Source organism: Lipophrys pholis, assembly GCF_963383615.2.
Source record: "Lipophrys pholis genome assembly, chromosome: 9".
NCBI lineage: Eukaryota > Metazoa > Chordata > Actinopteri > Blenniiformes > Blenniidae > Lipophrys > Lipophrys pholis.
Window position 1 is genome coordinate 24,877,206 of NC_137639.1, and position 55,938 is coordinate 24,933,143.

The following is a 55,938-nucleotide window of genomic DNA, read 5'->3' on the forward strand; positions in this document are numbered from 1 at the left end:
TGACTCTTCCCATCAGGCATTCTTTTGTTTATCGACTGATGCTAAATGTCTAGTTATTTTTTTGGTGTGTTTATTACAACTGAGCACTCCTCATGAGCGCCATACATCTTTAAGACTTTATCATCTTGTGGGATGAAGAGTAAGTGAGTAATTGTTTTCCAAGCAGCAGAAGATTAATTTGGCTTCGGTCTCAGGCTAATTACTGCTCGAGAAACCAGATCAGCAACGAAGTTCATTACATTATCCTGTGTGTCTGTGTGTGTTTGTGTGTGTGCGTACATCACATGTGGACAACATGCTTGCACAAACACATACGGGTGACTTACAGAAGCAGCAGAGCGGTGGGAGTAATTATAGTTTAGGACAGGTCACTAGGCCTGTGGTTCACCTCAGCCCTTAACGGCACTATTCTTGACCGCTGGGAAAATAGAAAAAGCCTGCCCTCAGAGGCCAACTTCAGTTACAAAACTAAGAACATTAATTACTCATAGGGGCAGCACAAGAGAGAAGATTAGACTCTAATTGCTAGGTTTGTCTGAAAAACTCCTCGATTCAGTGAGTGCCTCCACTGACCACCTCATCAGCGGCTGACTATAAGGTTTGGGTTCTTTCACTGCAAGTTCACCACAAATAACCTGCTTATACAAAATGTGTGCTGTTTTTCATTGCATTAATATTAGAGTTATTATGCTATTAACTGGTGAATGTGAAGACAGCGCGAGAAGGGGGATGGGAGCATTCCTGCACATATGTTTGCTGACTGTGACCTTGAATCGGTGCAGAGAGTTTGTTTGTAGAAAGCTCAATGGGGCGGCTATGCAACTGCGATAAGTTAATTGTCATAAAGTCTTGTAGTTGAAAATTTACTAAGCAGTTCATTTACAAAAAGGTTTAAAGCACGACGCTCATGCTTTGGACTTTGGTTTTTGTGTAAGTGCCTAAATGTGTGATAAAGACTCCGTCCTTGAGAGGCTGACAAAATGTGACTCGTACTCTTTTACAAATGCATTTCCTTTCTTTTTTCAGCCTTTCACTTACTCACCAGTGTGCCAGCGATTAGGAAAAACCAGAAAAACCGCAATGTTTTGGCAGGAATATAAAACAACTTAACTTCCCAATGTTGCATAACTTGCAACGGATTATCAACAGGTTTCCCAGAAGAAGGTCACACTGTGATTTTTTTTTTTGTGGTATTTGCCTTGCCAAAAACAAATAACTATACATAGACAGGCAGACCCATTGAGACCCATTTCTGAGAAATACAGACTCACTCACTGAACCCCCCCCCACCCCCCCCAACCCCCCCCCCCCCCCCCCCACCCCCTCACACCCACACATACAACCTTTTGCCATGGAGTTTCCCAGTCCAGACGGGCTTCAATCTGAGCCCGTCCCAAAATGGGAGGGGATGAGCTGATAGAAAAACAGACTCCAGGCGGAGATCTCTGTCACTCTATAAGGTGACAAGTTAAGAAGTGCGGTCATGTGAGCTTGAATTCCGAATAGTGGACCTACTTATACCTTTTCTTTTCTTTTTTCCAGGGGCATTTAGAAGAACTGCTAATTTGAAGAAAGCCTTTTCATTAGACCGATCTCAAATCCAGCCAGATTACTTGGCTCTCTCTCAACACAGCTGTCAAGCACTGACAGAAGACCCGGTGGAGTGTTTTGTTCTGAAAAACCACAGGAGATATTCTCACAGATTGTGTCAGGCTGTGGCCGTGACGGCTGACAGACTGAGCAGCATGTCACAGGAGGTGAACCCAGAGATCGTGTCACTGTGTCCTCTGAACATGGCAGCTGCCCCTGAGCAGACGCCGCTGTGTATCTTTGGTACAGGGGACTTAGGGATCTCTCTGGGCCAGCGTCTGCTCCAGTCTGGCTACAGGGTGTTGTACGGCAGCCGCAGACCTCACAGCTGTGGCCCTTTGCCTCCGGGAACTCAGGTACACAGTATGATGTCCTCACAAACATGGGAGCAGAGCTTATTTTGGTGGTGGTTTTAAGATTGCTGTTGTAATTGCTGATATTTTTCATCATGTGCTTTGATGGATGTTCCCAAAACTCAAATAGCTGTATGATAGCAGTGAAAGTGTGACTATGACTTGCTGAACTTGATCATTTGAATGTTGTTGTGCCTTTTTTGTATCATAAATTCTGTACTCTGGCTTTATCTTAAATGCAACAACTAAAGTAGTGCCTCACAACATGTATCTAACTCGTTTATCAGTGAATATATTCCAATGTATATTGGTAGTGCATGACACTAGTGCTGTGTATGTGTGTGTGTTGTACAGGTGATGAGCCACGGAGTAGCAGCCCAGTCTGCCAATCTGGTGTTTGTTTGTATCCACAGAGAAAACTACGGCTTCCTAGAAACACTTGTACCCCAGTTAAAGGGAAAGGTACCATGATGCACAGTCAAAATATCTTTGTCAGTTGGTTCATTTATAACTTTTCATCCATTCCACTGATTTCATTGATCCAAAGGTGCTAGTAGACGTCAGCAACAACCTCAGAAAGAATCTATATCCAGAGGCTAACGCTGAGTATCTGCAAAGGTAAGTTCAATGGAAGGCAGTAATGTAATAATCTAAGCTGTTGGTACATGTCATAGACCATGTGGTCAGAATCAGCAACAATTGGCAGCATGTTAAGTACAACTTTGTTGTTTCCTGTCCAGGCTTGTCCCAGGAGCTCATGTGGTGAAAGCTTTTAACACTTTGTCTGCCTGGACGCTTCAGAATGGACCTTCAGATGCCAATAGACAGGTACTGAAAATGCCTGTCAAAGTCTCTTGGCTGAAAAAAAAAAGGGAGGATTAACTTTGAGGTTCATTCTTTTGCTATTTACGAATGTATTTTCCCCTCATGCTGACAAATCTCATTCTGGATTTAAACACGCTGTTTGTCAGATTTTTGTTCCACCGCAGGACCAGCATTTGACAGCTCTCTGATGTGCTCACATAGTGGGTGCTGACCAACAAGTTAAAAAAGTAATAGTCTCTTCCAAAAAGGAAAGCATTTCACTCCAAATTATATTACTAACTCATTTTGAAGCTGCGATCAAACCAAATCCAAGTAAAAGAAGTCAAATCCAAGAAGTCAGCCTTATGTCTTTGCTGTGAATGTTGTCTCTGATGTATCCGGGAATCAATTAACTCGACAGTCTTGCTAGATCTAAGCTTCCCCTCACATGTTTTACTCTCCAGCTCTGTACTGCAAAGCTGCAGCATATGTGAGTTTTTCAGTTTCATTTTGATCTGGCCGTGCTGTCCCAAAGGACAGGAAAAACCACACTGGGGAATGCCTGCATGTGCGCGTGTGTGTGTGTGTTTTGAGGTTGCGTGTGTATATTTTGCTGGATGTTGCATTTGCAGCAAATCACACGTGTGTTGACTCACCATTGTTTTAGTAGATGCCTGTTTAGCATTTACACAGCATCTTTCATGTTCAGATCTCTAGAGTCAAACCATCCTTTTATGACTATATTTGCAAATGCATAATTATGAGGAAATTGAGACATATACCTCTCACACGAACTATCTGTGGTGCTTTAAAGAAAACAGTGAATATCATTGTGCTCCAGGTGTACCTGTGTGGGAACAGTGCAGAGGCAAAGCAGATGGTGGAAGAGACGGCGACCAAACTGGGGTTCACTGTTCTGGACAGGGGGTCTCTGTCTGCAGCCAAAGAGCTGGAGGACTTTCCCCTGCAGCTGTTCCCAGAGTGGAGGATACCCTTGCGCCTGGCCATAGGCCTCACCGCCTTCTTCTTCTTCTACCTTCTCATTAGAGATATCATCTATGCATATGTCGAGCAGAAAAAAGACAACTCCTTCAGAATCATGGTGTCCCTGGCCAACAAGGTGAATACTGTTTACGTTCTTCTAAATTATCATGTGACTCTTTGAAACACGCTGCCTCTGGGCATGTAGTATAGGAATTCCTGAATCTTGTGCAAATTATTCTCACGATAAGCCCCTCTGCTCTTATCCTCCATCTTTTAGGTGTTTCCAATAGTGTCTCTCATTATGCTGTCCCTTTGTTACCTCCCTGGAGTCATCGCTGCCTTCCTGCAGCTCTACAGGGGAACCAAATACAAGTCAGGGCTCAAATTATGATGGGTGTTCAGTGCATGCACGAAGGTGTACAATAACCAACACATTTAAAATGCTTTGTTGTACAAGCCAAATGTATGTCGTTTCAGGCGTTTCCCTGACTGGTTGGATCGCTGGATGCTGTGCAGGAAACAGCTCGGACTAGTAGCGCTCGCCCTCGCTTCCCTGCATGTACTGTACACCCTCCTAATTCCTCTACGGTGAGTCTCGGTTTGTCATTTAAAAAAAGTCTTTCTTAATTCTAATTAGCGTAATGGTCTTTAAAACAAAATACATTAGTCCTGCCTACATCCAAGAAAATATCTAAACCGATGATGCAATGAGACAATACTTACGTACTGAGGTATGTCCTGTTAATTAAGCCTACTGGGATTAATTGTTGTTTCTTTCTTTGGCTCTGTCCTTGGCTGATCACTTGCCTTACTTTCAGTAAACATGTACACACCCACACGATAAATGGAAGTGTTGATAGTTACGCCGTGCTAAAATTGTTTTAGAGAGGCATTGTTTCAACTTTATGTTCATTTGGACTGCTGGTGAAAGAAAATGTGTTAATGCCAGGAAGTATTACGGGAATTTACTCTGCCTCCCTCATGAGGTTGCAGGGCTGTTGTATTACACAGCATCACTCTCAGTTAAATACACTGAATAACCTGGCGACTGTAGCACCTATAAAGGTTATTAAAAGGCATAATAAAATGAAATCAGTCATCCTCAGTGGATTAGCGGTTGTTCAATTGTCATGGAAGACTTTTGTGTGCCACTTAATTTTAGAGACACACAGAAGGGTAACCTAAACCTTGAGTAGGTAGGATTTAAAGCTCAGGCCTTAAAACAACTGCAGCTAGATTGCAAAACACAAGAAGTTATGATGACAAACTACAGATTAGCCGATTTAGTGAGGATTTACTTCTAAATGTCTTTGCTATCTTTGTCCTCAGATATTATGTGAGATACAGGATTGCGGCAAGTACAATCTCACAGGTAAGTCAACTATAGGACTTTATTTTTTTACCGGTTTCTGATATTAGCAATACATTTCGTAAATAAGTATTTAAACACTTAACACACACATCGCTTTTTTTTGTTTGTTGACTGTCTCTTTAAGATCAAGGAGAACCGAACATCAGAGCTTGACACCACCATAGCTTGGCGTACTGACTCGTACTACTCTGTGGGGATTCTGGGATTTGGCCTCTATCTTCTGCTGGGAATAACCTCTCTCCCCTCTGTCAGCAACGCTCTCAGTTGGAGAGAGTTCAGCTTCATTCAGGTGGATACTGCCATGTGTGTCTGGTTCATATGAAATCAGGTTATCTGCGGTGTCATCTTCATTGTGCGCAAATACTCACCCTGGCACATTATGGACACAGAACTCGACTTTAACTGCGCAGCCCATCCACATTTGGCTCAATCTCTACATCCTGTTTAAATGAATAAACATCACAATCCACCAGTGCAGGAATGAGAGAGTGGAATTTTCCAGCAGTGTCCCAAGCAGTCTCTGTAACGGATATTTGCCTGAGCAAATGTTTTACTCCGAGCCCACATGTGTTTAATGGGAATTATTAAATGGCAGAAACTGTTAGTTCTGCATTTAACGACTTTTTTCCCCTGTAAACCCAAAAATGTGGTACATAATTTTAGGTAAATGTTACGCTCACTTTAACACAATGATAACAAAACAGAGGCTTGAAAGCCTTCAGTAACTAACTAACATGGCTCTCGTTTTACACACAAACAACCGTGACTGTAAGAAAGGGCAGCGCTGAATATTTTGCAGCCATTTTTGCAACATTTTATAAAACATTTATTAAAAAAAATTTCATACAAACTTGTTCACAGGGAGTTTTAATTTGGGGAAACTGTTAATCTCACCATGACACCATGACCTTGCAAAGCTGCTGAAGACAACCAGATTGATGATTCATTTAATACAGGGATGTTCACAGTGTTAAATTGGCTTAAGTAGTATCCTCCTAAAACATGTCTGCTGGAGGTTTTTCAAAGTGCTGTATGAAATTCCACTATTATCCCTGTTTATGCTCAAGGCTGCCGAGGATCAGTTACAGCAGAGTCTTGCAGAGAGGTAAAGTGGACATTTGTGGAGTGATAAAAAACAACAACAACACTTTGGTTTGATCTTCACATTCTATTCATTAGCCCAACGTCTGACTGATGAATATAGGTTTGTGCTCGAGCCGAGAAGGAAATCAGTTGCATGGGCCAGACAGCTGTTTTCAGCTTCTGATTGGAAGTAATCCATTGAAAGTCTAAAGTTTATTTTTCCCCGTTCTATTGTAGGATTGTTTTCACTTGAGCAGACATATTTATTTACTTTTTTTTTTTTTTTTTTCCTCATTTTGACCAATTGGAAATGAAATCGGCCTCACTTCAGTGAACAACCTCATTCATAAATGTAACTAGGTCATGTCAGGCTCATTTTCTCATTCTGCCCCTCCCCTCCATTCCAGCCCAAATTAGAGCAGAACTTTAAATGTTAAGTTATTCATCACGTATAATTTGGGGGCATACATTATCCTGGGCTACATCCCGGCTGTTATTGAGGTTTCGTTCTTGTCTCTCGACGTGTACGCATGCATGCGTACGTATTGTACTTTATGTGTATGGACATTTTAAAAGGAGATGAGTGTGATTGTCTTCATGCACAGGTCACAAGTTTCTCTGGTATAAGTCACTCGATGATTGCAGTTGTTCATTATTTAATCTGAAATAAGTTAAAAAGAACTAAAAGCATGTCTGCAATACTGCAGGCTCACATCAGCTCTTAAAGCCTGGTATGTAAGGGAAATTTTAATATTTAGTTTTACCTTTTAATTTCTGACACTGAAAAGACATAAATAATAATCATGCTTCTCGATAAATGCAACAAAAGTGCCATTAACAGTAACAATCCAATCTTTTTTTTTTATTGTGTGTGTTCACATGCTCTCCTTGAATACTCTGGTTTCCTCCCACACAGGACAAAAATGTGTGTTTAAATGATGGCTCTTTATTACCAGTTGGTGTGAACGCAGGTGTGTGTGAGACTGTTTGCGTTTCTAAATTGGCCACAGTGGTGGACTGCTCAGCTTTTACATGCGAGTATAGAAGATACGTAGATGCATAATGGACAACCACTGAATCTATACATTCTCCTCATCAATATGCACCTTAGAGAGGCTGAGAGGTGGTTTCCATTCAGCATTTGGAGTGATAATTGTCACTGGTTTTTCAACACTACAATTATGCTCATCATGTCACATTAACACTTGTATATAGCGTCTCTCAGTTATACCTTGCATTTCACAGTTTGTGTAATTGTGTGGTAACCCCGCCGTGTTGTCGATTAGACCAGATAATGTCTCGGCTCTCCAGATGGCAAGAATGCCTCTGTATGTACTCCAAAGAAAAAATTCAAACAAATTCCATTTCATTTAGTCTTTTAAAAAGTATTTACACAAGCAAATGAGCTTTACCTTTTATTTTCTCTCTCTCTTTTTCAGTCGAAGCTGGGCTACCTGACATTGTTGCTCTGCACTTTGCACACCTACTTGTATGGCTGGAGCAGGTTCCTTAACCCCAGTACCTACAAGTGGAACACTCCACCAGGATACATGCTTTCGCTCATCGTGCCGACTGTCGTCCTGGTGCTCAGGCTGTTGCTCCTCCTGCCGTGTGTGGACCACACCCTCACCCGGATTCGACAGGGCTGGGAGCGAACTGATCCTGAGGACTGCAGCAAGAAGTCTCTGCTAACATAGGATCTTTACAGAGGGAATTCCAATGCTAAGTGTCAAAGGACACAATGAATTTACCAAACATGCTAGAGTAGAGAGATATATTATCCAGGACTACAGGACTGGACATAATCACAATAAGAGTACAAGAGTTTAAAACGGCTTTATTGGATTTTCTTGAATGACACCAATGTTGATGAAAATATTGTTAGAAAATCCAACTCTGTTCTCAAACTCATTAACATTAATGGCAACAATTTGACCAACAGTTTTTTTTCCTCTTTTCATAATTTGTATGGCTTGTATGTTCATGTAGTTTATTTGACATTTCTACTTTTCCTATTTTATAAATTTCTATTTTGGGATATGCTGTCACTGTTTCAATGATGTTCTTCATTATTAATGCCCCTGTACCGTATGTAACAGCTGCAAAATGCTCTTTAAAACTTCACTGTCAGGAGTCTGAACATTGTCATGTGTCTCTTTTCTCCTCGCTTATTTAATTCTATTCCGCGGCTCAGTCAAACTTTTTCCCCGGTGAATCCAGTGTGCTCTGTCTCATCGTCTCAGTCTGATCCCTCTCTGGGGTTCATGCCTCCGGCTGATTTGATTCTGTTCTCCAGGAAACATTTACACTGAGCACAAGGCTTCTCCCCAGTCGCTAGTGGATCTCAACACATCAGTGCCGAGAGGACTGTGAAGTCTCCTCCATCACAGGGCTATGCAGAGAGGATACAATATTTAGTCGTGACAGTGCAGATGCCCAGAGAGACTCTTAATGTTCTGCTGCAGCGAGTCATTTCATGAGCAAGTCATTTCGTGAGCGGAGTAAAGAAAACATTAATCTCATACAACTCAACTGGTAACATTTACAGACACTTAAAACATCTCTCTAATAAAATTCAATAAACCAACAAGCATGTCTTAATTTCCACGAATAACAAGAAAGAAAGAGAAGAAAACTTAGTCTATGGTTTACTAAATTACCATCATTCACAAAAATAGGACCAAATTCAACAGCCATCTCATCAGATTTACACCTTCAGCTGAGCTCGGGTCACCAATTAGGCTAATTTATGTGCTTTGTTTTATTTAACTGCTGGAGAAAATCAAGGTACCTGGAGAAATGAAAATCCATAGTAATCAGCAAAATATGCTCAGTATTGTGCGATGTAAATCCTTTTAAGTCAAGATTAGAGTGTCAGAAATGAAACTTTGGGAGGACTGATTTGCCTTGAGGCCTAATTAGGTAGAGATACAGGAAGACGCTTAGATGTGACTTAAATGCATAAAATTGTTTGATGTATTTTTGAGAATGATTTTTTGGTAACTACGGAGGCCTCCGGGGGTCATGCATTAGCAAAAGGTATTTCTGCGTGCGTCGTCTGTGAACAGAGATTAATAGGCAATAAGTATACACTGATGAAAGGCGTGGATTAATAAATTGTGTACACATAATATTTAATCAATCAAAGAAAATGGTTGCAGGAGGATAAATACCTTGCTCAGGGTCACACAGTGACAGCCTGTTGGTGGTGGGATTCAAACCTGCAAACCTTTGAAAAATTACTCCCCAACCTCATGGCCACTCTGCTTTTAAAAAGTGAATAAGTGATTCTAGATTTTACAATTTTAGCTGTGTTGATACAGAATACATTTGTAAGGCATACTGAACATTCTTCAGAAGCTTAATCACCAATGACAGAGATCACGATTCAAGTTGTATCATAGCATTGAGTCAGGCATTATCGCATTTTGCAGATTATAAGACACATCTGAGTTTTAGTTGCGTCTGTCATGAAGAGCTAAAAAACATATGATCCACTGGTGTTGAAGACGCGTTTATTTTTCTTTTCGCACACACAAATGCACGATTAGTTTTTTTGTTTTCTTCAAAACATTTCCTCTGCTAAATGAAGATTATTTTATGTTTGACTGTGTCACTTTTTGTTTTTGTTGGTTTCGCTGTCAGTCAAACATGTTATTCATGTTTTTTTTTTTAGTGGTACCATCACAGCATTCTGTTGTCATACAGTGACATCTAGTGGCCTCACATTGTATGAGATAGATAGATAGATAGATAGATAGATAGATAGATAGATAGATAGATAGATAGATAGATAGATAGATAGATAGACAATTTTGCCATTCCCTAAAATTTGCAAAACAAAATCTGGAATATCTGGTAAGTTATTTTATTATGATTTAAAGTATTGATACCTGGCAATTTTAGTGTAGCTCAATAAAGTGCAAATTCTCACTTGTCACATCTGTCTGAGACTATAATGTGACCTCTGATGTGTTCATTATAAAAATGTGTGGTGCCTTTCCATTCTTCCAGCTGTATTGAATGCTCCGTTGCATGACTTTGATTTAGCAACACATCTTATACACATGATATTACCTTGCACACACATTTCCTCCACTAAAAAGCCCGTTATTCTGCCACAGTGGCATCTTCCGCGAGTGAAATGAAATCTGAACGACCTCATCGAACCTGCAGCCAGAAGGTCAGTGTACCACACACTATCACCAGCAGCCTCATAAGAGAGTGTTGCATCACTTTAGTGATCCACACTCCAGTCAGCTCTCCATAAGCCAAAACGGTTCATCTTCCACCCAGGTGAGCAATCGCACCCCGAGGGTCAAAACAGGAACATCCTCACATCAAACCTACAACATGCTGCTCCGGGCTCAGAGGCTGCGAGTGTGTTTGATGTCAGACATGCCATGCCTTCAAATTTCCAGCATTAAATGAGTTTAAGTCTTTTCTTCTTTTTTTTTTTTTTTTGTGACCCTCAGTTTTTAACCTTTTAAATTTTTGACTGTGAGAAACAAAACAACCCTCAGAGTGATTCCTGTCACTGTTGGGTTTACATCGTTATCTGTGACGCACAAACATATGTTAGTAGACTCTGGAGAAAGCTCCTGTGATAACATCATCATCTACAAATTAAAATGCAATCATCAACTGATGTCAAACATGAGATGTTTATTCCACCTTTTTCATAGAAACAATGCTTTTCACAGGAAACAAAAAAATAGAATTTGAGATCAAAAATTTGATCCATGCAAAGAGATGTAAAGGAGCACAACCTGTGTTCGATTTTGCATGTTCAAAGTCTATGCCATCCCAATTTCAACTGTTTTAGATCTTGGAGAGGAGGCTCAGCTGTCACGATTCACACTCAGAGACTCAGGTGCGGACAGAGACACGGTACCAGGAGTTCTCTCAGGAGTACTTTAATAAATAAAAGGTTGCAAGGGACTCAACCCAATAAACAAGATAGCTGAGCTGTTGCAAGAGGATAAGAAAGAAGACGGAGAACAAAAGGAGGGGAAGGGGTGACTGAACTAGATGCTGTAAATTCTATATGTTATCATCACTTCTTGTGAAATCTTTGAACTAATGATAATGAGAAGTTGCAACAAAATAGATCAACTAAAACATGAAATCGACAGCAAGCCAGTCTTCTCTTGTCCAGTGGATTCAAGCTGATAGTAATGTTGTTTATGGTCAGACATAATTTGTGCTGCTGTCAGGAGGACTGAGTTATTCAGTCAATGAGCTACTTCTCCAGTAAACAGGAGTATTGTGAAATTGTAGCAGAGCTACAGAGTTAAACCCGACAGTCGGCTGGAGGAGTCGGACAGAGAGACAGCTCTGCAGCTCTCCAACAGTTTTTATTAACGAGAATCAAAAGAAATAAAGAGCTCACTGAAGCTTCGGCTCCTGTGACCAACTTTTGCCTTAATTCTATTGTTATATTTTACACGAAGTCATCACAATATGAGCCCAAAATATGGGTCATGGGATCTAAAACCATGAATAACTGATCTAACAGAGAAGCTTGAGAGTAGAGTCAAACTGAGAAAATGGAGATCAGCATAGAAAATCTTTTAAACAAAACTTAAGGCTTAAACTTAAGGTGGCTTAAGGGTGTCCAGTAGATAGAAAAGGTCTCTCCTTCATAAACAAGGACAAGGAAACACAAAAAGACTTGTGACACCTTGATATTAAACCAACTGTGAGTGAGCAGAGCCGCAGTGAAAACAGGGGAGAAGTGAAGATAGACATCATAATACGAAGATTGCAAAATTAAAGAGGAAATGATACAAGACACATAGAGAGCAGAAGATGGAAAACAAAGCATAAATGAGGACAAGTGTGACATCTGATGGCATCAACAGATCTTTTATAAACGTGGTCATCCAAACTGGACTGAGCCACAGTTTCTGACCTACACCTGCTTGCATGGTATAAATGAGTTATATTCTTTTGTATTTTTATGTATAGATTTAGATGACTATTCATGGACAGTTCACTCATTGTGGTATTGAGGCATAAGTAATGTAGAATTTCTCTTTTTTTTTTTTTTTTTTTCAAAATAAGGTTTGAATCTTAGTGGATTTTGTTGATTCATCAACATATAGTGCATGTAAAGGCTGCGTGTGTTGCAACAAAAAAAAAAAAGAAGAAGAACCAGTTGAAGGAAGGAACCACAGAGACACACACACACGCGCATAACTTGAAAAGGAGTGACTACATAAAACCACCCAACAACTCAGCCCTGCACACACAGTCCTGACTTGGATGTCAAGGTGAGGACATTTTAATTTGATTACTAGATTACAAGCTTATTTTCATTATCAATGCTACTCAGATCTAGTTGATCTCTTCCGCTTTTCAACTGTGTGTATGAGCAGCAACCCAACACTGTGAAATTTGTCTGATAAAATCTTACTTGCCGTGATTTCCCTTTTTCTAACAGATGAAGCTGCTCATTGTTCTGGCTATGCTGGCAGCAAGAGCTGCAAGTGTTGAAGGTATGTGCGTGTTTTAACTCACCCGCAGTCATAGTCAGGAATATCTTTTAAAAATTAATCAACTAAACACATTGTCATATTTTATTAAACATTTTTGAATATTAACACTGTGAAAAGCAACAATCAAACCAGTGAGAGGGGTAATCAGAATGTCTTTATTTCTGGTGACATTTTTGTATCTTCAGTTTATTTTTCTTCATAAGTGAAGTGGCTACACAAGCAAGAGTATTTCTAGATGTTGAAATCACTTTTAGACATTTATACTTGTGTTTGTTATTTTTTTTTCTCCATCTATTTTAGAATAAATGCGATTTAAATACAAATTTAAATATTGAATGACATATTTAAATTTTCAGCATAAACAAACAGAGACCTTTTCCCAGCACAATATCTGAGAGGTAAAATCACCCTCCTACATATTGAAAACCTTTTAGCTATAGTGCAAAAACAACTGTTTCACTGACTTACTGACTTGTCATCAGTGTTGCTACAGTTACCTTGAAAAAAAGTAATCTGATTACTGACTACTAGTTACTCCTTTAAAAAGTAATCTAGTTACTTTCACGATTACTTGTTTTTAAAAGTAACTAAGTTAGATTACAAGTAACTTTTGTGTTACTTTTAACAGCTGCCAACACCCCACCACCGTCTCAAAATACAAAGAAAAACTGGTTTTGCCACTCTGTACTGGTCACTGCCCGGCTTCCCCCCCTGCTGATGCATAATTTGACGTTTCACCTACATTCTTTGTTGTAAATCTAAATCACGGTTTTATGATCAGATCTTTTCTATTACTGGTATTTATTTACCCGGGGATGTAGTTGTAGTTTGTTGTTGCATTATTTATATATTTATATATTTGCACTATCTGCACTATGCAACGTTTTAATTACCTCCCTCGGGGACAAATAAAGTCTTTCATTGATTGATTGATTGATTGATTGATTGTTTGAAAAAGAAAAAAAATACACAAATATTTCAACATCTCTGCAGTTGTGTTATTGATGCAATGATATGGTTTAGTGGTGACTTTTCTTGGTTCCAATTCTTTCGTGTCACCTGAACGCACCATTAGAGCGAGTTGGTCTGTGATTGGCTGAGAGTGGAGAAGGGGGCGGGTCAAGTCAGACTGCATGCACTGGGTGTCTGTGTCCGTTTTGATTAGCGAGAAGGAGCGACCCGTTCTGTTTGATAATAAAGCGGCTTTGCAGACAAGATAATCATCCCTACAGTAATAACACAAAGTGACTTTGAGAAGTAACTATAATCTGATTACTGGTTTGGAAATTGTAAAGCGTTAGATTACTCAAAAAGTGGTCTAAAAGTGGTCATATGAGACCACTACTAGTAACGCGTTACCAGCATCACTGTTTGTCACATCCTAATTCTAATTAATGACAAATATATTATAAATATAATCTAGTTAATCTAACTAATTGTAATTCTAATAATTCAAGTAATTTGAATAAAAAACTTTTTATTCTTTTTCAGATCTTTCAGGTAAAATGTTCACATTCCCGGTGCAAAACAACAGAGCCCGTGTGAAGCTGACTACAACCAAGCAGGAATTCAGTGCTGTGACTGTCTGCCACAGGTAGCCTAACGCAATGTTGAAACACGACCAGCTCACGTAAATTTGACTGTCACCTATGTCACACCAAGTCAACATGTCATACCCGCAGATCGTTCACGGACCTCAAAAGAGACCACGTCCTGTTTTCACTGGCCACGAGCCAGACGGCAAATGGCTTCCTGATATTCTGGGATGAAGCAAATAAGGAGATGGAGGCTCACATCATGGATCAGAAGTCTGAGTTCAGAGGGTTTGATTACAAGCCAAACATGTGGCACTCCATCTGTACCACGTGGAGCTCAGCGACTGGACTGGTGCAGTTGTGGTTTGATGGAAACCCTTCCATTCGCAAATCTGGCCCCACCACACACATTAGTGGGAATACTGTAATCGTTGTTGGACAGGTATGGTTTCATTGCCTCGCACCGTAATCAATTGTCTGTCACTAGTTCCTGCTGATACAAAAGTTTTTGTTTAATTGTCTCTAAGGTGTGATAGCTTCAAGATCGATGTACAAACTGTTTTGTGTCCCTCTACGTTCCCCCACAGGAGCAGGATTCTCACGGCGGAGGCTTTGACAGCAAACAGGCTTTCGTTGGGATGATGTCAGACATCAACATGTGGGACTACGTGCTTTCTTCCTGTGAGATTCAGAGATACGCTGATGACCTCAACTACACTCCAGGCAATGCGCTGAACTGGAGGGCGCTGGACCACACGATCATAGACAAAGTGCTAGTGGAAGAAAAAACCACACTATGTTACTAATAACCGTCAGTGTCTTGGAAAATCTCATTGTGTTTTCAATTCTTTGGGTTTCCACTGAGGATAAGTTATCACTGTCAGTAAATTATGTTTATTCCCTGCTTATCTAAGGATGGAATTTTGGTGTGGGTCTTTTTTTTTTTTTTTTTGGTATTTACTCTATTTGCCAACATTTTTCACTCTATAAAAATCATAAACTTTAATTTGGGTTTCTTTAGAACTACATAATGTACTGGGCTTTCACATCACTACGACCGTGTAAACTGGAATCGGCTGTGAATCATATGTGTCAAAAAGTTGATTAAAACAAGTAGCATCGTAGACAAGAGGTTTTCTTTTCTTTTTTTTTATGTAAGCTACTTTTCATTATCAACCCTCTTTTTCCCAAATAATTATTTCCATGGAAATAGTTCACTGCTGGTACAGGGAAGACTTCAAGGGCACAGAGCATAAATGCCACGACAGGAAGCGGTTTTCTAGCCGATGACCTTCAAAAGTTTATACCACCTTATTAACAAAGCTGTGTACTTGTTTTGTTTTTCTTCAACTGGAAAAAGAAGAAAAAAAAACTACAGTTATAACTTCATGCTGGCTTTAAAAAAAATTATAAACATATTCACAATTATCTCTCCCTTGTTTTTTGACAGTGACGTTTTAATTTTGACATGAATGAAAACAATATCTTCAATTAGATGGCTCTGTTGTTGCACCCGTGTATACCCACACTTAAGATATTAGCACACGGTTTAAGTTTCTCCATGTTTCATCACTCTCCCCAGTGCTTTGATGATAACTCACACTCGCACTCCCACACGGACCTTTGATTGTTCATTCCAGTCATTCTATGCTGACAGATGCTGCCAGTCTCTCAGTCAGTAAAACAACTCATCCCTCTCTTATGACTTTACACTCCGTGATGAGGAAGACTGCAGCGATCCCAGAAACTAGTGATGAACATGTTTGCTCGTATTTAATTTAACACGATGAAACAAATATGATCGTTGAATCGACAACAAAGACTTTTTTTTTTTTTGGTCTTGGATCTGCTCTGATTGTCTGTTTATCCTTAAATTAAATAACAATAAATCACAATTGAATCAGCATTACATTTACACTAAGGTCTGGTAAACAAGTCCAAGGGGCAAAGTCAGGGGGTTTGGCTGCCTGATAACAAGTCACACTCAGGGCCGTAGACACCGAGGTCTAGACCGGTGTTTTTCCAACGTGTATGTAATCAAACATAGTTAAAACAATGCTATGTCTTTATGAGTGGATTCAAACACACGTATTCACAACATATATTGAAATCACTTGTTCTAAATGTTACATTTTAATCACATTTTGGTCTTCATTTCAGTCACTACTTGGGATAACGAGCGGTGGACCTCAGTATTTCTGAAACTCTGCCTACGGCCCTGGTCACACTCACTGGTCATTCTCTGCAGCCTCTCAAGCAGAAGAATAACGAATCTCTCCCATATATCCAAACTTCATAATAAGCAGGACCACATTGGGTCTTGTACTGTAGTCATGTTAGCGGTCCGTCTTCATAGACAGTTAAATTTCCTCTCTCGTGTCCCTTGAAGTTGCAACAGACTGGAGCTTTTTGAAAGGATGAAGCTCATGAGACCAGACTGACCCACAGAGGGCTTGTCTCTTCCTCAACATCTATGCTCATATCTCCTTTTTATCTTTTTTTTTGCGAGCTTGTAGCATTTGTGATGCAGGAGGCAAAGCGCAGAAATACGACTCACAATTTGGTTTGTTTAAGTCAACTGCTAGAATTCATCACACAGCATTATTACCAAAATGCTGGAATTTAAAAACAGACAGTGGGTTCATGCACAGATACAAATGCAAAAACATTGACTGCAAAAAAGAGTAACGCATTATAATAACACCCACATTTGTTTTCGCCAAACATGTGCAGGGGAGGGATTTATTCTGAAAAAATACAGCCACATTTTATTTAATTTGAATTCAGTGCATTTATTTTCAGTGTTTTAATGCTAACTGCAACTACCGAGAGGCTTATCTATGAACATTTAAATCAAGATTCTCCATGTTCTAAATGTTTTTCTAACCATGTTCTGTAAAAATGATTTCCTCAACATTTCTGTCAAGTCAAATAAAATGATGTTGCGAGGTATAGGAAATAAGTTGCAATCCTCTCAGTGTCTTGCATCATATGCGTTACAGGAACGACAGCAATGCAATATGCGACTACTATTATGAAATAAATAACACAGTTGCCACAATTATAGTTCCAGTAAAGTCATTACTTATTTCAGTCTCTGTGGTCTGCTCAGTGAGATTTTGATTGTCTCCACATTTCCTGGAATGTATCATTGACCTCCACTGACCATATTGGCTTACTTTCATAGAAGCTTTTTGCATGTTGATTTGATATCATTTGTATAAAATGACCATTTCCTAAACCTAGCCCCTGTGCCTAAATGAAGAAGTGAAACCAGACAGATACAAAAATGAAATGAAATCTCTCGTTTCGGAATTGCAAGAAAAAGATTTGGAAACATCTGCAGTACCTTGTTGTTATTGAAATTCAGGTTTTTTTTTTCCCATGCCTGTTTTTTGTTTTTCAATCGCTTTCTATTTGGTATTGTTTCTGTATATGTATACATTTGAGGTCTGATCAAATGTTGGGTTTTTTTCTGCTTGTCTGTAAACTTGTACTGTATCTAATACTTCCTGTAGCTACAAGTGTTGTAGATAATAAATAGGATTTCAGATAAACACTTTACTCACTATATTGAGTGATTTGAAATATTTACTCTGGCAACTTGACTTGTTAGAACAGGAGCTTTCAGAAGAATCTTCGATCTTTTTAAGGGGTGATAATGATCTAAACATCAGTGCATACACACTCACATGCGTCACAGTTAAACAATTTTCCATGCTTGTCATGAACTATTAAATTTTTCTTGCACTGGTCGGCGTCCAATTGCTCATTTCACAGGTTGATACTCTGTTACTGGGCATTCTTCATGAAATTTGCATCCCCACCTGCAATTTCAGGTGCTCTTTCTTTTTCCCACAGTCCATATACAGAATGAAATCTTCTTAGTGATAGCTGGACACACGTAACCTTATTACTTTTGTGCCAGGGTGTGAAATTACACATGGATGGAAACAATGCATCTACGCTTGCTTGTTCTTGTACGTCATAATTCCCTCTCACAGCATTACTGCAATAAATACTTTATTCCAATTATACATCATTGTGTTCACGCACACGCACACACCCACACGCCCACACACACACACATTTGTAATGCACCTGCAAATAGTCAACATTCACAGCGGCTCTTTGATAATGGGAGAAAAATAATACAGTACAATGGTGCATGAGCACTTGAGAATTACGTGTCCAGATACTAATGTCAGATGCTAAGTAATAGAATGTCTCTCCAACTAAATTATCTGCCCTCGGCAAAGGAAAAAAAAACAACAAAAACCCCACCCAAAAGACGGCATTGCATATTCTCTACTGTAGAACCAGTCTCCATCATGAAGACAGCTGCTCCCTTCTCCTCCTTTCCCTTCCATGCAGCTCCCTCATTTGATTAATTTTTGTGTTAAACATGCTGAGATCTCCTGATGTTCAATATACACTAGGTCACATGGTTACCCAGCTGCTCCTCACACTGAGGGTGCACAGCTTATTGTTGCTATTCTGTTGGGTTCAGTCTTGTGTCATATACATTTGTGCATCGTACAATGCAATTGTAAAAAAATAGGATTGAGGACCGATGAGCGCTACACTTGGTTTTTACAGACCAATATCAATATATAATTAGTTTTCATAAATACATGATGTCTTCCTCAACACATTCCTCCTACTGACTGTACATATTGGTCCTTAAGAAAATGGCTCCACAGTAAATATGCTCAATACTGCTAAGTATAAAAAAATAGCAAATAAGACACTAACGTTTCATTTCATCAATGAAGCTATTATCAATGCTTCAACACAGACAGGGAACTGAACTGTAGATGTAAACAATGCAAGTAGAGAAAGATAGCTCACTTATTAATGGTGAAACCGCATTAGCATTGAAGCTCGTGAAAACATTAGGAGAGTCAATTTGTTTAGTGTTTTTCTCTATAGATTTTGATATAAGTGTATTAAAAAACTTCCCGTGGGCTCACCACCTGCAGGAAGGTTCTTAAATGGTGCGATGTGATCTGGGTGATGGTGCTCAGACTGTCACCCCCGCAACCTGGGAACGGATAAGCGGAAGAAAATGAATGAATGAATGAATGTATTAAAAAACATTTGGTCATTTTTCTTATGGATTTTTGGAGTTATTGGTATTTATAGGTGATTATGTTTATACTTCACTCGTGACATACCAGCTGATAGGACCCATATGGAGTGAAATTAGATTGTACAGTTTATCACTTCTTAATGAGTTTGGGACCACAGGGGTGGGCATTCCAAGTCCTGCTCCAACACACCTGAATTTATTGAACGTATCAGGATGAAGAGCTGCAGAAAGCCTGATAACGAGCCGTTGCTAATGATCAGGTGTGTTGAAGCAAAGGCACATTGAAACCGTACCGGAATGCGGCCGTCAGACTCCAGGAGTGCCCAGCTCATAGAGCTTCCTACTGCTTAGCTGCCCGGATGAAAGAACAGGAAGTTTTCAGTTTGGTAAACCAAGATAAAGTCTCACAAACACATGCCCTCATGAGCAGGTGATTTTCATCAGGTTGAAACTATCAGGTGACAACAGGCTTTATTGTTTCCTCAAGACTGGTTAATCAAACTGCTCTCATAACATCACACCCAACAAACTTAAACTATTCAGGACACGTCAATTACTGTATCTACACAAAGGTGCTGTTTCAGATGCCTAAAGCCTTTTTTTATTTTATTTTTTTTAACACGTGTTCTTCGAATCCCGGTCACTGACAAAGTTAACACTCACAAAAAGTTATTGCCTTGTTTCTTTCCTCCAATTGTAATTCCCTCTTCAGATCTAAACTCTGTTTCAAAGCTTCAAGTGTAAAAACAGATCTTCAAAGTAGACTTCATTCTGGTGTGTTGCTTTAATTCTCACTCGCTGTCTGGCCCACCAAGTGTATCTTCCTCCTGTCTAGAAGTCAAACTCAGAGAGTTTTTCCCTGCTGAGTTGAGTGTGCTCCGTCTCGTCGTCTCGATCTGATCCCTCTCCAGGGTTCATCCCTCTGGCTGATCTGATGCCTTCTCTGTGAAACACTCATATCACATAAGTCTTCCACAGATGGGAAAAACAAAAAAAGATGTGATAGTACAGCTAGACCACTGATATTAGTGACACGAGCTGAACAACATAATAAAACATATCAGACCTTTACAGTTGTTCATGGTATTCATATAAAAAAAAAAAAAAAACTACTTGAAGTTCAAAGATCAAAAAGATTCAGCCAAACACAGTGTCATCTCTCTATGCCACGGTTACAGCCCCATCCATCCGTCCATGCCTTTATTTATCAAACCCTGGCTCACGATGGGGTTTTTCTTGATTGAGAAAACAAATCTGTTTCTCGATGTGCCAACTCCCATTGCTACACAGTGTAAGTCATGTTTTGCAGCACTGAGACGGTTGAGGGTTCTCTTTAATGGATTACAAAATGCCGTGAAGAAGCAGATGTTGAAGAGGTCAACATAACCAAGGGCGGGGGCATGTCTAACCTGATACTAGTGTTGTCGGTGGAAATAGAAGTCATGTGCAGCCTCTTCATAAAGAGAAGAAAATACATTAGCCAGGAAAAACAAGATGGAGAAATATATATAGTATTTATTTATCTTCTATACCGTTTATCCCCGCGACCCGGAAACGGATAAGCGGAAGAAAATGAATGAATGAATGAATGAATGAATGAATGAATGAATGAATACCGTTTATACAACCTATAGGGTCATGTCGGACTGGAGCAAATTCCTACAGGCAATTTCAAAATATTCTTATGTATATTATATATTAAAATATCCACTTATATAATACTACAGAGAGGCATTAGTTGTAGCTTTTCCACTTATAGGTCCCTACTAAGTTTAACTCTTGGTGCCAGTGACTCAGGTTGCTTTGGAAGCTGCCCCTGTTTGTGTTTGCAAGGAAATTTGCTGTTTTTCTTGAAGCACTATTGAATTGTTCCCAGACGGAGACACACAATAGAAGTCATTGTAACGAGAAAGAAGCCAGAGTAAAAGCCACAAAACCGGTTCACTGTTGCCACAGCATATTGGACGGGGGTGAATTTTTCTTTTCATACCAAATAAAATAAAAGCACAATATTTCTTTATGATTCAACATATGCATGAACTGAATTTTTTAATGGCGATGAATACGGTAAATAATTAAACTAATAACAACTGTTTATTTTTGAGACAATTATTAAGCCGCTACAAACTTTCAGAAGTTTATGTTTAAATATGTAGATAAGAAAAAAATACCGCATTTATTTTGAATTTTGTTTTGAATTTTGGATGTCTCCTTTTGTAACTCCATAAATATCTATACAGTGAGAGGCATTTTTACCTTTCTTATGGGGGAAAAGCGGTAACGTTGGAGGCATGTGCAGCAAACTTTAAAATGGTGTAAAAGTCAGATAAGGAACGGTATTTGAAACCTGTAGAAAGAATACAGAGAAATGAAACTGAAAAGAGCCTGTCAAGAGTTCGGTCTCACAGTATAAGAAAAAAAATGTTGTTTAATATATATATTTCCATACAAAACACTCAAATTCTGAATTATAACTCTTTACTTTAATAACAATCATATTTTTTTCACACCAGGAAATGTGTAATAATACACAGAAATGTTTGTGCACACATTACATGCTGGTTTATGCAACACAGCATACAGTACTTTATTACTGCCTGATGTGTTTTTTTTTTTTTTTGCATAGTACATATGATTTGTGTGCTGACGTTTGATAAAATTAGACAAATCTATAGATTTGTAACAAAAAGGACCATAAAAACATCAAAAGGTGCATTTTTTATATTTCTTTGATACACTAAAAGTCAGTGGTGAGATGTATATGTTTATGTGTATTTGAGATGTTATAATTGCAATGCATGAATGGCGTTCACAAGGAACTATCTTACCTGTCTGAAGCTTCTATTGTTCCAACATTGAAACGCACATTTACAGTTATGAGGAAGCAGCGAGGATATAAAACCTCCAATTCCTGTTCATTTTTGCCACAACACCCTGAGCCCAACGCAAAGGTAAGATCACAACGTGACGATCGGTGCGGAATAGTGTATCACGGCGACTGCATGTGCCTTCACAACTTTACTTTCTCTGAAATTGAAATCCTTAGGAAAAGACTAACACTATTGATAGTAACTTAATGGCAGTTTTTCTAATTAAAATGGAGCGCTTTCCTCTGTTCACTTTGTATCAGATGGCATTGTTGCTTCTGTTGGTGACGCTGACAGCCTGCGCTGCTAGCCCTCAAGGTAAAGTATTCTTTTTTTAACCGTGAGAAAATGTTCCAATTAAAAAACAGCCCAGCAAAACAGATATTTTCGAACTTCATATAATGAAAATAAAGAAATATGTAAGGAATAATTATCACCTATGTATGGTGCCTTGATTGAAATCACACTTGCTTTTTATATATATATATATATATATATTTCTTTTTTTTTTTTTCATTCATTGTGCAGATCTTTCTGGACAAACGTTCACATTTCCAGAGAAAACTAATACAACGAGTGTGAGACTGAGTGCGTCCACACAGAGTTTCACTGCTTTGACTGTCTGTCTCAGGTAGCGTGAAAATTACAAATTGCACAAAGAAAACCCACCATGTATTCTTGTGGAAGCAACATTCACCGTTTATCACATTTATTTTTATTTATTTATTTATTTTTTATCCCTACAGGTTCATTACAGACCTCAGCAGATCCCACAGCCTGTTTTCTCTGGCTACTCCCAATGCTGCCAATGCCTTCCAGATAAGAAATGATCCTGGAGTGGCTATGGTCGACGTCTTCGTCAATAATAGAGTGGTACGATTCAGGGGGCTGACCTACATGCCGAATAGGTGGCACGCCATTTGTTCTGCCTGGGATGGCGACTCTGGACTGGTGAAGCTGTGGCTGGATGGCGAGTCCACAGTCAGCAAGTTTGTTGCCGGAACCAACATCACTGAGCCGGTCATTATCCTGGGACAGGTATGGCTTCTCTTACCTGGTATTCAAAAATCAGTGCACTCATGTGTTGTTTTCTAAAAGCTCATCCCAACACTTCGTGATCAATACAGGACCAGGATTCTCTTGGAGGGCATTTTGACAAGCAGCAGAGTTTCATTGGCATGTTGTCTGATGTCCACATGTGGGATTACGCGCTTTCAACCTGCGAGATCCAGAACTACGTGGATGATCTGAACTTCACTCCCGGAAACGTGCTGAACTGGAGGGCGCTAGAGTTCGAGACCACTGGCAGAGTGCTGCTTGAAGACAAGATCTTGGCCTGCCAATGAAATCCCGCGGAATATTAAACATCTTATCTCATCGCTAATGCAAGACCTTCTGTTTTGATCATCAAATGTTTGCAAATTTTAAAAGTCTCTCTTCGGTCTTTGGCAATTACTACTTTCTTCCTGTTGGAAAATTATTAGCATTGTTTTTCTTGATCAGTAAAATCATTTGAAGCAGCGTTAACTGTTGTTTGATGTAATTCCTTCACCTTGTGTATTACAGATATCACAGAGGTCAAAATTATTGAATAAACTTGACAAGTTACGAATCCATATTAAATCTCATGCCTCATTTCCTTCTGTCATTTATGCTGACCAAACACTCGTGAGTTTCAGGTCTTATCTCTATTTCCAAAACGCATTCCAGCTCACGTCCTCATTGTCCCACTTTTCTTTATAGAGCCCAATTGTATACATAAAATCCAAACAAGTTAACGTAAGCATTTCCTAATTACTATAGCCAGGAGAGACAAGGAAACTCACTCCACTATTTCCTGGATGTGCTACGTGTGTCTTGTTAACCTGCAGAGTTCATCAAAAACAAATAAAAAGCAGAAGCACTTTGGTTTGGTGTTTCTTTTATGCTTATTGCCAAAATCATCAATAGTTACTCCTATTTTGTTTTCTACCAAACGAATTGGTAAAACCTAAAATTACCAGATGCCAGAGCTACAAAATATATTTAATTAACTTAAAGTAAGAATGAAATTTTGATGTAAAGGTTCTGCAATGATGATGAAAATGTACACTGTGAGGAAAAATCCCCATTAAATAACCAACCAAGGTTGTGTAAATTTTAATAGAAAAAATATGCTAATAAAAGTTTACTTGGTCTTAAATAGTGGCGATTTACTCACCAGCGAGATTATTTTATTTCATAATATACCTACAATGATGACCTACAGCTATATTTTAAGGTAAATCTATCACAGTGCAGCAGTCAACCTCTAATTATTTAACTATTCATTTGGGATACAACTACATTTTTCCTTTTGGATTCATTTTTACCTAAACAAAATGATTGTGGTGCTACATGAATCGGTGTAGATTACTTATTTGCAGACTAATTATAGCTAAACAATTGAGTTCTATCTTTTAGTAAAATGGGAGCTTGCTGTACAGACACTTGCTCTGCAGGACGTCAACATTTACATTAATTGTATTTTGAAGAAACATTCCATTACTGTGAAATATTCCTGTGTTTTTCTTAGTTTTATTAATTTCTGATGGTGTAAATGATTCATTTGAAAAACAAAAGACCATCTGAAAATTTCCAAAATCAGACATTTTCCTGCAACAAAATGTAACCTTGAGAAAATAATTACATAAACAGTATATTTTCCTCAGAAGAACCTTTTCTGAAGGACAAATGTGTATTTGTGAAATGACTCATCGGTCAATGGTCTTGTGCTTAGTTTCTACTTTAACTTCCTGTTGCAGAATTCATTGAATCATTGCCAATTAGTAATGTGACTCAGATTTTTCCTATAATGCTTTACAACCTGTGCACTGAACTTTGGTCTTTTCTCGAAGCGTTGCATCGGAGTGATTACAAGCAAAATGTCTACAAAGATAAAGTGGGTTGTCGCTTATCGGCCTTCTAGATGTGGTTTGCTTTCCTAGCAATTAGTGATAACCAAGAGGGACAACTAGTTATTTATCTTCATCACGGTTTGACAATGCTGAACTCCTCTCTGAAGTAACATTTGTCCAAACTATGACATTGGTTATGCCGTAGCCTACTTGCAAATCTCCGGGGACTTCCGCAATAAATTAGGCTACAAGATAGGAGCCGCAGCAGTAACACCACTCACCTTAAACGCCTCCCTTTTGACATTGCTTCTGAATCAATTAAGCATTATGCGCTGTGTGGGAACTCAGAGAAAACCCCTCGTGGAAGGCTGGCTGCTTCCTGATGTAATGGAGGGCAACTTTTACCTCAACAGAGTGTGAGACTAAGGATTTGAGAATATTGTAAAGGTCTAATCCACCAGACAATGAGAAACCCTTTTACTCGAGATGCCATTTGCCCCGTTGAAGTCCGGCGGCTACGGTGCATCGGCCACACGCTGCGCTGCAAAATACAAGTCTCAGGTGCAATCCTGAAGCTCACAGAGCTGAGGTTTTTGGTCTGCATGAGAAAATAGGGACACCGTGTGTCATGATATACCAACCTTATGGAAACTTTTATTCAATTTTTCTTGAACTGAAATGACTCAAAATTCAAAGTTCAGTGAAAGTAAAGAAGATACACATTTCAGACCTAAAATCTGAAACTCCTCTCAATGTTTTACTTGGAAAAGTCTATGGGGGTTTTGTAACTCAATCTGCACATGAAAGAAGAACTCCTTTCACTCATGATATCATTCGTGTGAAAAGATATAATTTTATTTTCAGCAAAACATGTATGATGCAAACCGAATCAGACTTAGAATATCAGTCTTCCATACAAAGAATGTTTAACTTTACACGAATGTGACAATTTTATTAAATTGAATTGTTTTGATGCAAAACCATAAAGTCAAACTGTAAAAAAAAGAAGCACTGGACAGATTAAGGTTTCAGACAACAAGCCAGTCATGCATTATTTACACCTGTCATTCAACGCAAACCTATACATGTCATGCGACAATCTACTGTGTAATATTCACTGAGTGCGGTCCACTGTGCATACACTTACGATTCCTGCTGTCTACTCATGTTCATCCATGATACATGATTGAACCTTCACGGGTGGAGGCACACAGAAATGTTTTGCAGGTGTCTTTTCTTTCTAGGGTTTGTAAAACAAAATCAAGCATGAGAGGAAATGGTGTATGTAAGTGAGCTTGTTTCACACTTCTCCTGCGTGTTGCTACATCTTAATTCTTTCCTGGGGCGATATAAAAATACTTTATCTCACGCAACAACACACACACACACACAAAACTAGTGCACTCCCTCAACAGGAAATAAGCTTGAATCAACAGCAGTTCTTTGGTAACAGGAGTATAATACAATGGGAGAGGGTGTAAGAGATTATAGATTGTGTTTGCAGATAATGCTGTTAGATCCTAGATAACAGGATGTCTCTGAATAAACGCTCTGCTATAGGCAAAACAGGCGTGGCGTAGTTCTAATATAGCAGCAGCCTCTCATAGCGACAGCTAATCTGTCTTCCTCCCCATCCTCCTCGGTCTCCAGACTGTTAGTGTGGCACATGCTCACCTCTCAGCCATCCTGCACATGTTCACCTGCTGCAGCTACTAACTTCCCCAAATCTGACTCTGCATGTGGAAACACAATTAGCTTAACCTCTCCGTCCTTTATATTGTGTATGTGCATATGTAAGCATGCGTGTCCTCCAGCACACATTTGCATGCCCTTCAGAGGGAGGCAGTTCTGGGCAGAGAGGTATTTGTGTCAGAAAGCAGGGAGATCAATAACATCCTGAAAAAGAGAGCAACCTCGGGGACACACTCGCACCACGTGAAGAGATGAGAGAGTGGAAAGCAGAAACTATTGCCCATGTTTATCAAAACAATGGGCTTCAGCAGGGGATATCAATCACCATGCTCTGTGAAAGAGATACAACAAAAACATGAAAACTGGGCTTTTCTTTTAACAGAGCTTAGAGAAAATAAACATTAAAAATGTTCATATCCACAGAGACCTGTCCATTTGACTGAATTCTCTCTCTCTTTTTTTTCAGTAATGCAAAATTCAGTTGAGGACAGGCAACAACAGACAAGGGATCAAGAGACATAATCACACACCAGCAGATAAAACTTTTGGGGCATTTTTCTATCTTTTTTTTTTTTAATTCTTACTATTATTTTTTAGAAAATGTTAAACAGGCTATCCTATATTACTTTTTCTTTCTTTAATGCTATTTACAAATTACATTCACAAGACGATTTTCAGCATCATCAATTCATTTTTGTTTATTTTTTTTAACACATGTCTGCAGGTTTTCGTTCACAGGTTGGTGACCCCTATGGCATCCTTGGGCTTGCTCCTCTCCCAGCCCTGCCGGATCCGGGTGAGGGTGCGGTCCACACAGGGGAGGAGCAGCAGCAGCTTGAGCACCAGCGCCACGGAGGGCATGATCAGACACAGCATGTAGCCGGGAGGAGTGTACCACTTGTAGGTGGAAGTGCGAAGGAATTTATTCCAGCCATAGATGTAGCCGTGAGCCGTGCATATGAAGAGTGTCAGGTGCCCCAACTTAGACTGCAAAACACAAAGATGAAAATGTATACAAAAATCAAATCTTAAATGGAAAAGGCTGAAAATTGCTGATTTAGAGTAGGAAAGAAGACAAAGAAAAATTTTGGGAAATTGACATGGATCATCTATTTTGTTTAAAAAGAAAACTGGCTTATACAGTCCCATCGCTTCATCAGTGAGATAGTCTTGGGTTCTGCGTGGAGATTGTATGTTCTACCTGGGTTTTCTCCAGGTTCCCCCGCTTCTTGCACACGGTCTATACATCATGCATTTGTGATTAATTGGTGGCTCAGTGTAGCCTGTAGGTGTTATTGCGAGCATTTGGTTTCCTGTCTCTTTGTGTTAACCCTGTGATGGACTGCAGACCTGTCCAGCGTGTCTCCTGATTTCACCCAAGGTTAACTGGGATTGGCTCCAGCACCACACCGCTCTCAGCTCATAAAGATGATTGGATGGTTGAGTATTTTGTCAATGTCTTTTCTTGAAAGCTTTAAATTTAAAACATGGGTTACATATTTTTTTCATATTAATAACTTTGGTGACAATTAAGAACTCTTACATTCTAGAGTCATATTTGTTTGTACTGACCACTCTGTTTTCAAAACATATCCACTAATACTCCCACTGGTTACTTAAGTTTTCCTACTCCTGATTGTGACCACAGCTCTGCCATAAATATTACTTCTATACACCTGGGAAATGTGTTTCTACTATTTTGAGGACCTCATTCACATGACAAGGCCAGAATTTGTAAACCAGAAATGGAGTCTAAGCAAGAGTGGAAACAAAAAATTCACACTACAGCACTTATTATTTCTAAATAGTGGATTTTTTAAATGATTTTTAAATATATTTTAAAACAATCAATGTTAATAATTTTTTTCTGTACAGTTCGCAACATGTAATCTTTTACTACTTTTAAAGTCTTAGGTCGCTACTAAACACCCACATCTTGAATTTGTAATTTGCAATTTTATAGGCAATAGATTCCACAGATTAACACGACAATGTGGATTACTTCAAAGTTAGTAAGTGGATTTAAGAATCACTAAAACTAAAAATGAACTTTAATGAATGCTCCAAGATGATCTCAACGTCCATGTAGTGTTTTGTTTTTGTGAAGCTCTAAATACCTGAGCATTGAATCATCTACATGAGTCAGTTTAGCGTGTGTGGATGAAGGAAATGCATCAGGGTTATCAAAGGTAACAGCTTACAGAAGCAGAATATTATCCTCTATGGATATATGAGTGGCCGTATAAAGCCCTCTTATCCTCTGCCTTAACCTAACTTAACAAATTTGTCTTTGATCGAGGGAGGAAGTTGGGACATCCAAAGAGAAAACACACAGGCCACACAAATAATATGCTAGTAACTGTACATAGAAACACACCAGCCTGGATTCAAACCACTCCGACTGACAGTTCAAACCACTATTCCACCGTGATGCCTCTCATCAATACATGAAAAACAAGGCAATTTTCCAAAATGCCAAACCTTTTCACTGAGTGTTTTCTGAAGAATGAAATATTCATTTGCGCAAACATATAATTATTGAAAAATAAAATGCATTATGAAAACTCTGCTTTTCTTAATGGCTAGAAAGTGTTTGACCTCCTGCTGTACAACCCCCTTTTCTGCAAATTTCAGCATTATTTGAAGTAAATACAAGCTGTTTTAGTTCCATCAGCTGTACTAACAAAACACCCCTGTCAAATGGGAGCTTACTTTCGGTGGTAATTTTCTTATAGATCTGAAGTAAAATCTCAAGTGTTGAAGAGAAAATCTAAAAATACAAACTGTTTTACTGCCATTTCAGAATAATTGGTTTTGTAGCACCAGTGGCCTTTGAGGCTCGGTTATTGTTAATTACTTGGATAATGTGCTTTCATTTACATTTTTAGCAACTGGCTGCTGATGTTCTCATCTGAAATGGCTTTACAGCAACAGTGCAAACAGCACAATAAGCACCATGCATACAATAAAGGAGTTCATCGGTAGATTTTAACCCAAAATAATAAACATCATCCTTGTTTAACTGTTTTACAAGCGCAAATCCTGCATAGTCACTGCTTTACAGTCCACACTGATCACAGCTACCACCAGAATGTGAGTTCATGTAAAATAATACCTGTTATTTTATATCTTTTACAACTTTTTCCACCAGATCATGAGCGTCATCTTGACCTGGACCTCGATCTCATTCCCCCTCCGAGGTCTACCTATGGACCTGACCTTTACACAAATGGGATTGTGACCTGTATTAACAATCTAACCACCGGGGACAATACCAGGTATCATAATTCTATTTAATGAATAACTTAACATTTAAAATCCTGGGCTAAAGTCCGCCAGGGTTTCACTCTGTGCGCCTGTGTTGGGCAGTTAGTTAACTAGGCTCCGGGGAGACGAGTGCCCGGGACAGATTTCCTCTGCACTTTAAAAACTCTCACGCAAACTTGTAAACTCTAAATATAGATTGTCACAAAAGCCCTAAAAGATATTTTTACCAGCACCGAGTGCATGACTGATAATGTATTCCAGCTTAGAGGTGAAGGCAAATAAAAACACACAGTTACACACACACGGGGCATAAAGGACTGTATTTCCTGCTGTGCTCTGACCTGAATGAAGCTGAACTCTCTCCAGCTGAGTGAGCCTCCCACTGAGGGCAATGATGTTAGTGCTAGCAGGACGTAGAGAAAGAAGCCCAGGATTCCCAGCGCATAAAATGAGTCCGTGCCCCATGCTTCAGTGTTATCAAAGTAAAACGGGGTGGTTTTATTGTTCTTCATCTAAAAGAAGAAAAAAAAAAAAATTGAGAGAGAGAGAGAGAGGAGGTGGTTACACAGTCATTATGGCGAGCACCCTACATGAAAAAGTAATCTACGTGTCATGTGTCTTATCGCACAAACACTGGAATTGGTCCGGACCAACTTGCTTCACCTCATCCACCACCGTCGAGATGAGCTTGTGTCTGACGGCATAGCGAATAGGAATGACAAATGTGTAGATGGCATGAAGAAATGCAAAGCCGAGCGCAACCAGACCCATCTGCTTCCTGCACAGCATCCAGCGGTCCAGCCAGTTAGGGAAACGACTGCAACATGCATAAACGAATTAGAAACTCCCCCCACCCCAAAAAAAGTGTGCAATTTTTGAGGAGAAGTGTCCTGACAGCAAAAAGTTTCTTGCTCTGGTTTTGCTGCCTGACCTGTATTTGGTCCCTCGGTAGAGCTGAAGGAAACCAGCTATAGCACCGGGCAGGTAACAGAGAGAAAGCATGACGAGTGACACAATTGGAAACACCTGAAATATGGAAAGAGAACACAGAAAAAGAAGGCATAAGAATAAGGAATATATGTAATAGACGACACAGTAAACTGTAAATCTTTACCTTGTTGGCCAGGGACACCATGATCCTGTAGGAGGTCTCTTTGTCATTCTCAACATACGCATAGATGACATCTCTTATGAGCAGATAGAAGAAGAAGAAGGCGCTGAGGCCCACAGCCACACATAGAGGCAACCTCCACTCTGGGAACAGCCGCAGTGGGAAGTCCTCCAGCTCTCTGGCTGCTGACAACGACCCTTTGTCCAGAACAGTGAGGCCCAGTTTGGTGGCCATCTCTGCCACGACACGCTTTGCCCCGGCATCGTCCCCACACAGGTACACCTGCAGCAGGGTGGTTCAGGTTATTTCTACAGCGAGCTGCAGCAGAAGAGATCTATACGTGTTTTTGATTTTCTTTTTTTTTTTTTTTTATGGATAACAACTAAAAGCAAAAGTGGCTCATAACATTTTAATATCCAGTCAATTTCTGTGCCACTCTGCAGCAAGTATCAATTTTTCTATCTAAGTGAGAACGGTCACAGAAACATTGTTGTGCTTTTGCCTTTGCAAAAATGACTCAACCAGCGATAAACCATACCATTGCAGATGCATTTACATTAACCCTTTAGAGCTTCGCTAATTTCAATCATCTGTAAATATAGAAAGATATCTCCAGTTTTTCTCTTGCCATATTCATTTTTATCATTGAGTTGCTATTAACTAGGAATTCATCCAATGATTTCCCATCACTGCTTGAAGTATCTAATACACGGCAGTACTGTGTGCACACAGAGCATCATTCTTTTTCTTTTTTTCAATGATTTTGAGCCCAAACCCCTGGAAAGCACGTCGCTCTCTGAAGAGACGTACCTACTTTATATACATACACTCCTCAGTGTGTAATCCCACCTCTACATCTCACAGCTCTGAGGCTTATTATCGTACTCAACAGCGTTTTTGGTGAAAGGTAAGATGATTAAATTGTTTGTGAAAAATCGAGTGAAACCAAGAGGGTAGTAAGGAGTGTGTGTGTGAGAGAGAGAGACGGATAGAGAGAGAGAGAGAGAGAGAGAGAGAGAGAGAGAGAGAGAAATTTGACAGGCATATAGTGGAGTCACTAGGATTGAGTAGTTTTCCCCAGGTGTGTGTATAAGTGGACCGGGCAGCCAGCCATGTCTCCCTACATTACAGCACCAGTAACAGCAGGGGATGGCCGACAGACTAAATCTCCATCTGAATGTAAATGTGACAGAGCCACTGCCCCGCTGTGGATCTAATCAAATTGCTGGCCAGGGAATAGTGCGCACTTACAAGCATGTGCATGTGCATATACTGTACTGTAACTACATGTGCAACGATAAAGATGCACACATTCAGACCACACTCCACTCGTAGCTACCTGTTATCAAAGAAATAGAGCACTGCAGTGGTATGTGTGTGTGTGTGTGTGTGTGTGTGTGTGTGTGTGTGTGTGTGTGTGTGTGTGTGTGTGTGTGTGTGTGTGTGTGTGTGTGTGTGTGTGTGTGTGTGAGAGAGAGAGAGAAAGAGAGAGAGAGAGAGAGAGAGAGAGAGAGAGAGAGAGAGAGAGAGAGAGAGACAGAGAGACAGAGAGACAGAGAGAGAGAGTCTGAGTGTGCATGTATGGGGGCTTGCTTGTGCTGAAGAGGATTTGAGGCAGATTCAGGTTTGGTCTCCAGAGGTTCCAGCATGTTTGTGTTTCTCTTTGTAGCTGTGAAACTGAAGCTGCAATAAACATGGCTCTTTACACTCCATAACATCACGAAGTGTGTTTGCTTGTGTATTTGTACAAGCACTGTCCTCATTTTCTCTCGCATTGTAATAGAAAGACAGCAGAATCAATAATCAGCAGCAACACAAATGACATCAATTATTTCCCCTAATTTTTTTCTTGGTGTATGGGGAGGTGGATATTCTTTTTTTAGAAGCTCTTTTTTTTTCATTGTATTACAAGAAATAAGGACTTTGGTTATTGATATCTGGTTTAAAGTAAAAGACGCCTCATCATGATTGGATTTAATTGGCAATCTCCACTCCTGCTACTCCTCTGTCTCTGTATCTTTCCTCGAGTTGTGTGAAGTCTTCCTTAAGGCTCAGACGCTTCGCTGGCTATGTTCTGCCTTGATCCTGCTGACATCTTTTAGCAGATTCTTCACTCTTGCTTTTCTCTCACCTGCTTCCCGGCCAGAAGTCCATTTTGCAGCGCCCAGGCAGACAGTGTGTTTAGGCCTTTCACCACAGCAGCTTGGGGGACCAGCCTGCAGAACACACAGCGAGGAGTTTACCTGCTATTGTTTCTGTTTGCAAACAGTGACAGGGAAGGAAGGGTTTTAAAATGTAGGGAATCAACGTTTCCACTTCTGCAGAACAGACACGCAGCAGGCCGACCAACCATGGTAGCCACAACCCTTCATATCTTTTTCATTTACTTTTGCTCCAGTGGGGAGTTTTGATGTCTCATTCTCTAAGTGGTGTTTAGAAGCACTTTTCCAAGACAATGATTCTCTTACATCCAAGACAACCGGTGTTATTTGGTGACTGCTGATGCAACAATGTTGGTTTCTCTCTCCCCACAGTGGTTCCATGTCTTTAAAAACAGGACAGACATAAGAACTCACTTCCGTGAATAATTTACATCCGTAGTGTCAAATGTGGTCTAAAAAAAATGACCCAATACAGAGTTAAATCCAGCTTGCAGGAGTACTGTACTTCAATATATTATCTGCCATTTTTAAATAAAACTAACTGCTATTTCTGATTGGTTGGATGGTTTTGTTGAGAGGTTTTTTTTTAAAGAGCCACAATGGTGACAATTAGGGTGGAAAATCATTGACTTTACTTGTGCTGGTCCAGGAATTCAAACCAGTGACCTCCTGGTTACAAACTCATTTCACTAACCTCGGCTGTCAGGAAGAAAGAATTGTGACAGGCAGGAATTGGGACTTTTTCTTTTTTCTTTCTTTCGTAAGAACATTTCACATTGTTCAGAGCACATTTGGAAAGAACAGAATTTAATATGAACATTTTCAGGATGTACTCGCATATTTCTGCACTGAAGCTCGGAGGCTTTCTCACAGCACCGGAGTAAAATGAGTCTGACACCTAATATTTACATGTGCAGCATATTCATGAATAAAACATTTCCCCCTATTGTTACGGGAGTGTTACCTTTGTAAGTAGGCGGCGTTGGCTTCAGGATACAAGCCTTTCTTCAGGTTGTTGCTGAGGTCCACCAACACCTTGAGCAAATAATTAAATTCAATCAGTTCATTCTTGTCAATCAGTCATCCTATCAAGATGTAATTGAGTCAGAGCCGACCGCAAACAGTAAATTAAGATGATCAGTGATCACCGTCACAGGCCAGATGCCAATCAAAATAATTATATCTGCACCAACTCGCACCTGTAGTTTATGGATTTTCCTTGTGCTCTGTGTCCTGCATCTTTTAAAGGGCTATATGTTGCATGCCCTTCATTGTTAAACGCTCATTTTGTGACTTTGCTCTCTCCTCTCGGCTCATCTCAAATGGTTGAGACTAATGTGCAACTGTGAGTCTGGTTTAATTTCACTATGTGTTACAGTCTCAAAAGGGGAATTGTCTGCTTGGTTTTGTTCTGCAGTATTGTAAATTCCTGACATGGAAATTAATTGAAAAATTTAGACCAACTCAGTACAAATGTTAATATTCTGTACTGTCCCTCTACTGTCAACTACAATTTTGCAATTTATACTAAATATCACCGTCTTAAAGTGAAGACTCAAGTTATAAAAAAAAATAACCACATAAAAAGCAGAACCACATGTAAAATATCTGAAAAATAGCATTACATTGTGATTTAAGTTACATAAAATTATATATGAATATGTGGATAAAACAATCTAATCTTTAAAACACAGGAGGTGCTAAGAATCAGGAACAGCTGATCTGCCAACAAAAATAATAACGTTGGTCAAAAAATTACTTAGAGGTCAATAAATGAAACCCTAAATAAGTGGAAAACGCTTTGAACACTCATCAATCAACACTTTTTGGCATATTTGGCATAAAATCTATACATGTAGGGCCTGATTTACTATGAACCTGCATAAAATGTGCTAAACACAAACAGCTTGTGTTTTCAGTTTGTGTGGGTTTTGTGATCAACTAGAAATAACACCACAAATGACATCATGGATAAACAGAAGTGTTCAAATTAGGGCTGTGCATGCTTCCCATACTGCTGGAAATGATGCTTGTTTATCGTGGAGAGACTGCACAAAATGAAATGTGACACTACAGAGGTGGATGTGTTTGTGGAGGACATTCCACATGTCAGATCGTTAAGGCAAATAATTCTGAATTAAGAAGAAAAAAATACAATATTGAGGATGATCTGTCACAGAACTACCAATAAAATCTGCAAATAAAAGTTGTAGTGAGCCAGGTAAAGAAACGCCTGTTTTCACGAAAACAGACAATCAAAACTGTCAGTAGCTGAACAAACATAAACCGAGCAGTGGTGTTTGGAGCTTGGGTGGCAAATCAAAGCACTTCAGTCTTCCAAAAACTGATTTGACCTTTTATGCACCAAATGTTTGGAACAAACCCTAAAAACTTACTTTAAAACAAAACTGGAACCTTTCTGTTTGCTGTTGCTACTGCCTTTCAGTAAAGTATGTTCTTTTATGTGATACTTTGTCTGAAATTAAATGTTTTCAGATCCCATTTTCACAGGGAGTAGCTCTTTTATTTTACAAATTTGTTATTGCCTTAACCTTTTTAGGTTTCCTTGTTTTTATGCGCCTTTCTGATTGCTTTTGCTCTTGCCAGCTGTACATGTTTGGTAATGAACAGCATTTGTGCTGAAATGGGCGATGCAAATAAAAGTTCCTTGGTTCTGTACATCTACTTTTTGCGATACTGTGGTAGTAACTCATTACTGATCCGAATTTAATAATGCAGATATTGAAGTTTCTATGAGTGCTTTATATGATACGTTCACCATATATAAAAACAATTGCATACCTGCTGTCTCTCTCTGTCCTGCAGCTTTTACCTTTAACATCAGCCAATGTTACCTTACATCCACCAGTTTGCAGCCTCTTAATAAGAGCTGTTCTGTTGCTCGACACGTTGGTAGTTTATCTCAGCAGTATTCATTGCTGCTACTTTTTCGTTCACGAGCAGGTGCTATGCAGAGTTCTGCAGGACTGCTGAAATTTGCAACCCCTTGCAGGAGCACATACAGATGAAACAGGCAAATGCACGTTTGCACTTCTATTTGTCGTCCCAGCAACCGGAGTGAACATAACCGAACTTCATGAATGAATCAGTCGTCAGACTGATCCACGCTGTGCGATTATTCTGAGCAGAACAGGAGATTAACAGATCTCTATAAGAAAATGACAATTTGTCTGTTATTTATGAAGTGAATGGTCATATTAAAACAAAACACTATATGGTAGAGGCTGTAATTTCCTTTTACAATTGAAATAAACTCATTTGACCTTGTCCGTATCTGTAACACGGTAGCAGTAAAGTTCTGTAAAGTGCCTCTCAATAAAATACCAAACACAAGGGATATCAAACCTTTTTTTTTATTATCTGACCTCATTCTGCTGATGATACTGGAAGATTTTAAAGGTTTTCCATGTAGTTGAGTTTATTGTAACTTTATTGAATGTTTCTTTTAACTAAATGATTTGAAATTCATTGATTCACTGAACCTGTGCAGAGATAACACAGATTGTGATTTGGCAATCGTTGAGATAGATAATGAAAAATGATTATTAAATTACAAAGACAATTTTATTATTTACTCCGTTTAATGTATCTGATTTCAATTCTATTCTTGCACTATGAATTTGCTGACTTTATCTTTTGTTTTGTTTCAGTCGTGTCATTTCTCATTACAGAAACTTTGGCCCATCATTTGAAATATACTGGATAGCCTCATTTGAATATGATTATAAATTATATTACACTATTTGTCTTTAATCTTTTAAGCCTCCCGTCAATCGTACTGAGGATACCATAAGTTGTACAGCAGCAATTCAACATGTCCAACAAAAGCAGCGTCGATCTAAAGTAGGAGATGTTTAATTCATGACTTGTTATCAGTAATGGACCTGAGACACTAAAATACTTTTTGTATCGTAGTCATGATGAAAATGTGAAGTATAAATAACTGTGACCCAGAAGTAAAGTATTTCATCCGTGGCTCTGCAAAGTGAATGTTGTGTTGGATGAAGGATGAAGATTTGTTTCAATTTGACATGAGTTGATATTAGGATCTAACTGTGCCATAATGTCTTCAAGTAATTAAAGAATAATTCTTTTTTTTTTAATTGATCAATTGTAGTTGGTCTTGTGTGTTTTGTAACTATTTGACTCTCCTTTTCCTTCTAACAGCTTTGATTTGTATATCTGTTTAATATGTGTGCCTGAATATCTTGTCTTATTATGTTTCATTTGGTTTCCATCATCAGTTTTACCTTGTTTTTGTCATCTTGTCATTTGATCTTTTTTTTTGTCTTCTAAGAGGTATTTCATTTAATCCACTTCTTTCTTCTCATTTTAATAACCACTTGCCTTTTAAATGTCTTTTTTCCCCAATTTATCCTTCTACATCTGCTTTACTTTTTCTTCCTTTGTTTTATATAGTTATCACTGAGCCAATCTTCTTGCAAAGCTATTTGAATTTTACCAACCTATATATCTATAATATCTATATAATACTAATCTCTAACAAAGTTTGGCTTGGAGTTGAGATGGTATTCCAGTAGTTAAAGTCACTGATTGACTAAAATTCCTAGATTTGTAAAAACATGTTTTAGGGCTTTAAGAAGTTTTTTTTATTGAGTTTAAAACAATAATATGTTTATTTTATTGATTTCACAAAATAAAGGTGGTTATAAATGGTATAAATGAGTAAATAGAAATAAAATGTGTGATTTGAATTTACCTTTCCTTCAAGTTTGCTTTGCAGAGTCTCCAGGAATTCGTAGTGCTCTCTATGAACACAAATAAAGATCAGACTGGCAGACCGGGCAGCTGCTGCGTGGGTCATCACCTGCAGCAAGAACACACCGAGGACACACAGTCTCAGCAGCACATCGGAGTCACACTCACATCTTTTTCGGTCGAGTTTGAAGTCCCATGTTATTCTCGTGTGTTCCTTTACCTGAGCGCCAGAAGGCAGGGCGCCACAGCTGTGCGGTCTGCGGCTGCCGTACACCACTCTGTACCCAGACTGCAGCAGACGCAGGCCCAGAGAGCGGCCCAAATCCCCCGTGCCAAAGATGCACATCAGATCTGGCTCCGGGACAACCACAGCGTCCAGAGGCTGCAGCACCACGTTTTCTGGCTTCATCTTCTCCTCTGTGCCACTCGCTGTTTGCTGTAGCGTTCACACTCTGAGTATTGATGGTCAGTATCTCCTGCTGTGAACTTATATTGCTGTGGAATCTGACCTGTGGGCCGCCTCTCCCTCCCTGTCTTTGAGCGTGATAGGTATATTCTATGTATATCTCCCAGTCTGAGGTAATGAGTTCGTGTGTGCGTGTGTGTGTGTGTGTGTGTGTGTGTGTGTGTGTGTGTGTGTGTGTGTGTGTGTGTGTGTGTGTGTGTGTGTGTGTGTGTGTGTGTGTGTGTGTGTTTGTGTGTGTGCGTGCGTGTGCGTGTGCGTGTGTGTGTGGAAAGGCGGTGCATTTGTTTATTACACCTGTAATCAACACATAAAATCACGTGTGTCGTAATGTGAAAACACATCTTATCTGTTGCATTTGTCAGTGTGAGTCATCATATCAAGTTGTTTTCATCCCCACAGTTATTGCTTCAGCGTTCCAAATACTGATTTACACCGCAGCACAATTCTGAACTTTAAATTAGCTCCATGGAAAGCTGTTCCAGGTAGTTGTAACATTAAGCTGAGATTCACACATTTCAACATTTCAACTCTTCTTGGAAACACAGACTTCTTTATCTCTCTAGTTCAGCTAAAAGTTGACTTTAACGTTTGACAGGAAAAAAAAAAAAGAAAACTTGTGCTGCTGGCTTTCCAGGCCTGTCTTATTCTATTTCTTCTGTTTCCACACTAGACATGATACCATGTGGGAGCTCCTGGCCCACAGACTCATTATCATTTCAAAAACCCGCCGTTCCAACCAAATGACTGGGGAGAAAATTTGTGTAAATTTAGTGCTCGTGTCCCCATGGTTGAAACATCTGCGAAGCTATGACACGAGCAGATCCAACAGAGCGGAAATGAAGCCTGGCACACATGTAAGAGTTTTATGTGCGACTGCTTTTACTTTGTATGAATGCATGACTTTGTTTGCACATGTTCATCGGGGTATGTGTGTGAAGTAAATTGAGTCAGGATGATCGGAGCTGAAAAGAGTCTCAGCTGTGATCCACGGTTTGGGGTTTGTCGGGGTTTGACTCTGGAGACTTGGTGACTACCTGGCTGGAGCAATGACAAACAGCATCACATCAACTTTACTATTTGCACAAAAATACACTCGCTCTCAGTAAAAGCAGCCTCATTGGAATCACAATATACATATCCGGAGCCGGCAATATTTATGGAGGTGAAGCGGCACGTTACCCCAGGAGCTTTTACAGTTGAGTCCATAACTAAAGCATTAATGTCTACCTGGGGGGATATCGCAGCAAAATGAGAACTCATTTCATGCTTAACCTTTAAGGCATCCATTCACTTGCAGCACTGTAAGAATAGACCTGATAGCAGATCCACTCCGATGACTCATTTACTAGCACTGCCTCCAGGACAACTCTCTTTTCTTGTCCTCTCGTTTTTCTCTCGATACTTGAATCTCACCCTCCTTCTCTTTCTCTCTGCGCCGTCACGGCAACGCTCTTCTCCAAAGTCGGCCTTTCTTTCTTTTACCCTCCCACCTCTCATCCAATCGTTTTTGAAAGTTATTAACTATTGAACCCATTGATGGCGTACGAGGCCATGTCATCTTTTGTGTCTGTAACAAAGAAAGTCAGGTAAACTGAAAGAATAGCTCTTTGACTTTCAGGCTCCCAATCCCTGCTTTTCACAGATTTGAGCATCACTTTTTTCATATGTTTCTGTGCTTTTGAGTGCAATAGTGATTTCGAAGTTCTAAAATAATACAGGAGGACCATCCTCTATGTTACATTGTCCTCCTCCTTTTCATGCCCTTATATCAACAAAGGGGCAGAGGGGTTGTTCAGTTGATTATGAATTTATTGATCGTTGATCGAGTGAAGGTGTGCGCGCAAGGTTTTCAAAGAGAAGAACGGGCCTCCCCTCAGGGGGCAGCAGAGAGCTTTAGGGCTGGAAAAAGTCTGGGTTAAGAAAATTTTCGATTCTCAGCGTGATGCTTTTCCTTCACTTTTGGAGAGGAATTCATGATTTAAAAAAATGAGCAGAATGTACAAACAGATGTTTGAAAGCGTTCTCCTATCGGCTTTGGATCCCAACACCCATTAACAATGATACCTCATGATGTGAAAAACAATAGGTAGTCCTGTATTCAACCAAATGATATTACTCCATGAATCAAAGCGCAAGTAGCAAGGAGATGGGTGGAACACAATATGGTTTAAGCTTTGAAAACTCCTTATTTTGCAGCATCCCCCGGCCTTTCTTTTCTTCACTTGCAGCCTTTGTTGTTACTTTATTCTTGAAGCAAATCAGTTGCATTTACAATTTACCTATCATATCTAGTTTTTATGTTGTTCTTCCCAATTTGAGTTGCTTCGGTGTTCAATGAACGAGGTAACTACACTGAAAAACAACAATAGTTGGAAAAAGTTGGACTAACTTAATTGAATTACTTCAAATGGCAATATCTGAATGAATCAAGTTCGTTGAACATGAGTTAATGAATTAGATTAAACTCAAAGTACTTGATTGTTTTTGCATTTTACCAATTTATACTGTCCCTGATGTGTTCACTGAGCACGGTACTATTTCAGTACGAGTAAAGGACATAAGGCGACACTGAGATCCTAAACTGAACAGCAGATGGAAACAAAGGTCATAACTCAAGACATCAGAGACTCCATGCTACATTAACGCTGGTGAAATGGTTTTAGCAACAAAACATCAAAGAGATTAGAGTAGATTAGATCAGACTTTATTGATCCCACATGGGGAAATTCGGTCATCACAGCAGCTCCACATTACATAATTAGTTAAAGATAGTTAGGATTGTGGCACACAAGAGAATTGACTATGTACATATAAGTAGATAATTAAATAAATATATGTATATATTGTATAACATGGAAGTACAGGAGAGCCAGATGGGGGATAATACATTTAGTAGCTGTAATAACCACAATATTTACAATATTCAATGTTCAATGACGATGAAACTGTTAAAACATGCAAGGTAAATCCTGCATCCTAACAGGCAGTAGGCGTTTTCCACTTTAGCCTGAAGAGAAAGACTGTGGCAGGGGGGTTTTAGATTGCACTGAATATTATCAAAATCTACTTGTATTTTCATGATTTCATTTTACTAGACTGGCTCAAATGAAATCAAATTGTTCTGCATGTGTGCGCTGAAATAAAATCCGCCTGATGGACTTGATAGACGAAGGAATGTATTACTTGTTAAGAGGAGTGTCTGAATATATTTGGAACACACACACACACACACACACACACACACATACACACACACACACACACACACACACACACACACACACACACACACACACACACACACACACACACACACACACACACACACACACACACACACACACACACACACACACACACTCTACGTGGGTCTTTCAGCCCATAACTCCTTCTCCTGCAGAGAGGATATTAAGTCATGCAAGCATTCAGTGCTTATCCAAAAACATCTTGCGACATTTAGCAGTGAGGCGCTCTGGGACATGTTTACATCAAACACATGCTGAACCGCCATTTTATAAATGTCAGGGTGGAGTTGCAGATTTCAGCGCACGTGAGAAACAAGCTCAAGTTTTGTCCGTGTTGTGTTGTAGCAGCATGCAGCGCATCTGGAACATGCAAACCATCGTGAACATTAGACTTTTATTTTGCCGATCTTAATAAAAATGCATGAATTTTCATTCTGATCTCCTTCCCTGTTTAACATGTGCTGCAAACAAGGCTGGAGGTTCAGCTGCTGAGAGGAAGTATTTGGGAGATGTTTCGAGCTGTCAGAAGGCACACAGGATGATATGAGGTGCAGTTGTGAAAGACTGATTTCAGGAAAAGTGAGCATATCCTTCATAGCCCCTTGCTGCTACAATGGCCGAAAAAAAAAAAAAAAAAGAAATTGCCTGCAGGATAGATGATTTCTGAAGGATTGCTGTTATATGTTGGCTGCTATGGTAATGCATTACATATGAGGTTCAGATTGAAGATCTGGCTGAACTCCCATTCTGAGGTTGCAGGAAACCAGACAGAGGCAAAGGCAGGGGGGCACATAGGAAAATACTGTATATGCAATGAGAGTCAAAGACAAAAGACAGAGAAAGAGGGATATGAAAAAAGCAGAAAGACCAAAAAAAAAAAGAGACGCAACACAGGAATGGAAGGATTGTGCCCCACTAGAACAAAGACGCTTGTTACAACCAGAGTTTCATACAAGTATTCCCAGAAATATTCTATAAATATTCCATTACCATCTTTCCAGAAAGACACGCTTGGGATGCTCATTATGAAACACTTATATTTTTAAGGGGAATAAGAAACAGTCTGGATGAAAGTGTAACCTCTTTCCGTGGATCTTTGTCTGACACAAAATTGCAGCTTCAGGGCTGATTAGATAAATGCTGCACATGCATATGTGTGTATCTGTAATGAATCTGATGTGTTCAGCATGTGTTATTTCTCATCCTGGTGTAAACATAACGCACATACAATATATGTCAGTTTAAGTTGGTTCCATCATCATTGTTTTTTCTGCAATAGTCTCACACATCCACATAGAAACATTTCAACTGAGAGAGATTTATCCTCCATCCATCTCTACTTTAACGGGATGAACATCGACGACACGTTTGAAGTTCAGGATCTTATCTCGCGAACCAAGTGGCAGAAATCAGAGGCGGCGAGGAGCTGCATGAAAATGTAGATTTAGAGAATTTCCACATTTGTCCGACACGCATCGCTGCTGAATTATATGACCCTGCTCATTTTAAAATTCATCCCCTTTTTGACAATGGGAAAAGACTGTTACAGTTTGAAAGTGTCGCCACAAAGACAATGCTTGCCCGGGATTGCTTTATCCTCTCCTTGGAAAGCAAGCTTTGATAATCTTTTTTGCTTCATCGAACTTCTTCCCTCCTCCTTCCATCACATGTCTTTTTTTTTTTTTTGGTGGCATCCAAAACAGATCAAACTGAACTGTCCTTTCGGTTGTCAAGCTGAGAAAGTTGAGATTACAATCTCTAATGTATCTGTGTCATTCCAAAGAATCATATCTTTAACAAACAGCTGTGGTCTGCAAATAGCACGCGTCTGCACAGCTCCTCCTCCGTGGCTGCGGGGAAATTGGCAGCCCATTATAAGGCTGAAATAGGCCTAAAGAATTTCTCGCCTCATCTCCTCAGCCATACCTCCAGTCAAGTGAAAGAGCTGACAAGGTAAGAAAGAGCTGACACAGAAATGTAATTCTATAAGGTTGAAAACCTCATACTCATCATAGGTGCAATTTCCCTGCTCTGTATTTTTTATTTTTTTTTTAAATCCAAAAGGCTAAAGAGAAGAAAAAGACAGAGTAGGCCAGGCAACATGCAAATTACACAAGTTTGATGAGCTCAGTGGTGATTAATCGCGATTAAATGAATAGTTGTCGGTAGGTAAATTTCATCACGAAATCTATTGTTAACAAACGGAAAATTTTTTACTAACAGGCTAACGCATGCCATTTGTTCTCGTTTCCCTTCAAAAATAATTACAAGCCAGCAGGCCTGTTAGATCAGCAGCATGGTAACAAAGTTTAATTGCGGCCCTGACTGTCAGTCTTGATGAATATCTTTTTTTTTTTTTTTCTCAGATTTTACTCTCACACATTGCTGCAACCACACCATTAATGATACAATAATACAACCCTCACACACTGATTTCAGTATACAGTCGTATTAGATGATAACATTATTCACTTCCATTACTTATTCTTGAGTATCTGCACTGTTGGATTCAATCTGCTTATGCAGTCTTTATTTATTCGATAGTTCATGGCAAAGCAGGAGCTCACCACCATCTCATATTGATCCACTTGATGTCACAAACATGTTTTGCTCAACCTTTACAGCACTTTAAATGAGAATTAAAAAAAAAACTCCAAATGACCCATGTATTCAAATAAACTACTTAAAAAGCAGAAGGACAACTAGTACTCCTCCACAGTACAGACATTTTGCCTACTTCAAAAATGAAAAAAAAAAAGAAGAAAAGAAGCTGTTTTTGGTGCCCAATTCTTATGTGCTTATTTAAAAATAATAAATAAAGACAACCAAGGGTGATTTTGGAGATGCACAATATCCCACCACAGTGAGACTCCCTGTTCTCATAACCATGACCGTTATTCAAAAACAAAAAGTTAGAAATGAGTGAAAAGCTGAGTAGGTATAATCAGATCCAAGAAGGCTCCTGCTGGGCCACTTTAAAATTGGGCTGAACATTAAACGAAAACAAAAAAGTAACAATTGTGGCGTTTGTTTAAATTCACATTTTGTGTTTAATCATACAACATTTTAAGCTTTAATGTTAATGTGCACAGAGAAAGAAAGTGGTGCTGAGACAACTATTATTGCAATTAAACAAGCTTGCTTTATGATTTATATAATTCTTTATATGGATCTGAACTTGATTGAAAATAGCACACTATGGCTCACTGTCTGGACAGTATGAGCTGTTATTTGTATTAACCTATCCATTAAGTATCTGGAGATGTATTTTTGTTGATTTAGGGGATACAGTGATAATATTTTGCATGTGTAGTATTATAAACACTTTACTACAGTAAATGTAATCATTTAGACAAAGAAATCAAGTCTGTAGTCAGAAGCTACCAGGAAGAAAAGTGGCCCTGATTTCCACTACTATAATTCTTTGAGGATATATTACAACAACATACTTAATACACACTTAATACTCAACACATCTGCCGATCTTTCAGTTCTCACTTTCCTAATCAAGTCAACTTTTTCACTGCAGAATTACAAACATGCATTAACCTTAATGCTGAAAAATCAAACAACATAAGCTCAATTTCAGTATTTGGCAACTGAATTGCTTTCAGTTCTGTTTGGAGTCTGTAAACATGGATTATATATACTTGTACTTGAGTTTTGAATTGATGTGTAGTGCATCATTATATCATATTTACATGATTAGCGCATTGTTTTCTCTTGTTTGTCACAGAGTGTTGCCTCTGCCTCCCAATTGGGTTGAGAGCCAACGTTTTGAAGAGTCTATTCATGTTTTGTTTTTGTTCTCATTTTTGGATCAAAATATTCGATCTCAGGCTGAAGTTTAAGGACACGGTTGTGGCTCTAGATTAATATCCTTTACAGCCGTATAATTTATTTCAAGGAAATTGGCGAGCTTTTATAATCCCCTGCAAGATTTGTGGCATCCACATTTTCTCTCTGAAGGCCTTCAAGAGCTCTTAAGATCTTGGCATGATGACGCCACGCACTCCGACTGCATTGAGAACAGCAGAGCTTAAATGTCAGAGGCCCAAATAAAACAGGTATCACTTGTCGTTGCCCAAAGAGACTCTCATCAGCAGCAGGATCAGCACCTGAAAGCCCTGTGTGGGATTATATGGATAAAAAGGTGTAAGAAATGCTGCCTGATTATTGCATACTTGAGGTTGATTCCAATTTAATAACTTGTTTGTTTTAATGAGGACTCAATTGCATGTGCTCTAGGCCTGGGTATATGAGTATTTTTTGATTGGCTAATTATTTATCCAGCATTATTTTGTATGTTGTGTTCAATTCAATTAAGTTCATTCTACTTCAATTCAGTCATTTTTTAAAATACATTTTTATATATATATTTTTTATAAATCACTAATTTATAAAGGCCACTCTCTAGGATTTATTATATTAATTCTTGTGCCAATAAAACCATAGTGTGCATCATGTGCAGTATGCAAATGTTTTGTTATCCACGTTTCATGGAGATGGCTTATTTTGTAAAGATTGCATTCTGGAAGTAGTTTTTAAAAAGTTCCCCTTTTTAGTGACTCTGAGGGCCGTTGTCATGTAGGCGGACACCCAAAATGCAATGCAAGTTGTCTGTTTTCACTTACAAACGTTGTGTAAATGGGTCATCAGTGGCCTCATCAGTCCATCTTCTTACAAACTCGGTGGTGTTTTTTTTTACTCACCATTGGCATATACATAGATCGAAGATGAACCAGGTTGTGACCCGAGTTGCACTGTAGGGGGAGGAGTCACATGCCTTCTTTCCATTGGCATATAGTCAAAGTTTTATTGTTCCTGGTATGGCACTAAACATTAATGGACAGAAGATAGCAAAGCGTATTTACAGCTAGAAGAATCATAAAAACATAGCTGCAGAACCGTATAGTCCTCACAGCTTTCAAAACATTTTAAGAAATGATCAAGTTTTCTTAACATTTGGCATTTTAGTTCAAGCGACACTGAAAAACGATGACACAATGGTTAACTTAAATTCTTAGTAAACCTTCACCACTTTACAGCAGTCTTGCAGCACTTTACACTATTAGTCATACTAAAGCACAATGTAATACACAGTGGCATGAGTGTGTGCATTGGGGATGGATTCCATGCAAAGTGCTAGAACACCATTGGGAGATACTTGAGGTTCATTGTCTTTTCCAAGGACATTCATGGACTGGCAGAGATGGGACTCAAGCCATTAATAACAAAAATGGAGAATAACCTACGCTTCTACCTCAACGGAGATCCTTGAATCTGCATCTGTTCATTTTATGAGTATTCTTTTGTCTCTCGAGGATCTGCCTGCTGGGTTGCCCATGCTTTGGGCATCCTTCTATTTTTTATTTCTATTCCTTCTTTGCAATGGCAGTGAATGTAACTGAACAGGAAACCTAATTTAGGGCATATTTGTTGTGAATTTAAGTAAATTCTAATGTAAATATAAGGTCATGTTTACTTATTTTCTGCATAATTGGAAAAAACAAAAAACTAAATGGTAAATCAGAACCATCCAGTGTATTTATCATTTCCTGGAGTAAATACAAGCATACATACTGTCATTGCTGATAAGACACAGCAGATTCTTGTGCTTTCTGCTTTCATAAGAAAGAATATGATTCATTGTCTTCTACACAAATCTGTTACGTCTGGAAATCTGCATTTCAGTTTGCCATTCTACGTATCTCTATCATGTTCTATTGTGCCTGCTCTTTCATTCAACAATGTGTTTCCAAATAGCAGATGGCTTGCTGGTAGCGATAAGAAAGAGGCATTTAGCAGATTAATGAATAAATAAAATGATGATTGGGTTTAATATCCAATATTCATACACTGCCAGCATCTTTCTTCACAAATTTTTGTTCTGAGTTGAGTTGCCCTTAACCTGCTGTACCTTATATTTAAAGACCACATCTTCGAACGAACGGCAGTAACTGTATTGGCCAAAGCAGAACAGGAGATTATTCATGATGTGTTTTTGTGCAAGGAAAAGCATTTTTCAAATTACAGTAATAGTTTTTTTTATTACATGACAATAGATCTCCTGATTTGTGTGTGTGCGTGCTTGTGCATGTGCATGTGCATGTGCATGTGCATGTGCATGTGCATGTGCATAAACATATGTGTTGTGCCAGTGTATGACAGAGACTCACAGACTATAAGCCACTGAATGTCCTTGTCATGCCGGAAAACATATTTTGATGGAGACACAAATAATTAATGACCTCCAGCAATCAAACATTAGAGAACTGAAGCATGAATGATGTGTGGAGATGTGTGTGTGTGTGTGTGTGTGTGTGTGTGTGTGTGTGTGTGTGTGTGTGTGTGTGTGTGTGTGTGTGTGTGTGTGTGTGTGTGTGTGTGTGTGTGTGTGTGTGTGTGTGTGAGTGTGTTTGTCTCTCCGAGTGTGTGGGTTTGAAACAGATGGAGGAGCAAACTGTACAGGATGCAGAATATGACGTATATTTATGTCTTTATTGGACAAAAGAAACTTGCTGTACACAGTCGCTTGCTTTGAATTCATCCCCCTCCAAATCTATTCACTCCCATGTGCAAACGACGCCACTAAAATATTCCATTTGATAAAACTGACCCCATTTACATGGGTGCAGATGGAAAGAGAGTGAAAAGGGGAGAAGAAGACATGCAATTCAAATTTGCATCAGTTGCAGTTTCCGTGTGTGTGTGTGTGTGTGTGTGTGTGTGTGTGTGTGTGTGTGTGTGTGTGTGTGTGTGTGTGTGTGTGTGTGTGTGTGTGTGTGTGTGTGTGCGTGCGTGTGTGTGTAATAGGTCTAATGGGGAGACACAATTTTCACAGTATGCATAGGTTAATTGCCGTGTGACCACACCGAGAGCGGTGACCTTTGATCTGTCGAGGGTCATTTCTGATTGGTTTGCATAAGTAAAAGTGTATAATTAGTCTGAATGGCCTCGCTGATGACCTTCATATTCAGCAGAACATAATAAGAGAACATACAATATATGTGGATTCTGGCTGGACCAGAGTGAAGTCCTGCAGATTGTTCCATTTTCAACAATCAACAGTCATTTACAAAAATCAACAGCAATGAAAACACTTAACCAGATACAGAATACTATTCTAACTGATAAATTCCTGACTTGATGTATCAACTGAGGGTTTTGAATAGAATAGAATAGAATAGAATAGAATAGAATAGAAATACTTTATCAATCCCAGAGAGAAATGCCTTTAAGCATTGCTCCCCACAGAATAGATAGAAAAGAAAGTTCAATATTGTGTGTGTGTGCATGTGTGTGTGTGTGTGTGTGTGTGTGTGTGTGTGTGTGTGTGTGTGTGTGTGTGTGTGTGTGTGTGTGTGTGTGTGTGTACGTGCGTGCGTGCGTAACTGAGGACATTAATCCTTTCTGCTTTGTCCAGGTCACGTATCCTGTCAGGTATCCATGGAGATTCAAGGTACGAGCCAAACGAATGTCTTTGTGTCAGCAGAGGAGTATAATTAGTCTCTGACTTTATGAGCTGTAGATTGACATTTTAGTGTCATTCACTGACACTGACAGTGCCGTTGCACAGATTTGTGTGTATTACATTTGTGCCATCACATGCAAGTTGGATTGCCTTTTGCACATACTGTAAACACACACATATTCCCGCGCAAACACACACTGTACAAAGCCTCAGGGTGTGATTCACCCTCTCTTTGTCAAGTCTGAAGCTGGGCTTAATCTCACTTGACAAGTTATGACAGAAACTATGACATGATATCATATCATCTTGGCTGGCAGACCCTAACAGAGACAGCCTGACTTCATTCTCTTCTAAGTGGATGAGAAAATCTGCATTATGTGGTGGATCATGTTGTAATGTATTGTGATGTTTTGTGTTGAACAGGGTTGTACAGTGCCACATCATAGTATTGTAATATTTTTTGGCGCTGCGCTGTATTGTGCTGGGTATCCCTTTGTCTGCCCTGCAGCCAATTCACTCGAGTGCAGCTGACATGTCCTTAGGACTGTCGGTAAATGTTAACGTTACAAAGACTCGATATTCCTTTATGTCAGGGTTCATGCCTTCTGTGTGTGTGCGTGTGTGTGTGTGTGTGTGTGTGTGTGTGTGTGTGTGTGTGTGTGTGTGTGTGTGTGTGTGTGTGTGTGTGTGTGTGTGTGTGTGTGTGTGTGTGTGTGCGTGCGTTTCTTTCAGCGTTAATGCCATGGAAGAATGTGTGAAAGCTGTCAGAGAACATCAGGTTCTTAAAATAGACACTTCCCATGGAATAAATAGCGAAAGGGGGAGCGAGAGACAGAGAGAGAGAGAGAGAGAGAGAGAGAGAGAGAGAGAGAGAGACAGACAGACAGAGAGACAGAGACAGAGACAGAGACAGAGACAGAGACAGACGGTTGTGAAAGCCTTGTTGGTTCACATTCTAGGACAGGCAATGATTAATTATGGATCACAGATGAGGTGAAAAAAAGACCACCTATCGGCACACAGACACATGCTTCATATGATCAATACATTTTGATTGTCAGAAAATCCATTATTCAATTTTAGTTTTTTGGGGAGGACACAAGAGGAAGCACATGCTTCAAAATACAAAAACTAAAATTGAGATACCAGAGCCTAAAACCCTTTGACTGGAGTTATGTGTATTAGCACAAGGTAAAGTCAAACAAGAGAAAGAGTGTAGAAGTGTGCCTGAAAAAAAACAACCCACAAGTGAGTGACTCAACCTCCATTATTAATAAAAAAAGAAGACGGAGTTCCAAAGTCACACAAAAGTACTGGTATAAAAATACCTCATGGGCTTCGCTGTCTTTCATTATGTTAACAAGACATTTGAATGGTTACATTAAAGATTAATCTTCTGTTTTGTTGAAAATGGACACAATCAGTCTGAGGATAAGACAGTTAAAGTGAATGACGGTGCTTGTTAGTTGTTGGGATATATTAAGTAGGGAGCGAATATGTTGCACTCAAACAAGCGGATAAAATAGGTTGGCTTTAGGATTTGAGTGAGTTGGTTGACAAAATTGTGATTTCGAGACAATTTAGAGCATCTCCACTGCAGCTTTCCAGGAAATTTCTCTGCAGTCATCAATATCTTACTAACATCACTGCTGTAGAAATCAGTGGTTGTACAAAGGATCAGGAGTGGACCCATGTCCAATGTACTGTATGTAATGATGTTATGGCTGACGCAGTATGTGTAAACTCTATTTGTACATGATTATTTTAACTTGACTTCTATGAACTAAAGTAACATGTTTGATACTGTCACAAGAGGCACATGGACTCAAAGGCAGGACCCAGCAGAAGGCTGGGAAAAGTGTCCTCTTTATTAGTTGTCAGTGGAAAAGAGAAGGTGGAGAGCGTTGTAGCAGAGCTGTAATCGTACAGGCGAAGGTCAAAATCTTGAATCTCAATCAAGGGCTGGACAGGAATCTTGGTCGGAAAGACAAAAGGGCAAAACCATTAGACTTGGAACACAAGAAGAAATGTGGAATGACTGGTGAAACAACACAGACAAGCTGGCGACAAGACAGTGAACTGAAGCGCGACTTGTCACCGGGTGCAGACAATCACTTCGCTCCACTCTGCTCTACTTCTCGCTTACCTGTTTCATGCCTAAAAAGAATACCAGGTACTCCTAGTTTCTGCAGGTTTGTTGATCAAATGTCAGCTAAAGATTTAAATAAATAAATAACCCTTCAGAGGAAGCCTGTGAAACAGAAAAGACAGATTAGGTAATAATCACCGCCTACATACAGTCATTTCTAATTTCATCTGATTGTGTTGCAGTGGGGTATTTTACCAAACAGATGTTAACAAATTAGCACAAAGTAATTGACGAAATGTCCCCCGGAAGGCTTAAGGGCAATTGTCTAATTTCCCAGATTGAAATTAGAAGCTGATTTTATTTCTATGACAATCAATTATGAGCTACAGGAAACTTTTTTTTGGGTTGTTTGAACAGAGTGAGGCTGCACAGCACTCTCGCCTCAGTGTGTGTGTGTGTGTGTGTGTGTGTGTGTGTGTGTGTGTGTGTGTGTGTGTGTGTGTGTGTGTGTGTGTGTGTGTGTGTGTGTGTGTGTGTGTGTGTGTGTGTGTGTGTGTGTGTGTGTGTGTGTGTGTGTGTGTGTGTGTGTGTGTGTGTGTGTGTGTGTGAGGAAGCAAACTTTATCGAATCCTCCGGGGAAACTATTTGTCTGCAATTAAACCGTACTGATTCTAGTTAGCCTTAACTAAACGTGCAGGGAGCTGCTGCTGGAGTAACATTGCCTGCAGCAGGATTCTAACCTGCGTACTTCCACACCCACACCAGTAGCTTCTAGGCAACCACTGCCTGGGTACTTTGGTACTTTTGTCCAAAAACCACTGCCAGGGCAACATATTTCATTAATCGGTGCTATAAGTTTCAAACATATAATATTTGTTGTTACCTAGGCTGAACTGAAAACAAGACCAAACTTAAATGAAAAGAAATATTTTATTTATAATTACTGTCATTTTGATTTTCGAATGAAATGGAATGTGACATTAAGATTCTAGTTTACAAAAGTTGCTAACTTGTCAACCTAGTCATTAGGAAATGGTTTACTGTAAAAAGGTTGATAATCCCGCTGAAACGGACCCATTAGGGCAAGGCAGGGGAAATGTGTTTTTACAGCACCATTCAGACACAAGGCAATTCATTGTGCTTCACCATTAAATAAAGGAAATACATTAAAACACTCAATTAAGATTATTAAGCGATTAAGTTGATGAAATAAATTAAAACAACGTGATGAAGAAATTCATAAAAGGGAGAATAAATAAAGTAAAAGCTTTATTAAGATAAAGGTGATAAAATGAGTCAAACCTTTGGTTTTATCGAAAGCCTGAGCAAACCTTAATGTTTTATGGCCTGATTTTCAAGGAGTGTGTCAGCATTCCTCAGGTGTTCAGGAAGTTTGTTCCACTGGTGAAGAGCATAGGAACATAAAGCTGCTTCACTTTGTTTCTTCTGACTCTGGGAACATAAACTTCCTGAGGACCTCAGGGGTCAGGATGTTTCATATTCTACGAGTAAATATGAGATGGATTTAGAATTTATAGACATGAAGTAAGATTCTGAAGTCAGTCCTTTAACACACTGGCAGCCAATGCAGAGATTTAACCACAGGTGTAATGTGCTCCACCCTACCAACACAACAGATTTCATCAAGATAACCGAGTCAGCATGAAAACAGCGTGGAAATACCATGTTGTTAACATGCTTCTCAAAGATATATCACATTATACTTTTTCGACATGCTGCAATTTACATGGTAACACTGCCAGCCCTGGTTTAAATACATGTTTTGTCTTATGTAATTGTAGATGTGCAAGATTTCTACCATCTCATCATGGGATACTGCAGCACCCCTAAAAAGAGCTGGGGTTGAATAAGTATAGTGAAAACTATTATCATGCAATTCTTATGTTGTCAGTGACAGTTACTTTCATTTTGCGAAAAAAAACAAACATGTGCAGAGTTGATCATCACTGTGCCAGATGACTCACCTCGAACACATTTCCCATGTCTAATTGATGATTTTTGTATTGCTTAAAAAGAAAACCCCCCGTTGCAAATTGAATCAAGGTGAAGACCAATGTAAAGTATGCAGCATCTCTTATCAACAAAACAGTAACACATCTTTAAGATCATCCGCTGCAACTGGCTCTCCCGTGGCAGGTATCTTCTTTTTTTTACAGGGCACAGTGAATAAGCTGCAGTGGCTGATGGGTCAAGGCAAATATCAAGCCACCGAGAGTGATTCATGGTTTGGTGACACATTTCATAATGCGTTCCTTCAGTGCATCCTTGTAAAAGCAATTCAGTTTTCTGTAGATGGTGCTTTGAAGGTACGTTGGACATTCTTCATGGGCCCCTCCGGTGTTTGTTTCACTCTGTTAATATGTTCCTTTTTTTTATTCGCAGATCCCATTAATGCCTTTACCAGAGGGAGTGAAAAAAAGGCTAATGTCAAAATCCCCGGATCGTGTTAAATTCTTTGATCCAATGAATTTCAATGGTATGATGTAAGTATGTGCTATGCAAAAGTGATGAAGGACGAGAGTTTAAGAGACTCTTCTGAAAGGACAAAAAGAGATGATTTCTTTCCTGCAGTATTAGCTGGAAGAAAGACAGGTGTGTAGAGTGTGTAATTGAAAAAGAGACAGGAAAAAGAGGGGGCTCCATCATTAAATCATCCAGCCCTCCTATCAGGCCGCCGATTGGTAAATGTAAGCCTCTGCTATCTCTGCCTTTCCATACCAGCCCTCTTCTTTCCATACAGGAGTGGTGGATAATTAAAAGATAGACCGATAGCGCAGAAGAGCAAGAAGGCCGCTGAGACCTCATCTCTGTTCCCCCTGCTCTGACATAATTAAAACAGAGACTTTATGAAATCATTCAGAAGATTCATCTAACTACAGTTTCTCTCTCTCTCTCTCTCTCTCTCTCTCTCTCTCTCTCTCTCTCTCTCTCTCTCTCTCTCTCTCTCTCTCTCTCTTTCTTTCTCTCATTGTCTTTTCAAGCATACTTACTCCATCAACAAAAATCATTTTCAGGCTTAATGACTCTGCTTAACAACACAGAAAAGAGGACCAGTTAAAGACAGAGAATATTTTATGGGGACAATCATGGCAGCCGTTTAATTGCTTCAGGCAGATAATAAAGAGATTCTCTGTCTTATCATGGTCTCATTTAAACCAAAGCAAACTCCTCGGGCAAGTAGTTACTCTAGTTATTTATGGTGCTGCTGTAATTATGACGACCATAATCTGTATTTCTGTCACTTTTAAAACAGATGCTATGCATGCTAGATTGTCAGCATTGAAAATGTCTTTTGAACACCGTGAGCTGAATTCAAATATGATGTATTTAACCTGGGCTGGTTTCTTCTTTGTTACTTGGCTTGTTGTTCAATTGTGCTGCTGGAAGATCTGTTCATTTCTTAGCGTGTCTTTAATTTTAATGGAGAGATTTTTCAAGCTGTCGTTCTTTAATGTCACCCTTCCATTGTGTCTGTGATGCTGAAAATCATAGACTGCCAAAACAAGATCTTGTGGTAATTAAGGACAACATAGGAAGCAATTTGAAAGTGAATGCCAACATCAAAAAAATACATTGCTATTACAGCGGCTGAACATATGTGAAGAAAACAGAAAATACTTCCATGAGGTGTTTAACCTACTCATTTCCACGGTGAATGAACTTTACCTTCATAGCTTTGCAGCTTTGGGAAGCTTCACATGCTTCACATGATCAGTCACATTCTTATTTCTCTCACACACCAATGGTGATGGCTGCCGTGCACGGTGCTCATGCACCACTGGGAACAACTTGGAGTTTTAATTCTCTCGCCCAAGGACATTCTGACATACAAACACAGGGAGATGGAGCATCCATCACAAACCTTTGGACTGGAAAATGACCTTGTCCACCAACTGTGTCACCACAAGCCGGGCATTCACAACTTTACATGAAAAAGTTGAGACTCAAGCAGCTGTATTCACCTATAATCCAACCTGTTTGATTTCTTCATGTCAATAGACATTCCATTGCAATTTCAATAGAACAGGACAAAGTGTATACACTGATGTACTCTATCTGATTTTACAAGCTCCAAACAAGTCATGTTAATTGAAATTAAATCATTTCAAATGTTATCAGCTTCAATAAGAGCAAAATAAACTTCACAGCTCAACTTTTAAGCCAAGCCAGCATAAACTGTTCACAGGAACAAGATTCTTTAAGGTTTGAAAAAAAATCTAACTATTAAAGACATAAATGATTGGAGGGTATAATCTAATCAAAACATACATTTTCAATACTAAATGTATTGTAAGTGTAGTGCTGACAAATTAACAATAGGAAAAGATTATCTGGAGCAAAACCATAACTTTAAGAGTTGTGACAGTTGAAGAGTATATATAACGACTTGTTTCCAATTAATCTTTTAGCACAAGAGAAGTTACAACACACTTTATAATGATCTAAAGCAAAAAAAAAAAAGTGCTTGAAGAATCCCTGGTGTGAAAAAAGTTGTTAAAAAGCCAGAAATACTGCACCTGTTATCTGATGTGATTAAGACATCCACAACAGCAGCTTTAAAAAAAAAATATGACTTTCATTATTGTTCATAGATGATTAACTTAGCCTGTGTGTT

The 55,938-nt window shown here is 39.2% G+C and overlaps 4 protein-coding genes across 6 annotated transcripts; 3 read left to right on the forward strand and 1 right to left on the reverse strand.

Annotated features, from left to right (window-relative positions):
- Nucleotides 1-1,356: 1,356 nt before the first annotated feature.
- On the forward strand, nucleotides 1,357-8,319 carry LOC308113999 (metalloreductase STEAP4-like). 3 transcript variants are annotated; one of them, XM_080470613.1, is made up of 11 exons: nucleotides 1,357-1,460; nucleotides 1,543-1,946; nucleotides 2,298-2,405; nucleotides 2,491-2,561; nucleotides 2,684-2,771; nucleotides 3,589-3,867; nucleotides 4,009-4,103; nucleotides 4,209-4,319; nucleotides 5,061-5,103; nucleotides 5,228-5,392; nucleotides 7,626-8,319. In XM_080470613.1, exons 2-11 carry the CDS (start codon nucleotides 1,746-1,748, stop codon nucleotides 7,881-7,883), a joined length of 1,419 nt encoding a protein of 472 aa, XP_080326739.1. In that variant the 5' UTR covers nucleotides 1,357-1,460; nucleotides 1,543-1,745; the 3' UTR covers nucleotides 7,884-8,319. The 3 variants fall into 3 exon arrangements, with proteins under 3 accessions (XP_080326739.1, XP_080326738.1, XP_080326740.1); XM_080470614.1 differs by having other exon boundaries at nucleotides 1,448-1,757; nucleotides 1,840-1,946; XM_080470612.1 differs by having other exon boundaries at nucleotides 1,364-1,946.
- Nucleotides 8,320-11,905: 3,586 nt separating this feature from the next.
- On the forward strand, nucleotides 11,906-17,464 carry LOC308115157 (C-reactive protein-like). The gene is made up of 6 exons (XM_080472534.1): nucleotides 11,906-12,117; nucleotides 12,253-12,461; nucleotides 12,632-12,686; nucleotides 14,178-14,280; nucleotides 14,369-14,663; nucleotides 14,809-17,464. Exons 3-6 carry the CDS (start codon nucleotides 12,632-12,634, stop codon nucleotides 15,025-15,027), a joined length of 672 nt encoding a protein of 223 aa, XP_080328660.1. The 5' UTR covers nucleotides 11,906-12,117; nucleotides 12,253-12,461; the 3' UTR covers nucleotides 15,028-17,464.
- Nucleotides 17,465-21,863: 4,399 nt separating this feature from the next.
- On the forward strand, nucleotides 21,864-24,359 carry LOC308115156 (C-reactive protein-like). The gene is made up of 5 exons (XM_080472533.1): nucleotides 21,864-22,264; nucleotides 22,444-22,498; nucleotides 22,709-22,811; nucleotides 22,927-23,218; nucleotides 23,308-24,359. Exons 1-5 carry the CDS (start codon nucleotides 22,112-22,114, stop codon nucleotides 23,524-23,526), a joined length of 822 nt encoding a protein of 273 aa, XP_080328659.1. The 5' UTR covers nucleotides 21,864-22,111; the 3' UTR covers nucleotides 23,527-24,359.
- Nucleotides 24,360-25,887: 1,528 nt separating this feature from the next.
- Nucleotides 25,888-38,726, reverse strand: LOC308115149 (metalloreductase STEAP4-like). The gene is made up of 9 exons (XM_080472518.1): nucleotides 38,249-38,726; nucleotides 38,030-38,137; nucleotides 34,253-34,323; nucleotides 33,258-33,342; nucleotides 31,130-31,408; nucleotides 30,947-31,041; nucleotides 30,679-30,832; nucleotides 30,357-30,527; nucleotides 25,888-27,735 (listed from the first exon to the last, which is right to left on the reverse strand). The coding sequence occupies exons 1-9, from the start codon at nucleotides 38,435-38,437 to the stop codon at nucleotides 27,481-27,483; spliced, it is 1,407 nt and encodes a 468-aa protein (XP_080328644.1). The 5' UTR covers nucleotides 38,438-38,726; the 3' UTR covers nucleotides 25,888-27,480.
- Between the last annotated feature and the right edge of the window lie 17,212 nt (nucleotides 38,727-55,938).

Excerpts from the sequence above, each read along its gene's own strand:
- LOC308113999 (XM_080470613.1), top strand. The coding sequence starts at position 1,746 with ATGTCACAGGAGGTGAACCCAGAGATCGTGTCACTGTGTCCTCTGAAC. Across the intron at positions 3,868-4,008 it reads TGGTGTCCCTGGCCAACAAG|GTGTTTCCAATAGTGTCTCT; the intron begins GTGAATACTGTT and ends TCCATCTTTTAG. Across the intron at positions 4,104-4,208 it reads TACAGGGGAACCAAATACAA|GCGTTTCCCTGACTGGTTGG; the intron begins GTCAGGGCTCAA and ends ATGTCGTTTCAG.
- LOC308115157 (XM_080472534.1), top strand. The coding sequence starts at position 12,632 with ATGAAGCTGCTCATTGTTCTGGCTATGCTGGCAGCAAGAGCTGCAAGT. Across the intron at positions 14,281-14,368 it reads GCTGTGACTGTCTGCCACAG|ATCGTTCACGGACCTCAAAA; the intron begins GTAGCCTAACGC and ends TCATACCCGCAG. Across the intron at positions 14,664-14,808 it reads CTGTAATCGTTGTTGGACAG|GAGCAGGATTCTCACGGCGG; the intron begins GTATGGTTTCAT and ends GTTCCCCCACAG.
- LOC308115156 (XM_080472533.1), top strand. The coding sequence starts at position 22,112 with ATGAATGGCGTTCACAAGGAACTATCTTACCTGTCTGAAGCTTCTATT. Across the intron at positions 22,812-22,926 it reads GCTTTGACTGTCTGTCTCAG|GTTCATTACAGACCTCAGCA; the intron begins GTAGCGTGAAAA and ends TTATCCCTACAG. Across the intron at positions 23,219-23,307 it reads CGGTCATTATCCTGGGACAG|GACCAGGATTCTCTTGGAGG; the intron begins GTATGGCTTCTC and ends TGATCAATACAG.
- LOC308115149 (XM_080472518.1), bottom strand. The coding sequence starts at position 38,437 with ATGAAGCCAGAAAACGTGGTGCTGCAGCCTCTGGACGCTGTGGTTGTC. Across the intron at positions 34,324-38,029 it reads AAAGCAAACTTGAAGGAAAG|GTGTTGGTGGACCTCAGCAA; the intron begins GTAAATTCAAAT and ends TATTTGCTCAAG. Across the intron at positions 31,042-31,129 it reads TGGTGTCCCTGGCCAACAAG|GTGTTTCCAATTGTGTCACT; the intron begins GTAAAGATTTAC and ends TCCATATTTCAG.